The 72,089-nt window shown below is 42.4% G+C and overlaps 2 protein-coding genes and 1 long non-coding RNA gene across 3 annotated transcripts in view; 1 reads left to right on the top strand and 2 right to left on the bottom strand.

The window, feature by feature from the left end:
• The first annotated feature begins 25,655 nt into the window (after positions 1-25,655).
• Positions 25,656-48,409, top strand: LOC121574762 (adenosine receptor A1-like). Its single transcript, XM_041887324.1, has 3 exons — positions 25,656-26,782; positions 44,616-44,910; positions 46,788-48,409. The coding sequence occupies exons 1-3, from the start codon at positions 26,442-26,444 to the stop codon at positions 47,169-47,171; spliced, it is 1,020 nt and encodes a 339-aa protein (XP_041743258.1). The 5' UTR covers positions 25,656-26,441; the 3' UTR covers positions 47,172-48,409.
• Positions 48,410-50,732: 2,323 nt separating this feature from the next.
• On the bottom strand, positions 50,733-51,618 carry LOC121575784. The gene is made up of 3 exons (XR_006002379.1): positions 51,525-51,618; positions 51,164-51,293; positions 50,733-51,057 (listed from the first exon to the last, which is right to left on the bottom strand). It is a non-coding gene; the product is annotated as an uncharacterized LOC121575784 (long non-coding RNA).
• Positions 51,619-65,393: 13,775 nt separating this feature from the next.
• LOC121574763 (bcl-2-like protein 2) overlaps positions 65,394-72,089 on the bottom strand; it is an 11,741-nt gene continuing 5,045 nt past the window's right edge. The window contains exons 3-4 of the mRNA XM_041887326.2: positions 72,045-72,089; positions 65,394-66,529 (exon numbers count right to left, since the gene is read on the bottom strand). The exon at positions 72,045-72,089 is cut by the window's right edge and continues 165 nt beyond it. Of these exons, the coding sequence (XP_041743260.1) occupies positions 66,509-66,529; positions 72,045-72,089 (66 nt within the window). The 3' untranslated portion in view covers positions 65,394-66,508. The remainder of the gene's footprint in view (positions 66,530-72,044) is intronic.

Genomic DNA, 72,089 nt, shown 5'->3' on the forward strand with positions numbered 1-72,089 from the left:
TTTTTAGAATCACAGCCACAGTGTTTACATGGTCTTGTGGAATGGATGCATTTAGAGTGTATCTGTTTTGAATGGGTCTCAAAGCATTTTACATTGCATGGGAGTTACTCAGCCACAGGGTCAATCAAACTATGCTGAGCTCAGTTGAACATAGTGTGGGCTGGTTTTCCGGACACCGATTATGCCTATTTTAATGGAGATTTATTGAGCATGCTTTTTAGTCCAGGATTAAAGAATGTGTCCAGGAAACCTGGCCTGTTTGTTTAACTGTGACTCAATTGTGATGCGTGATTTGAAGGACTCAGGCGCAGGAGGGTAAATCACAGTATACAGAGTTTATTCCGTAATCCAGCGTAACCAGTCCAGTGCGCAAAACAGGCGCACTGGAAAAAACATGCACACGGGTAAAATACCCCGGCAATACAAAATACTGAGCTCAACTGAGCTACTAATCCTCACAATGAACAATCACCCACAAGGACAAAGGGGGCAGAGGGAACACTTAAACACGTACTAATGAGGGGAATATGAACCAGGTGTGTGTAATTGACAAGACAAGACAAATGGAATGATGAGATATGGAGCGGCAGTGGCTAGAAGGCCGGTGACGACGAACGCCGAAGCCTGCCCGAACAAGGAGGGGAGGCAGCTTCGGAGGAAGTCGTGACATCGATGATCCGTTAATAACATCTAGCTAGTGGCCTCCTGATTTAAAAAAAAAAACTTTTTTAACAAAAAGGAGATGGAAGAGGAACTTTCTCTACACATGGATGAAGGGGTCCAGGTCTGGTTTGTGTATGTGGCTTCGCTGAGGAGGGGAAAAGGTTTTGGTATCAGAATGTTTTGCAGCTGTGACCAACCCAGAGTTTATGGGGTTTTTCTTTTGTACTACAAGTAAACAAGACCTAGCTAGTATCCAGTCTATTGCTGCAAGCTTAAAGTATCCAGCCACACCACAACCAGTGTGTCTGGACACTTCATTTGGGGACATACTGCTATAGAATGGACTTAAACTTCTGAGAGATGGCAGACTGTTTTCCTTGTGATTTATGCTATTTGCCTCATGACTCTCTATTGGTTACACGGTCTCTTGGACTACCATCCTATTCTAACCACCTCTTCCGGCTTTGTATTCATGTTACCTGATGAAATTGCTGTACAATATAATCTTGTTGCCATCTGATGCACATTCAAATGTCATAGAAAATCAACACTGCAGAGCTGTCCCTGTCCTCTGCCGTGTCCTGATTGTCCTCCTGATGATGATATCTGGAAATGTGCATGTACACCCTGGCCCATCTACTGTTGCTGGCCCCAATTCTGACTTGTGCTCTGATATCTGCTTCACTGATTTCTGCTCTCGTAAAAGCCTGGGCTTTCTGCACGTTAACACAAGAAGCTTAGTACCTAAAATGGATCAATTGAAAGTGTGGGTTCACAGCTCCAATCCAGATGTGTTGGTCATTGCAGAGACGTGGTTAAGAAATAGTGTTTTGAACACTGATGTTAACCTTTCTGGTTATAACCTTTTTCGGCAAGACAGATCTTCCAAAGGTGGTGTAGCAATCTTTACCAAGGAACACGTTCAGTGCTCGGTTGTCTCCACCAAGTCTGTCCCCAAACAATTTGATTTGCTGGTTTTAAGCATTAAACTTTCAAATAGCTCTTAGTTGACTGTTGCTGGGTGTTATCGTCCACCATCAGCACCGGCCTGTACTCTACGCTCTCTCCTGGCCCCTTACACTAAGTCTGAATTTGTCCTGCTAGGTGACCTAAACTGGGACATGCTTAAACCTCCTGACCAATTCCTAAAGCAATGGGACTCCCCAACTCTTTCTCAGATTATTACCAATCCCACAAGGTATGACTCCAAACACCAAGAAAAGGCTACTCTCCTTGATGTTAACCTCACAAATAATCCTGATAGGTATCAGTCTGGTGTTTTCTGTAATGACCTTAGTGATCACTGTTTTACAGGCTGTGTTCGTAATGGCTACTCAGTGAAACGACCTGTCCTGATATGTCATAGACGCTTGCTAAAAAACATTCATGAGCAAGCCTTCCTTCATGTCCTGGCCTCTATAAATTGGTATAGAATCAGCTTGATCCCCTCTGTCGAAGATGCTTGGACCATCTTTTTGATATTTTCTGTGGTATTGTTAACAAACACGCCCTCATAAAGAAAATGAGAATTAAAAACAGGTTCAGCCCCTGGTTCGACTGTGAGGCTCGGCACACGCTTACTCAGGCTGACTGACTCTCGTTCAGGCAAATGAGAAATAAGTACACTCAGGCTATCCGGAAGGCTAAAGCTAGTTACTTTAAGGACTTAAGGTGCAGTTCTCTCTCCGTGGGTCTAACCCCAATAAGTTCTGAAAAACGGTTAAAAACCTGGAGAATAAACCCTCCTCCTCACAGCTGCCCATGTCCCTTAATGTTGATGATGTGGTTATTACTGACAAAGAGCACATGGCTGAGCTCTTTAATCACCACTTCATTAACTCAGGATTCCTATTTGACTCATCCATGCCTCCTTGCCCGTCCAACATTTCCTAATCTCCCACCCCTTCTAATGCGACTAGCCCCGATGCTCCTCCCTCTTTTTCCCCTGCCCCGCTACAAAGTTTCTCCCTGTAGGCGGTCACTGAGTCTGAGGTGGTAAAGAAGCTCCTTAAACTTGACACCGAAAAACCATCTGGGTCAGATGATTTAGACCCTTTCTTCTTTAAGATTGCAGCCCCTATTATCACCAAGCCTGTCTCTGACCTTTTTAACCCATCTCTCCTCTCTGGGGAGGTTCCCATTGCTTGGAAGTCAGCCATGGTGTGTCCTTTATTTAAAGGGAGGAGATCAAGCTGATCCTAACTGTTATAGGCCAATTTCTATTTTGCCCTGTTTATCAAAAGTGTTGGAAACACTTGTCAATATTCAGCTGACTGGCTTTCTGGATGTCTATAGTATTCTCTCTGGTATGCAATCTGGTTTCCACTCAGGTTATAGATGTGTCACTGCAATGTCACCATTACCCTTGATTCTAAGCGATGATGTGCTGCTATTTTTATTGACTTGGCCAAAGCTTTTGATATGGTAGACCATTCCATCCTTGTCAGCCGGCTAAGGAGTATTGGTGTCTCTGAGGGGTCTTTGGCCTGGTTTGCTAACTACCTCTCTCAAAGAGTGCAGTGTATAAAGTCAGAACATCTACTATCTCAGCCACTGCCTGTCACCAAGGGAGTACCCCAAGGCTCGATACTAGGCCCCACGCTCTTCTCAATTTACATCAACAATAAAGCTCAGGCAGTAGGAAGCTCTCTCTTTCCATTTATATGCAGATGGTACAGTCTTATACTCAGCTGGCCCCTCCCCGGATTTTGTGTTAAACGCTCTACAACAAAGCTTTCTTAGTGTCCAACAAGCTTTCTCTGTCCTTAACCTTGTTCTGAACACCTCCAAAACAAAGGTAATGTGGTTTGGTAAGAAGAATGCCCCTCTCCACACCAGTGTGATTACTATCTCTGAGGGTTTAGAGCTTGAGGTACTCACCTCATACAAGTACTTGGGAGTATGGCTAGACAGTACACTGTCCTTCTCTCAGCACATATCAAAGCTGCAGGCTAAGGTTAAATCTAGACTTGGTTTCCTGTATCGTAATCGCTCCTCTTTCACCCCAGCTGCCAAACTAACCATGATTCAGCTGACCATCCTACCCATGCTAGATTACGGAGATGTCATTTATAGATTGGCAGGTAAGGGTGCTCTCAAGCGGCTAGATGTTCTTTACCATTCGGCCATCAGAGTTGCCACTAATGCTCCTTACAGGACACATCACTGCACTCTATACTCCTCCGTAAACTGGTAATCTCTGTATATCTGTCGCAAGACCCACTGGTTGATGCTTATTTACAAAACCCTCTTAGGCCTCACTCCCCCCATCTGAGATACCTACTGCAGCCCTCATCCTCCACATACAACACACGTTCTGCCAGTCACATTCTGTTAAAGGTCCCCAAAGCACACACATCCCTGGGTCACTCCTCTTTCCAGTTTGCTGCAGCTAGCGACTTGAACGAGCTGCAATGAACACGCAAACTGGACAGTTTTATCTCCATCTCTTCATTCAAAGACTCAATCATGGACACTCTTACTGACAGTTGTGGCTGCTTCGCATGATGTATTGTTGTCTCTACCTTCTTGCCCTTTGTGCTGTTGTCTGTGCCCAATAATGTTTGTACCATGTCTTGTGCTGCTGCCATGTAGTGTTGCTGCCATGTTGTGTTGCTACCATGTTGTTGTCATGTTGGGTTGCTACCATGTTGTTTTCATGTTGAGTTGCTACCATGCTGTTTTCATGTTGGATTGCTACCTTGCTGTGTTGTCGTCTGTTGCTGCCATGCTATGTTGCTGTCTTAGGTCTCTCTTTATGTAGTGTTGTGTTATCTCTCTTGTTGTGATGTGTGTTTGGTCCTATATTTATATATATATTTTTTTTTAAATCCCAGCCCCCGTCCCCGCAGGAGGCCTTTTGCCTTTTGGTAGGCCATCATTGTAAATAAGAATTTGTTCTTAACTGACTTGCCTAGTTAAATAAATGTTACATAAAAAAAATAAAGCATTCTATATGTAACCCCGTAAAGTCTTAGCCTGAATGGGGAGGGGGGTTTACTAAGCTAACATATGGAATTGTTTTAAGGTGGTCATACCAAAGATCATTTAGATATTTGATTTTGAATTTTAAGATATATAAAATATATAAAAATAGATGAACCATTGAATTTAGCCTTATTGAAATTCATTGAATATCAGATTAATACATAGAAAAACAGATACTAAACACATTTATCAAAAGGAAGTTTGTTTTGTAGTGTCCGATATCTGAGAGATATAAGAAAGATCAGAAAATCATTTACATTTTTAGGCACTACTTCCATATACACTGAGTATACAAAACATTAAGAACACCTGCTCTTTCCACGACATAGACTGACCAGGTGAATCCATGTGAAAGCTATGATCCCTTATTGATGTCACTTGTTAAATCCACTTCAATCAGTGTAGATGAAGGGGAGGAGACAGGTTAAACAAGGATTTTTAAGCCTTGAGAAATTGAGACATGGATTGTGTATGTGTGCCATTGAGGGTGAATGGGCAAGACAAAATATTTAAGTGACTTTGAACGGTGTATGGTAGTAGGTGTGAGGCGCACCGGTTTGTGTCAAGAACTGCAATGCTGCGGGGTTTTTCATGCTCAGCAGTTTCCCGTGTGTATCAAGAATGGTCCACCACCCAAAGGACATCCAGCCAACTTGACACAACTGTGGGAAGCATTGGAGTCAGCATGGGCCACTATCCCTGTGGAATGCTTTCAACACCTTGTAGAGTCCATGCTCCAACGAATTGAGGCTGTTCTGAGGTCAAAGGTCATGACAAATGCCTGAACATTTCGGATATATTTATCCTTGATTTAGCCTACTAAAGCCTACAGATTTGATACACATGAAGGCCTATATTTATTATGGATTTGACAAACAATAGCCTGACTAGGATCCTTTGATTTCTACCCGTACCATAGGCCTGTGTGTTTCCAACAGTGGAGGCTCCTCAGAGGAGGAAGGGGAGGACCATCCTCCTCAGATAATTGCATTTTAAAAAATTTTATAAAACATACAAAAAGTTATCATTTTTTGATCAAACTATACTAAATATATTCACGTCACCAAATAATTGAGTAAAACACACTGTTTTGCAAAGAAGGTCTACAGTAGTCTCAACAGCACTCTGTAGGGTAGCACAATGGTGTAGCCGGATGACAGCTAGTTTCTGTCCTCCTCTGGGTACATTGACTTCAATACAAAACCTAGGAGGCTCATGGTTCTCACCCCGTTCCATAGACTTACACAGTAATTATGACAACTTCCGGGGGACATCCTCCAACCAATCAGAGCTCTTGCAGCATGAACTGACATGTTGTCCACCCAATCAAAGAATCAGAGAATGAATCTAGTACTGAAAGCATAAGCTACAGCTAGCTAGCAGTGCAGTGCATAAAAAGTGGTCAGTAGTTGACTCAAGGAGAGAGAAAGACAATAGTTTAAACGTTTTTAACAAATTAATTTCTTCAAAATGAAGGAGAAGCAAGAGAGAGAGAGAGAGAGAGATTTCCTTGTATTTTTTTCCCTTTCACTTAGCTAGCTAGTTTAGCCTACTCAAACACCCGGCACAAACAGAGAGGGATGCTATGTTGGCTAGCTTGCTATGGCTATCCAACACTGGAACTTTTCCAAGTCAAGGTAAGCTTTTGGTTTTATTAATTTAATAACACTGGGCCTGCCGGTGTAACTGCTAAACTGCTTGCTGACTGTAGACTGTAAAAATCAAATCAAAATGTATTGGTCGCATACACATATTTCGCAGATGTTATTGCGGGTGTAGCGAAATGCTTGTGTTCCCAACAGTGCAGTAATATCTAACAATACACAACAATACACACAAATCTAAAAAGTAAAAGAATGGAATTAAGAAATATAGAAATATTAGGACGAGCAATGTCGGAGTTCGGAATATATATATATATACACTACCGGTCAAAAGTTTTGAACACCTACTCATTCAAGGGTTTTTCATTATTTTTACTATTTTCTACATTGTAGAATAATAGTGAAGACAACAAAATGCTGAAATAACACATATTGAATCATGTAGTAACCCAAAAATATATTTTATATTTGAGATTCTTCAAATAACCACCCTTTGCCTTGATGACAGCTTTGCACACGCTTGGCATTCTCTCAACCAGCTTCACCTGGAATGCTTTTCCAACAGTCTTGAAGGAGTTCCTACATATGCTGAGCACCAGGCTTGGAGGGAAGCAAAAGTCATTCTGCTACCTAAAAATAGCAAAGCCCCAATTAGCCTGTTACCAACCCTTAGTAAACTATTGGAAAATATGGTGTTTGACCAGATACAATGCTATTTTACAGTAAACAAATTGACAACAAACTTTCAGCATGCTTATAGAGAAGGACATTCAACAAGCACAGCACTTACACAAATGACTGATGATTGGCTGAGAGAAATTGATGATAAAAAGATTGTGGGGGCTGTTTTGTTAGACTTCAGTGCGGCATTGACATTATCGATCATAGTCTGCTGCTGGAAAAACGTATGTGTTATTGCTTTACTGTGGCACACCTGCTATACTGTGGATACAGAGTTACCTGTCTAGCAGAACACAGAGGGTGTTCTTTAATGGAAGCCTCTCGAACATAATCCAGGTAGAATCAGGAATTCTCCAGGGCAGCTGTCTAGGCCCATTACTTTATTCAATCTTTACTAATGACATGCCACTGGCTTTGAGTAAAGCCAGAGTGTCTATGTATGTGGATGACTCAAAACTATACATGTCAGCTACTACAGCGACTGGAATGGCTGCAACACTTAACAAATAGTTGCAGTTAGTTTCAGAGTGGGTGGCAAGGAATAAGTTAGTCCTAAATATTTCTGAAACTAAAAGCATTGTATTTGGGACAAATCATTCACTAAACCCTAAACCTCAACTAAATCTGGTAATAAATAATGTGGAAATTGAGCAAGTTGAGGTGACTAAACTGCTTGGATTAACCCTTGATTGTAAACTGTCATGGTCAAAACATATTGATACAACAGTAGCTAAGATGGGTAGAAGTATGTCCATAATAAAGCGCTGCTCTACCTTCTTAACAGCACTATCAACAAGGCAGGTTCTACAGGCCCTAGTTTTGTCACAACTGGACTACTGTTCAGTCGTGTGGTCAGGTGCCACAAAAAAGGACTTAGGAAAATTGCAATTGGCTCAGAACAGGGCAGCACGGCTGGCCCTTGGATGTACACAGAGAGCTAATATTAATAATATGCATGTCGATCTCGCCTGGCTCAAAGTGGAGGAGAGATTGACTTCATCACTACTTGTGTTTATGAGAGGTGTTGACATGTTGGGTGCACCGAGCTGTCTGTTTGAGCTACTTGCGCACAGCTCGGTCACCCATGCATACCCCACAAGACATGCCACCAGAGGTCTCTTCACAGTCCCCAAGTCCAGAACAGACTATGGGAGGCGCACAGTACTACATAGAGCCAGTTGATGTTGAGATGTGTCTGTTACTTGAACTCTGTGAAGCATTTATTTGGGCTGCAATCTGAGGTGCAGTTAACTCTAATGAACTTATCCTCTGCAGCAGAGGTAACTCTGGGTCTTCCTTTCCTTTGGCAGTCCTCATGAGAGCCAGTTTCATCATAGCGCTTGATGGTTTTTGCGACTGCACTTGAAGAAACTTTCAAAGTTCTTGAAATGTTCCGTATTGACTGACCTTCATGGTTTAAAGTAATGATGGACTGTCGTTTCTCTTTGATTATTTGAGCTGTTCTTGCCATAATATGGACTTTGTCTTTTACCAAATAGGGCTATCTTCTGTATACCACCCCTACCTTGTCACAACACAACTGAGTAGCACAAACGCATTTAGAAGGAAAGAAATTCCATCAATTAACGTTCAACAAGGCACACCTGTTCATTGAAATGCATTCCAGGTGACTATCTCATGAAGCTGGTTGAGAGAATGCCAAGAGTGTGCAAAGCTGTCATCAAGGCAAAGGGTGGCTACTTTGAAGAATCTCAAATATAAAATATATTTTGATTTGTTTAGTACATTTTAGGTTACTAGATGATTCCATGTGTGTTATTTCCTAGTTTTGATGTCTTCACTATTATTCTAGTGTAGAAAATAGTGAAAAAAAAAAAAAAAACTTGAATGAGTAGGTGTGTCCAAACTTTTGACTGGTACTGTATATATATACATATTTTTTGTTGCATTACAGCCTGTAATTTAAATTGATTTTTATTTGGATTTCATGTAATGGACATTCACAAAATAGTCCAAATTGGTGAAGTGAAATGAAAAAAATAACTTTTTTAAAAAATTTCAAAAAAATAAATAACAGAAAAGTGGTGCGTGCATATGTATTCACCCCCTTTGTTATGAAGCCACTAAATAAGATCTGCTGCAACCAATTACCTTCAGAAGTCACATAATTAGTTAAATAAAGTCCACCTGTGCGCAATCTAAGTGTCACATGATCTGTCACATGATCTCAGTATATATACACCTGTTCTGAAAGGCCCCAGAGTCTGCAACACCACTAAGCAAGGGGCACCACCAAGCAAGCGGCACCATGAAGACCAAGGAGCTCTCCAAACAGGTCAGGGACAAAGTTGTGGAGAAGTACAGATCAGGTTTGGGTTATAAAAACATATCTGAAACTTTAAACATCCCACGGAGCACCATTAAATCCATTATTAATAAATGGAAAGAATATGACACCACAACAAACCTGCCAAGAGAGGGCCGCCCACCAAAACTCACAGACCAGGCAAGGAGGGCATTAATCAGAGAGGCAACAAAGAGACCAAAGATAACCCTGAAGGAGCTGCAAAGCTCCACAGCGGAGATTGGAGTATCTGTCCATAGGACCACTTTAAGCCGTACACTCCACAGAGCTTTACGGAAGAGTGGCCAGAAAAAAGCCATTGCTTAAAGAAAAAAATAAGCAAACACGTTTGGTGTTCGCCAACAGCCATGTGGGAGACTCCCCAAACATATGGAAGAAGGTACTCTGGTCAGATGAGACTAAAATTGAGCTTTTTGGCCATCAAGGAAAACGCTATGTCTGGCGCAAACCCAACACCTCTCATCACCCCGAGAACACCATCCCCACAGTGAAGCATGGTGGTGGCAGCATCATTTTTCATCAACAGGGACTGGGAAACTGGTCAGAATTGAAGGAATGATGGATGGCGCTAAATACAGGGAAATTCTTGAGAGAAACCTGTTTCAGTCTTCCAGAGATTTGAGACTGGGACGGAGGTTCACCTTCCAGCAGGACAATGACCCTAAGCATACTGCTAAAGCAATACTCAGGTGGTTTAAGGGGAAACATTTAAACGTCTTGGAATGGCCTAGTCAAAGCCCAGACCTCAATCCAATTGAGAATCTGTGTTATGACTTAAAGATTGGTTTTGCCTTGAAGAATGGGTAACAATCCCAGTTGCTAGATGTGCCAAGCTTATAGAGACATACCCCAAGAGACTTGCAGCTGTAATTGCTGCAAAAGGTGGCTCTACAAAGTGTGTGTGGGGGGAGTGGGGGTGAATAGTTATGCACGCTCAATTTTTCTGTTTTTTTGTCTTATTTCTTGTTTGTTTTACAATGAAAAATATTTTGCATCTTCAAAGTGGTAGGCATGTTGTGTAAATCAAATGATACAAACCCCCCAAAAATCTATTTTATTTCCAGGTTGTAAGGCAACGAAATAGGAAAAATGCCAAGGGGGGTGAATACTTTCGCAAGCCACTGCACAGGGGGTACCGGTACCAAGTCAATGTGCGGGGGTACAGGTTAGTCGAGGTAATTGAGGTAATATGGCAATCTTAATGATGGTGTTGGAGTCGTGCTTGTCCATGCAGTCATGTGTAAACAGGGAGTACATGAGGGGACTAAGCACGCACCCCGAAGGGTCCCCCGTGTTGAGGATCAGAGTGGCAGATGTGTTGTTGCCTACCCTTGCCACCTGGGGGCAGCCCGTCAGGAAGTCCAGGATCCAGTTGCAGAGGGAGGTTTTCAGTCCCAGGGTACTTAGCTTAGTGATGAGCTTTGAGGGCACTATTGTGTTGATCACTGAGCTGTAGTCAATTAACAGCATTCTCACGTAGGTGTTCTTTTTGTCCAGGTGAGAAAGGGCAGTGTGGAGTGCAATTGAGATTGCGTCATTTGTGGATCTGTTGGGGCGGTATGCGAATTGGAGTGGGTCTAAGGTTTCTGGGATAATGGTGTTGATGTGAGCCATGACCAGCCTTTCAAAGGACTTCATGGCCACAGACGTGAGTGCTATGGGTCGGTAGTCATTTAGGCAAGTTATGTTGGCGTTCTTTGGCACAGGGACTACGGTGGTCTACTTGAAACATGTAGGTATTACAGACTGGGTCAGGCAGAGGTTAAAAATGTCAGTGAAGACACTTGCCAGCTGGTCAGTGCATGCTCTGAGTACACATCCTGGTAATCCGTCTGGCCCTGCGGCCTTGTGAATGTGAATGTTGACCTGTTTAAAGGTCTTCCTCACATCGGATACTCACATCGGCTATATGCTTTAAACCAGTATAGAGCTGCAAACTGAAGTGTTGGTGTTGTTGGTTGTTGTCCTAGTTGATTATGGAATGGTTGAGAGGGATCAGATTGTTCTGGAGGTTGTTGAGGCGTGATGATTGTTCAGGCCAGAGAGAGAGAACGTTTAAGTGTGAGAGAGATCGTGCATTCCCCCGTCGCCCCTCTCTGGCTCTGGGTGAATAGAGGGGATTGTTTGACCACCGTGGTACGAGCCTCTCCTCATGTGCACATTCTGTTGTTGATGTATTACGTGGAAAGTTCTCATCTTTGGCATCATCAAGGCCTCTTCAACCCCTTCTCTGTCTGTTCTTTTACTCACTATCTATAATCACTACCTTTCTCTCTCTCTCTCTCTCTCTCTCTCTCTCTCTCTCTCTCTCTCTCTCTCTCTCTCTCTCTCTCTCCCACCCCACTACCCACTACCTATAATCACACACTATTGCTAGAATGATAGATTTAGCAGGACTGAATCCTCTGTGACTGTCATGTTTTGCCCTCTTCACTGTTAATCGTCACTCTTAATCTCAAATTACTGGTATATCTCTAAACGACTTCCTGACTGACTGACTGTGTGTGTGTGAGAGTATCTGACTACAGTGTGTAGGGAAGCGCCCCAGATACTACTGTCAGCTAGTTGGATGATGGGTCGAAGTCCAGAATAACCTATTTGTTTGTGTGGGGAAGATGTTATAAACCATCTCAAAATGTTGGAGGATAGATAGACTAGTAATGACAGGATCTGACAGTTAATCAGAGAGAGAGAGAGAGCATGGCTATTGAGAAAGGTCGCCATAGGCAGACCTGGCTCTCAAGAGAAGACAGGCTATGTGCACACTGCCCACAAAATCAGGTGGAAACTGAGCTGCACTTCCTAACTTCCTGCCAAATGTATGACCATATTAGAGACACATATTTCCCTCAGATTACACAGACCCACAAAGAATTCAAAAACAAATCCTATTTGGATAAACTCCCATATCTATTGGGTGAAATACCACAGTGTGCCATCACAGCAGCAGGATTTGTGACCTGTTGCCACAAGAAAAGGTCAACCAGTGAAGAACAAACACCATTGTAAATACAACCCATATTTATGTTTATTTATTTTCCTTTTTGTGCTTTAACTATTTGCATATCATTATAACACTGTATATATACATAATGACATTTGAAATGTCTTTATTATTTTGGAACTTCTGAGTGTAATGTTTACTGTTAATTTTTTATTGTTTATTTCACTTTTGTTTATTATCTATTTCACTTTCTTTGGCAATGTAAACATATGTTTCCCATGCCAATAAAGCCCTTAAATTGAAATTGAATTGAAAGCGTGAGAGAGTGAGAGAGCGAGAGAGTGAGAGAGCGAGAGAGTGAGAGAGCGAGAGAGTGAGAGTGAGAGCGAGAGAGCGAGAATATGTCTACTGTTGACTGTAAGACTGGCCTAGTTACTGATCCTGGCACTATCCAACACAACATCGCGTCACGCCATTTCAAAAGTAGAAGCATAGTTAAACGCGTCTGCACTGAACATATTTACTGTGGTATTTTCTCATGATGTTGAGCCAACACTAACATCCCTTCCCTTCTGTTGTATTCGGCGCATGTGACAAATACATTTGATTTGATTTATACAACTGATTTGAACAGAAAAAACATATCCTAAAAACACATAGGACTAATTATAGGCATATTTTGTCTAAATTACAAGCTATGGCCACACTTGATGTAACCTTACAACGATATAGCCCATCTCTTAAGCTCTCTCTCCCTCTCCCTCTCTCATCTACTGCCTGCAATCAGTGTCATTTCAGTGAGTGTTAAACACTCCTTTCCGAAAAGTGGATTCAGAGCTTCTTTCGTGGGGGGGTCATTTAGTTTGAGTCATGTCATTGTGTTTGGTGAGCATGAGCAGTAGGCCTAGGACTGAATTTAGCTTCCTGAGCCCAACACAAAGACCACTGTCGCCACCTCGCTCTTTATTCCAACCAACATTCTCATCTTTAGTTTGAGTCTCTCTGTCCTCATACAACATATTATTCAGGCTATGACCCATCTGGCCAGACCAGGAATTAAGGAAGTATGCTGCTGCGTAACCTTGACTACCCTATTTACAGATGAAGAACAACGCACACCACTTGTTCTTTCTTCAGCTGTAAATAGGGTAGTCGTGGTTACGAAGCAGGTAGTCTGGCCAGATGGGTCATCCTGAGGAATATGTTGTACAGTATGACAACAGCAGCGTTTTACATTTACATTTACATTTAGCCAGGCCTTTGAACACAATACACACACACCACTAACCCCTATCACTGTTCTCTTTACAGACAATTCTGTGTGTCTTCTCTGTATCTGCACCATGGTGTTGTTTTTGCAATGTGTTTTCCTGTGTGAGTAGGAGCATCAGTGTGCAGACAGACAGTGTGAATAAGGTGGAGCCAAGGGCAAGCTCTGTAAATATGAAGATATCCTGTGAGAATGTATACGGCCTTGGGAGGCTGTGGGAGAGGTTGACTTTGCAGAAAAGTAGCTGGTACAGTGCCTTCGGAAGGTATTCAGACCCCTTGACTTATTCCACATTTTGCTACGTTACAGCCTTATTCTAAAATTGATTAAATTGTTTTTTTTCCCCTCATCAATCCACACACAATACCCCATAATGACAAAGCAAAAACAGGTTTTTTGAAATTTTTGCCAAATTATTATAAATTAAAAACGGAAATATCACATTTACATAAGTATTCAGACCCTTTACTCAATACTTTGTGGAAGCACGTTTGGCAGCGATTACAGCCTTGAGTCTTCTTGGGTACGACGCTACAAGCTTGGCACACCTTTATTTGGGGAGTTTCTCCCATTCTTCTCTGCAGATCCTCTCAAGCTCTGTCAGGTTGGATGGGGAGCGTTGTCTGTTGTTTGAGTTACAGTTGAACAGCAGCAGCTTTCATTGGAGTTTGACATAGCAGTCTGGTGTGTGTGTGTGTGTGTGTCACCGGCACCTTAATTGGGGCGGACAGGCGTATAGTAATGGCTGGAACGGAATTAATGGAATGGGATCGAACACATTAGACACATGGTTTCCATTTATTTTATACCATTCCATTTACTCCATTCCAGCCATTATTATGAGCCATTCGCTCCTCAGCAGCCTTCTGTGGTGTGTGTGTGTGTGTGTGTGTGTGTGTGTGTGTGTCACACTGACTGAGCCTGTCGTATGAGGACTCTGCCGACGCTTCTGCTAAAATCCTCTCTTCCCAATCCTGATTCCATCATTCCCTGTCAAGCAGCTGGAATTCTGGCATTTCTTTTCCACTTTCCTTCCTATCCATAAATTCCACAAGACCCCAGGGAATGTTCTAGTCTTGTATGGGCCTGTTCTGCCGGTTCCTCCAGTCTTTTTAGTTTCCTTTGATACTCGAAGAACGCTGTGTGTGTAAGCCATACTGACCATCTATGATAGAGTGATTAAGGACAACACCCACACTCACTCACTCACTCACACACACACACACACACACACACACACACACACAGCACACACACACACACACACACAGCACACACACACACACACACACACACACCCTCTCAAGCCCCCTGGAGATGACAACCTGCTTGTACTCAAATACCAAAAGCTGGAAGATACAGTAATTTCAATGTTGTTGTTGGCTGGACTCGAACATCCGTGAGATCTTTATATTCACTGTGCTGGTGAGCGATGCTAGAGGTGTGGTATTAACTGAGGTGTGGTAATAATGAGAGCACACACTGTACAGAACCCTTATAAAAAATTATTTCTTGAAGCGGTTCACAAACACACACAAACATGCACACACACACGAACACACACACATCCTACATGCATGCACACAGGCTACGAAAACACACACACACACACACAGTTATTTAACTAATTGGCTTTGTTTTGTTGTTGTGGGGTGTCGTGTCTGTACACTATCTCTATATCTCATCTTCTCTCTTAGTTTCTCTGTCTCAGGAGAGATAACCCTTTGCTGGTCTGGAAGCCTCCTCTTTCTTCTCAAGCCATCAAGCAACCTGGAAACCAACAGTGAAATCACCAAAATATAATAATTTATAATATCAGATATTTGATTGCACTAGTGCTGAGCGATTAGCCTCTAACACGGAACAAGAACCCACAACTAATGAGTGCCAACAGGCTACTAAAGTATGATCCCCAATCAGAGACAACGAGCGACAGCTGCCTCAGATTGGGAATCCCACCCGGCCAAACATAGAAATACACAACCTAGAAAGAGAACATAGAAAATACAACGTAGAACTCCACACCCTGACTCAACATACTAGAGTCCCATACGTCAGGGTGTGACACCTCTATAGAGCTGCTGCCTATGCTGTCTGACAAAATCACTGTTTTGTAGTTCTTCAAAGTAAATAAGGCATATTTTTATAACTGCTGAATACCAACTATCAATCGCTTAGATAATGTATTTTCAGGTAGAGATACCTTGCGAAGCAACAGCTGTTCTCTATATCACCTCAGGATTGAACAATCTTCTGTCTCTTGGTAGCAGGCCTAAAATAAACACAGACCGGATAAGTAGATGTGCAATGGATTATGGTCATTGTAGTTAATTACCACGTTGTATGCGCTAAACTTTGTAGAATATTGGTCTGTTGGAAACTACAACTCCCTAGTACATCACACAGTTCAGGCTGGATCTGATTTATATCTAGAGAAACTGTGCAATGTGCGCGTTGAGCTCACAGAAGAAGAAAACATAACGAAATGGAATTCAAATAATTTAACCAACTTCGGTCAATTAGTTGTTTAAAAACTGAAAAATTACTGACATTTCGGTTCATGGTCAGCACTAACAACCATGTTGCCGATCTTGACTAGCCATCTTGTCACAAGAGGACCACAATGGAAAAAGTCACAGACTTTAATCCTCAATGATTTTATTCATGTGCATGTATGTCTTTTTCAAGTTTTATGTGTGCTTGTTTTTAAAATGGTCAAATTAATAAAATAAACAAAACAGATACTGAGACAGAAGTGAGTTTGTCAGATGTTCTCAGACCTAAAAAGTTGTCTAATGTTGAGATGGGTCCATGTCTAGCTGTACCTATTGTGTAGACTCACTCAGTTATATGCACAGTTAGACTTACTGAGTCTCTGGCTTTTAGATTAACGTTATCCTAATTTACACAGACAAAGTACATTACATAGCTAAAAATCCTAGGTCTCTCTAAATACTGTATGTCATGACCAAGCAAGCTAAGATTAGCTAGCTAGTTCACGTAGCTAGCTAGCTAGCTCACTTGCTGACGTTAGCCTAATGTTGTTAGCTAGCCCAGATAACTTACATGGCTAGCTAGCTAGCTACCACCACACATAGTGACATTGACGTGCTAGCCATAACTGCTACCGTCATCAGATGGTGGTTAGCCATGTAGCTAACTATCTAACTTAGCTGCAAAAAATATATATATATATAAAACAATGAAAAAAAATATATATATATAATAATAATAATAATAATATAGAAAAATGATAATAATAAAAAGAAAAAAGAAATGAAAAAATTTAAAATAAAATGTTATAAAACATAAGAAAAAATAAAAGAAAGGAAAAAAATAGATACATAAGATTTTTTTTTTTTTTTTTAGAAATACTTAAACAATAAAAAAAACATAGCTGCAAGGATAGCTTGCTGACGTTAGCATGCTAGACAACTAGGATAACACCAACGTACGTATGTTAAACTATTAGATAGCTAGCTATGCTAGCTGCTAAAACCATCCATAGTGACATTTTTTATCATTCATAACTAGCTAGTTACCTTACCTCTACAATGTTTCCTCAAGTTCGAGGCAGAGCTTTTGTAGGATGCCACCTTCGCCATCCTGGTTAAGCAAAGCTTGCATTGCATTGCCTCTCCTGTGCTGGTCACAGCCTCCTCCATCTCCATTGTTTTCACACACCGCTTTGATAAAAACATTTTCTCTCTTTCACGATACGTCTCAAACTAACCAAAGTAATTTTTGCCTCTTTGAAAATCTTCCTGCCATCATCGTTCAGTTTGTATGCACAGCTTGATTTGATTGACCTGCATTGGCGTGATGTGTGGAATTTGATTGGATTGGTCACTGACTGAACAACGATGAGCAGTTGTGGACAACCTACACAATTGTACTCTGTAATGGATGGTTTTAAAAAGGTAGCTAAGTACAATACTTCATTCAAAACATACTTAAGTAAAATTAAAATGACTGACTTAGAAAAATACTCTAAAAGGTACAATTACTCGGAAAAGCTACTCAATTACAGTAAAGAGAGTATTTGTAATTCGTTACTTCCACCCCAGGTTGTATGTGTTGTAGCGCATGTCCAGATAAATGGTTGAACTAATTCCTGCATTCTTCCAGTCGTCGGTGGAATACCTTGGCTACATCTTTGACGCTACGGGCCTTCACAAGGCTCCGTACAAGGTCAAGGCTATCTTGGACAACAAGCTCCTCAGAACGTCAGCCAACTACGCTCTTTCCTGGAGTTACTGAATTACTATGGACGCTTTATCCCGAGCTTAGCAACAAAGCTGAAGCTGCTGCATCAGTTGCTTCGTCAGGACAAAACATGGAAATGGACAGAACAATGCGAGGAAGCATTTGTGAAAACCAAGGAAACACGACTAAAATCTGAGGCACTGACGTACTTCGACCCATCATTGCCCATCCAACTAGCTTGTGATGCTAGTCCATATGGCTTGGGGGCAGTCCTGTCCCATATCATGCCTTCCTGTGAAGAGAAGCCGATCACGTTCGCATCAAGGGCATTGAACAAAGCAGAAAGTAACTACGCTTGGATAGAACGAGAAGTTCTAGGCATAGTTTTTGGAGTGCATAAGTTTCACCAGTGTCTGTACAGAAGGAAGTTCACCCTTCTTACAGATCATCGTCCACTGACGAGCATCTTTGGACTGCAAACTGGGATTCTGTCATTTGCTGCAAGCAGAATGCAAAGGTGGGCTTTGTTGTTTTCAGCACACACCTTTGACATCAAGTACCGCAAGTCAGAACTGAACTGTAACGCAGATGGACTTTCCAGGTTACCACTACCTGTGGTCAAGCCAGAGTCACTCCAAGTCGACATTCTTTACTTAAGACAAGTGGGAAATGCACCAGTCACTTCAACATAAGGGCTGAGAAACACCAGAAATGACCCGGTGTTATCTGAAGTGATGAACATTATCATCAAAGGTAAAGCCGCAGGAGATGCTCCAGAACTGAAACCTTACCTTTTGAGGAGAGCTGGGCTGTCAGTACAGTCCAGTTGTCTGCTGTGGGGGAGGAGCAGTGGCGGCTCCTGAAAAAATTCTCAGGAGGGGCAATTTTTCTGATGATTTAGGTGACCTACACACATTTAAAAAAAGATATGTCCAGCAACAACATGAAGACAGGGGCAGCATATAAGTCAATACCAGAAGCATTTATTGACTGATCTCAAAAGTGTTGGCTTACCAGGGTTGGTGGAGCCCTCAGTTTCATCTTTGCCTCGCAAAGCTAACTCAAACACTCCGCAAAACTTCACACACTGGATTAGCCGGCTGAGGATGTGGCGGTTCTTGCTAATGTCGTAGTAAATATATTTGTTATAGTGAATATGGAATATGATATGTTGAGTAAAATGTTGTGCTAAGATCTATTTAGGTCAGGAGCTGGTTATAAGTTATGTTCCTATCCAATAACAATGGACAAAAGGGTCCTATCTTGTCAGCCTTGTCAGCAGGTGGCCAAGGACAACACCCACGCCATAGGCCTCTCAGTTTTCCAACTCACGAGTTCTTGCTCTGAGGACACACACACACACAAACACACACACACACACACATCATCACTGTTAAACACACACACACACACACATCATCACTGTTAAACACACACACACACACACACACACACAAAAATCCCCTCTCTTAGGCTGAACATTTGAAGACAGAGAACCCGACTCAGAGCCAATGCAACAGTGACAGTAGCCTGAGGGGGACCTCGCCCAACTCATCAGGACCAATCAGAAGATCAGAACTACTAGATTGAACCTACTTCATTTATTGCATAAAATGTCTGCACACAATGTTTCGGGGCTCTCTTCAGATAATAATAATAATAATAATATGCCATTTAGCAGACGCTTTTATCCAAAGCGACTTACAGTCATGCGTGCATACATTTTTGTGTATGGGTGGTCCCGGGGATCGAACCCACTACCTTGGCGTTACAAGCACCATGCTCTACCAGCTGAGCTACAGAAAGTGGATACTCATGGATGCGCATTGCAATTGTAAAATGTCAACACAATTGGAGACACCACGTCATTTTTGGAGACATGTTATTGACAGTAAACTATTGTAGATGCGACTGCTAACTAAATAAAACATTTTAGCTGGCTAGCTAATCATCTTAGCTAAATGTGGGGCAAACAATTCAGTTATTTACCGTTAATTTGAGGGATTGGGGTGAAAGAAATCGAGTTACATAGTGATACTTTACGATATACTGTATTGACAATATCGCAATATTTTAGCGCTAGTTGGCTGTACCTGCACCAAAACACCATTATTGTTCCTTCATAGCTTGTTCTCAATCTTTTCACATTGGGAGCCAATTTGTTTTCAGCACTTTTATTTCCATGACTGATCAAAACTCGTTCTCATGGCTTTCTGATCCCTCTGCAACAGACATATGGTGCGCAATAAAATCACAGTATCGAATCGCAATACGTATAGAATCATGAGACTCGCAATGCTGATGCATACAGTGGGGAAAAAAAGTATTTAGTCAGCCACCAATTGTGCAAGTTCTCCCACTTAAAAAGATGAGAGAGGCCTGTAATTTTCATCATAGGTACACGTCAACTATGACAGACAAATTAAGAAAAAAATTTCCAGAAAATCACACTGTAGGATTTTTAATGAATTTATTTGCAAATTATGGTGGAAAATAAGTATTTGGTCACCTACAAACAAGCAAGATTTCTGGCTCTCACAGACCTGTAACTTCTTCTTTAAGAGGCTCCTCTGTCCTCCACTCGTTACCTGTATTAATAGCACCTGTTTGAACTTGTTATCAGTATAAAAGACACCTGTCCACAACCTCAAACAGTCACACTCCAAACTCCACTATGGCCAAGACCAAAGAGCTGTCAAAGGACACCATAAACAAAATTGTAGACCTGCACCAGGCTGGGAAGACTGAATCTGCAATAGGTGAACAGCTTGGTTTGAAGAAATCAACTGTGGGAGCAATTATTAGGAAATGGTAGACATACAAGTCCACTGATAATCTCCCTCGATGTGGGGCTCCACGCAAGATCTCACCCTGTGGGGTCAAAATTATCATAAGAACGGTGAACAAAAATCCCAGAACCACACAGGGGGACCTAGTGAATGACCTGCAGAGAGCTGGGACCAAAGTAACAAAGCCTACCATCAGTAACACACTACGCCGCCAGGGACTCAAATCCTGCAGTTCCAGACGTGTCCCCCCTGCTTAAGCCAGTACATGTCCAGGCCCTTCTGAAGTTTGCTAGAGTGCATTTGGATGATCCAGAAGAGGATTGGGAGAATGTCATATGGTCAGATGAAACCAAAATATAACTTTTTGGTAAAAACTCAACTCGTCGTGTTTGGAGGACAAAGAATGCTGAGTTGCATCCAAAGAACACCATACCTACTGTGAAGCATGGGGGTGTAAACATCATGCTTTGGGGCTGTTTTTCTGCAAAGGGACCAGGACGACTGATCCATGTAAAGGAAAGAATGAATGGGGCCATGTATCGTGAGATTTTGAGTGAAAACCTCCTTCCATCAGCAAGGGCATTGAAGATGAACCGTGGCTGGGTCTTTCAGCATGACAATGATCCCAAACACACTGCCCGGGCAACGAAGGAGTGGCTTCGTAAGAAGCATTTCATGGTCCTGGAGTGGCCTAGCCAGTCTCCAGATCTCAACCCCATAGAAAATCTTTGAGGGAGTTGAAAGTCCATGTTGCCCAGCGACAGCCCCAAAACATCACTGCTCTAGAGGAGATCTGCATGAAGGAATGGGCCAAAATAGTGTGTGAAAACCTTGTGAAGACTTACAGAAAACGTCTGACCTGTGTCATTGCCAACAAAGGGTATATAACAAAGTATTGAGAAACTTTTGTTATTGACCAAATACTTATTTTCCACCATAATTTGCAAATAAATTCATAAAAAATCCTACAATGTGATTTTCTGGATTTTTTTTCTTATTTTGTCTGTCATAGTTGACGTGTACCTATGATGAAAATTAAAGGCCTCTCTCATCTTTTTAAGTGGGAGAACTTGCACAATTGGTGGCTGACTAAATACTTTTTTTCCCCACTGTATATCTTATCGTGAGGTTCCTGGCAATTCCCAGCCCAAGTTCATTTGCCACAACAAATCTCTTCGCTAGCAAAACGCAATGTGTCTCCAGCAATGTTTACTTTTTTGACGTTCTATGGCATCTCCACTTTCCAAGCATATATGACCACATGTAATATTTTGGTAAGTGATGCAAATAGTGAACTATGTAGGGCCAGGATGTAAAATATATGTAGCTGCAGCAATTTCTCTTATCTGATATGGTAAGTAATGGGGCTTGATTTATAGCTCCCTAAGAGTTTGACGAACGGGTCCGTGAACGCGATTGCAGATATCTTTACCTCTGAATAAACTGCCTTATATTATACAATTATCCACCTTGTCCAAAAGTCTCTACTTTTTTCTCCGTTCTCCAGTAAACTTGTTTTATCAACAATAGTAAGGTTCAATGACACAGAAAGCAGTTCAATGTCGGGGTACAGTCGCTCTCTTACCAGGATCGCGGTCCGCTCTGACCAGGGTGAAGGTGGCCGGCTCCACCTCTCTGCCAGCAGCGTTTTCATTATTTAGTCCGTTCGTAGCGGGTATGTACACGATCAACAAGATCAGTCCAAAACCGAAGATCAGTCCAAAGCAGAATGTTTGCAGAATGTTTGTAAACTAAGTCTACAAATTAAAAACATAAAATAACGCCACACTGCAGGTCGCAACATAGACGCTGATAGCCGCCATTGTCTTAGTTACGTTCAACGTTACGTCACGTATGACGAAAGCGCGTAAGTGCATGCACACAGACACCCATAGAGAATGTATTGAAAGCTTTGAAATGTGAAAAAAATAGATTTTACATGACAGGCTATGAGAGACTTCTGGGCGATTTTCAACCTGACTGAAATCGCCCAAAAAACGGGCGGGGCCATTTGAAGCACTACTTTAGCCTGATTTGACATTTAGTGGCTGGCAGATCAGACGTGAACACTGATAACTGCTGTTGCCGTGATATAATTTTTTATAAATTTATAAAAAAAATATATATAATTTTTTATTTTTTTTATTTTTTTATAATTGATTAGAAAAAAAATCCCTTCCTTTTCCCGTTTGGCAGTGCGTCGCCCATATCGCCCTATTGAACAAGCCGTCCCTGGGGAGGAGAGTTATCATTCCGCCTTCACTGAGGAAACCAGTGTTGCAAAAGCTACACTCAGGTCATTGTGGAATGGTTCTCATGAAGGAAATCGCACAAAGCTACTTTTGGTGACCTGGATTGGATGGAAAAATTGAGAAGAAAGCGAAAACATGGTCCTCATGTCAGAACATTCGCAACGTACCTCAACTTGCACCTCTTCATCCGTGGGATTGGCTGGAGGAGGCATGGCAACGCACATACATGAACTTTGCAGGTCCTTTCAAAAGCCAATGTTTCTCGAGGTTGTGGAGGCTCATAGCAAGTGGCCAGAGGTTGCCATCATGAGCTCTACTACTGCAGAGAAGACCATTGAGAAGATTGAAAAAGTCTTTAGACATTTCGTATCGTCACTCCAACTCGTTAGCGACAACGGACAGTAGCTAGTGTCCCAAGAAATGGCCACGTTCCTACAGCTGAATGGCGTACAACACATTAGGACGCAAAGGAGACAGTGCGAAGTCAAGAGAGTCAAACATTGTGAACTGAGAGCAAAGGACAGCGCTTACAATCCTGGAGAAATTGTCTTAGCTAGGAACTACCTCAATGGACCAAAGTGGAATCCTGCTACACTCATGCTGGAAAAGGCACACAGATCAGTTACTGTTGAGTAAAGCAACACCGACAGAACAACAGTCCAGAACTGTTACTGGTTGACACCTTGACCCAGCAGTCATCACCTAGGGGCTCACAGTCACGTTCTCAGGACAGTGACTCAGTCGCACACACACAAGTACATGACGAGACTGTGACACAGGCTACCCAAATGCCTACACCTGTGTCACTGCCACAATCTAAATACATTGTTATTGAGAGTCTGGTTGACCACCGTTATCCTACAAGTGATAGCCGGGCACCTAGATGCTTGGACTTGTCGAACACACTCTCCTACAGTTCATGTGAGTGTGTTGTGTATTAGGGTTGTACCATTTGCACCTCCGTATATACCGTAGTTGATACGCCAAGCTTCATAGGTAATATGTGTTGAGATGAGCACGTTTGATATAAATGGTTGAACTAATTCCTATCTCCTGTCTCATCATTATTTAATTGTTATACACTATATATACAAAAGTATGTGGACACCTCTTCAAATGAGTGGATTCGGGCTATTTCAGCCACACTCGTTGCTGAAAGGTGTATAACATTTCTGCCCAGCTAGAGCTACACCCCGGTCAACTGTAAGTGCTGTTATTGTGAAGTGGAAACGTCTAGGAGCAACAACGGCTCAGCCGCGAAGTGGTAGGCCACACAAGCTCACAGAACGGAACTGCCAAGTGCTGAAGTGCGTGGCGTGTAAAAATCGTCTGTCCTCGGTTGCAACACTCACTATCGAGATACAGACTGCCTCTGGAAGCAACGTCAGCACAATAACTGTTCGTCGGGAGCTTCATGAAATGGGTTTCCATGGCTGAGCAGCCGCACACAAGCCTAAGATCACCATACGCAATGCCAAGCGTCGGCTGGAGTGGTGTAAAGCTCGCCGCCATTGGACTCTGGAGCAATGGAAACACGTTCACTGGAGTGATGAATCACGCTTCACCATCTGGCAGTCCGACAGACGAATCTGGGTTTGGCGGATGCCAGGAGAACGCTACCTGCCCTAATGCATAGTGCCAACTGTAAAGTTTGGTGGAGAAGGAATAATGGTCTGGGGCTATTCGGTCGCACACACGGGCTAGGCCCCTTAGTTCCAGTGAAGGGAAATCTTAACGCTACAGCATACAATGACATTCTAGATGATGCTATGCTTCCAACTTTGTGGCAACAGTTTGGGGAAGGCCCTTTCCTGTTTCAGCATGACAATGCTCCGTGCACAAAGCAAGGTCCATACAGAAATGGTTTGTCGAGATCGGTGCGAAATAACTTGATTGGCCTGCACAGAGCCCTGACCTCAACTCCATCGAACACCTTTGGGATGAATTGGAACACCGACTGCGAGCCAGGCCTAATCACCCAACATCAGTGCCCGACCTCACTAATGCTCTCGTGGCTGAATGGAAGCAAGTCCCCGCAGCAATATTCCAACATCTAGTGGAAAGCCTTCCCAGAAGAGTGGAGGCTGTTATAGCAGCAAAGGGGGGACCAACTCCATATTAATGCCCATGATTTTGGAATGAGATGTTTGACGAGCAGGTGTCCACCTACCTTTATTCATGTAGCGTAGATAGGTTAACTGACAACATCACGAAAACGATGCACACACTTCAATGGGGCAGAAGTCCTTGCGTTGTTGAGATTCTGGATGGCCAGATAGCTACCAACAATGACAAGAAACTGCCATGTAGGGAATGGTAAGTGACTGGTTTCAGCTAGTTGAATACCATGTCTTGTTTTGAGGTGTTTTAGTTGATTTCATATCAATGCTAACATGTCAAAAATATTGCTATAACCAACAACTGTAACAATGTATTTGATAGACAACAAGTGCTCATTGTGCGAATTTATTTATGTTTTCAATCAACTTTGGAGACGAAATATAGTTTACATATTGTCAACAATCGAAGCCAACCCGGTCTGTCTTGCCCCATAGTTGCGCATGCGTCGGTTTTGTTGCTATACAACCAACCCGTCTATAAAGACAGATGTGGTTATGAAACCCATGAGACATACTGTAACAATATGCAACATCGAAGAGTATATTGAACTAATGACAATATCCCTTATTGTGTATTTTTTATTTACATTGTGTGTCATTATATTTCCCCCCTTGTATTTAGCATAAAAAATAAGGTGCATTTCACATTCACACCAAATGGTGTTATACACTACCATGACCTTGACAATGTGAATTGCAATGGCATCCAGTAAATAAAACCATATGCATTTAATATTCCCCCCTCCTCCCCCCCACACACACACACCTCCCCCCTCCCCCCTCTTTAAGCATTAGGATTGGTGAACACTGAGGTCCGCCGGCGCATGCGACTTCACATAAACTAATATGCAGAGAGAGCGGAGCAGACAATACACTCGCTGCTAATAACCAGATAGCCTATCGTATTGGAGCTGAACGCACCGTCAGTGAGTTCGGGACAGTTCGGTTCCTTTGCTGCTGTTCCTATTTTGAAAACCATTCTGCCAAACGAACGTTTTGGCAAAGAAGACTGGATTTTACGCGAAAGCTTGATGCGGAAAACACAATTCAATGAGAGGAGAATGGGGAATATTCAAGCTGATTAATATTTGTGGCAATGCGTTACCTTTACTTTTTTCATTCCCTGACAGCTTTAACCGTTGATGACACCAGCCTCACATATTTTGTTTTTCAACTTTCTATTCTGACTAATGATGACGACTAGTTGTGATGCGAGCTGAATTGGGAAACTGTGGACAAGGACCTCCGGCGCCGGTGTGAATCAATTACACTTTCACTGGAAAAATTGTTCCTCCTCATTTTTAGGGAGTGGTTCACCAGGGCGACCAACTTTCACTGACACCACAGGACGCATGATGTGTCCAAACCAAAGTCCATATTATGCTCAGTAACGCAGTCTCCAAAAGGACTGCACAACCTTAGCGCAATTATATCTAGAGTCATATCCTCCTAGGGCGGATCGAATAAGACAGAACGCCATGCGTAAACAAGAGTTCCAGTGGCTCCCCGAATTCCATAAAGGAATACTAGGACTTCTCCACCCTGTCTTTCTAAAGTACTAGCAGCACCAGACAACCGGACTGCCAGGCTACCGACAGGATGCAGTCTGGTCTGCCGCCCGCCCAAGCCCTTTACATCGGGATGGAGGTGATTATCGCCCTGTCCTCTGTGATCGGGAACGTGATGGTGGTCTGGGCGGTACGGATCAACCGTTCTCTGAGGGACACCACCTTCTGTTTCATAGTGTCTCTGGCTCTGGCGGATATTGCGGTGGGGGCTTTGGTCATCCCGTTGGCCATCACCATCAGCATCGGGCTCAAAACGCACTTCTACAGCTGCCTGCTGGTCGCGTGCACCGTGCTGGTGCTCACGCAGAGTTCCATCCTCGCTCTGCTAGCTATCGCTATCGACCGTTACCTGAGAGTCAAAATACCCATGAGGTAAAAAATGAGAGAAAGAAAGGGGATAGCCTTTATATTGTGCTTTTCTTTTTGTCTCTGTTTGAAAGCTTTCTTTTCCAAGGTCACTGGGGCAAACATCTGTCTCGTTTGTCTGTTGGCAATTGGATCTGAGATATTGTGCAGTATATGGCTATTTTGTTGCCTGATTACCGAATAGGCTACTCAGCATTTATTATAGCTGAAACTATGCAGCCTATTGATAGGCACAGTCAGCCCTCAGACAGAGATACTAAAACATCACCCACAGACAGACCATACAGACAGTGTTATGCTCAATACATAGCCAGTCTCAGTTGAGGTATTTGTATTTATTATGGATCACCATTAGCTACTCTTCCTGGGGTCCAGCAAAATTAAGGCAGTTATACATTTTAAAAACATTACAATGCATTCATAACAGATTTCACAACATATTAAGTTTGTGCCCTCAGGCATCTACTCTACTACCACATATCTATAACACAAAATACATGTGTATGTGTGTGTATAGTGCGTATGTTATCGTGTGTTTGTATGCATGTGTCTATGTTTGTGTTGCTTCATAGTCCATAAGGTGTATTTTTATCTGTTTTTTAAATCTAATTGTACTGCTGGCATGAGTTACTTGATGTGGAATAGAGTTCCATGTAGTCATGGCTCTATGTAGTACTGTGTGCCTCCCATAGTCTGTTCTTGACTTGGGGACTGTGAAGAGACCTCTGGTGGCATGTCTTGTGGGGTATGCATGGGTGCCAGTAGTTCAAACAGACAGCTCGGTGCATTCAACATGTCAAGTGATGAAGTCAATCTCTCCTCCACTTTGAGCCAGGAGAGATTGACATGCATATTATTAATGTTAGCGCTCTGTGTACATCCAAGGGTCAGCCGTGTTGCCCTGTTCTGAGCCAATTGCAATTTTCCTAAGTCCCTCTTTGTAGAACCTGCCTTGTTGATAGTGCTGTTAAGAAGGCAGAGCAGCGCTTTATTATGGACAGACTTCTCCCCATCCTAGCTACTGTTGATTCAATATGTTTTGACCATGACAGTTTACAATCCAGGGTTACTCCAAGCAATTTAGTCTCCTCAACTTGCTCAATTTCCACATTATTCATTACAATATTTAGTTGAGGTTTAGGGTTTAGTGAATGACTTGTCCCAAATACAATGCTTTTAGTTTTTGAAATATTTATTCCTTGCCACCCATTCTGAAACTAACTGCAGTCCTTTGTTAAGTGTTGCTGTCATTTCAGTCACTGTGGTAGCTGACGTGTATAGTGTTGAGTCATCCGCATACATAGACACACTGGCTTTACGCAAAGCCAGTGGCATGTCGTTAGTAAAGATTGAAAAAAGTTATCTCAGCCAATCATCATTCATTTGTGTAAGTGCTGTGCTTGTTGAATGTCCTTCCCTATAAGCGTGCTGACAGTCTGTTGTCAATTTGTTTACTGTAAAATAGCATTTTATCTGGTCAAATACAATTTTTCCAAAACTTTACTAAGGGTTGGTAACAGGCTGACTGATCGGCTATTTGAGCCAGTAAAGGGGGCTGTACTATTCTTAGGTAGGGGAATAACTTTTGCTTCCCTCCAAGCCTAAGGGCACACACTTTCTTGTAGGCTTAAATTGAAGATATGGCAAATAGGAGTGGCAATATCGTCCGCTATTATCCTCAGTAATTTTCCATCCAAGTTGTCAGACCCAGGTGGCTTGTCATTGTTGATCGACAATAATACTTTTTTCACCTCTTCCACACTTACTTTACGGAATTCAAAATTACAATGTTTGTCTTTCATAATTTGGTCAGATATACTTATTTTTTATTTTTTATTTTTTTTAGTCATCTATCAGACGCTCTTATCCAGAGCGACTTACAGGAGCAATTAGGGTTAAGTGCCTTGCTCAAGGGCACATCGACAGATTTTTCACCTAGTCGGCTCTGGGATTAGAACCAGCGACCTTTCGGTTACTGGCACAACGCTCTTACCCACTAAGCTACCTGCCGCCCATGGATGTGTAGTGTCAGTTTTTGTTGCTGGCATGTCATGCCTAAGTTTACTAATCTTGCGAAGGAAAAAATCATTAAAGTAGATGGCAATATCAGTCGGTTTTGTGATGAATGAGCCATCTGATTCATTGAATGATGGAGCGGAGTTTGCCTTTTTGCTCAAAATTTCATTTAAGGTGCTCCAAAGCTTTTTACTATCATTCTTTATGTCATTTATCTTTGTTTCATAGTGTAGTTTCTTCTTCTTTTTATTCAGTTTAGATTTCTCAATCTGCAGTATGTTTGCCAATCAGTTGTACAGCCAGACCTATTTGCCATCTCTTTTGCCTCATCCCTCTCAACCATACAATTTTCAATTCCTCATCAATCCACGGAGATTTAACAGTTTTTACAGTCATTTCCTTAATGGGTGCATGCTTATTAGTAACTGGGATAAGCAATTTCATAAATGTGTCAAGTGCATCGTCTGGTTGCTCGTCATTACACACCACAGACCAACAAATATTATTCACATCAACAACAGAGGAATCACTACAAAACTTATTGTATGACCTCTTATACACTATATTAGGCCCAGCCTTTGGAACTTTGGTTTTCCTAGATATGGCTACTATATTGTGATCACTACATCCGAAGGATCTGGATACTGCTTTCAAACAAATTTCTGCAGCATTAGTAAAGATATGATCAATGATTTCATTCCTGTACTGTTTGTAACTACCCTGGTATGTTGATTGATACCCTTAACCAGGTTGCAGGCACTAGTTACAGTTTGAAGCATTCTCTTGAGTGGGCAGCCTGATGAAAACCAGTCAATATTTAAATCACTCAGAAGGTACACCTCTCTATTGATATCACATATTTTATCAATAATTTCACACATGTATCCAGATACTGACTGTTAGCACTTGGTGGTCTATAGCAGCTTCCCACCAGAATGGGCTTTAGGTGAGGTAGGTGAACCTGTAGCCATATTACTTCAACCGTATGTAACATGAGATCCTCTCTAAGCTTTACAGGAATGTGGTTCTGAATATAGACCGTAACTCTGCCCCCATTGGCATTTCTGTCTTTTCTGTAAATGTTATAACCTTTTATTGCTACCACTGTATCATCAAAGGTATTATCTAAGTGAGTTTCAGAGATTGTCAGAATATGAATGTCATCTGTTACTAGCAAATGATTGATTTCATGAACCTTGGGCTATTTTTAGCTTTTTCTTGCTTTACTGGGAAGCTTATCAGAGGTAGACATACTCTAGTTATTTTTTATTAGTGCAGGGTGAGCTCCACACATTGGACTTCCTATTAATCAAATCAAATCAAATCAAATTTTATTGGTCACATGCGCCGAATACAACAGGTGCAGACATTACAGTGAAATGCTTACTTACAGCCCTTAACCAACAGTGCATTTATTTTTAACAAAAAAAGTAAAAATAAAACAACAACAAAAAAAGTGTTGAGAAAAAAAGAGCAGAAGTAAAATAAAATAACAGTAGGGAGGCTATATATACAGGGGGGTACCGGTGCAGAGTCAATGTGCGGGGGCACCGGCTAGTTGAGATAGTTGAAGTAATATGTACATGTGGGTAGAGTTAAAGTGACTATGCATAAATAATTAACAGAGTAGCAGCAGCGTAAAAAGGATGGGGTGGGGGGGGGGGGGGGCAGTGCAAATAGTCCGGGAGCCATGATTAGCTGTTCAGGAGTCTTATGGCTTGGGGGTAGAAGCTGTTGAGAAGTCTTTTGGACCTAGACTTGGCACTCCGGTACCGCTTGCCGTGCGGTAGCAGGGAGAACAGTCTATGACTAGGGTGGCTGGAGTCTTTGACAATTTTGAGGGCCTTCCTCTGACACCGCCTGGTATAGAGGTCCTGGATGGCAGGAAGCTTGGCCCCAGTGATGTACTGGGCCGTACGCACTACCCTCTGTAGTGCCTTGCGGTCGGAGGCCAAGCAGTTGCCATACCAGGCGGTGATGCAACCAGTCAGGATGCTCTCGATGGTGCAGCTGTAGAATTTTTTGAGGATCTGAGGACCCATGCCAAATCTTTTCAGTCTCCTGAGGGGGAATAGGCTTTGTCGTGCCCTCTTCATGACTGTCTTGGTGTGTTTGGACCATGATAGTTCGTTGGTGATGTGGACACCAAGGAACTTGAAGCTCTCAACCTGTTCCACTACAGCCCCGTCGATGAGAATGGGGGCGTGCTCAGTCCTCTTTTTTTTCCTGTAGTCCACAATCATCTCCTTTGTCTTGGTCACGTTGAGGGAGAGGTTGTTGTCCTGGCACCACACGGCCAGGTCTCTGACCTCCTCCCTATAGGCTGTCTCATCGTTGTCGGTGATCAGGCCTACCACTGTTGTGTCGTCGGCAAACTTAATGATGGTGTTGGAGTCGTGCCTGGCCATGCAGTCATGGGTGAACAGAGAGTACAGGAGGGGACTGAGCACGCACCCCTGAGGGGCCCCCGTGTTGAGGATCAGTGTGGCAGATGTGTTGTTACCTACCCTTACCACCTGGGGGCGGCCCGTCAGGAAGTCCAGGATCCAGTTGCAGAGGGAGGTGTTTAGTCCCAGGATCCTTAGCTTAGTGATGAGCTTAGAGGGCACTATGGTGTTGATCACTGAGCTGTAGTCAATTAACAGCATTCTCACGTAGGTGTTCTTTTTGTCCAGGTGGGAAAGGGCAGTGTGGAGTGCAATAGAGATTGCATCATCTGTGGATCTGTTGGGGCGGTATGCAAATTGGAGTGGGTCTTGGGTTTCTGGGATAATGCTGTTGATATGAGCCATGACCAGCCTTTCAAAGCACTTCATGGCTACAGACGTCAGTGCTATGGGTCGGTAGTCATTTAGGCAGGTTATCTTAGAGTCCTTGGGCACGGGGACTATGGTGGTCTGCTTGAAACATGTTGGTATTACAGACTCAGTCAGGGACATGTTGAAAATGTCAGTGAAGACACTTGCCAGTTGGTCAGCACATGCTCGGAGTACACGTCCTGGTAATCCGTCTGGCCCTGCGGCCTTGTGAATGTTTACCTGCTTAAAAGTCTTACTCACATTGGCTACGGAGAGCGTGATCACATAGTCATCCGGAACAGCTGGTGCTCTCATGCATGCTTCAGTGTTGCTTGCCTCGAAGCGAGCATAGAAGTGGTTTAGCTCGTCTGGTAGGCTTGTGTCACTGGGCAGCTCGCGGCTGTGCTTCCCTTTGTAGTCTGTAATAGTTTTCAAGCCCTGCCACATCCGACGAGCGTCAGAGCCAGTGTAGTACGATTCAATCTTAGCCCTGTATTGACTCTTTGCCTGTTTGATGGTTCGTCGGAGGGCATAGCGGGATTTCCTATAAGCGTCCGGGTTAGAGTCCCGTTCCTTGAAAGCGGCAGCTCTACCCTTTAGCTCAGTGCGGATGTTTCCTGTAATCCATGGCTTCTGGTTGGGGTATGTACGTACGGTCACTGTGGGGACGACATCATCGATGCACTTATTGATGAAGCCAGTGACTGATGTGGTGTACTCCTCAATGCTGTCTGAAGAATCCCTGAACATGTTCCAGTCTGTGCTAGCAAAACAGTCCTGTAGCTTAGCATCTGCGTCATCTGACCACTTTTTTATTAACCGAGTCACTGGTGCTTCCTGCTTTAGTTTTTGCTTATAAGCAGGAATCAGGAGGATAGAGTTATGGTCAGATTTGCCAAATGGAGGGCGAGGGAGAGCTTTGTATGCGTCTCTGTGTGTGGAGTAAAGGTGGTCTAGAGTATTTTTTCCTCTGGTTGCACATTTAACATGCTGGTAGAAATTAGGTAGAACGGATTTAAGTTTCCCTGCATTAAGTTTCCCTGCACACCACCTCAGTCCTAACAATATTACTCTGGTTCATAGGCATATGAGTACTGCATACAATAGCTGTAGGATCAGCAGAGGCATTCCGGGCAGTAAGAGGGACATAAATTAGGTTATTTACATTGTGTCTTCCAATGCCCATGGGATAATGTACATTTCCTGAAGCATTATGACAACTCAGCGACGCAATGGTAGGGATTAAATGAGCTGGACTTGGGTCATTGATAAGTCATTGTCTCAACGCAGCCTTATAATGCTGTGAAAGGATCCAGGAACCCAAATGATCTGGGTGGATCCCATCCTCCTTATAATACGAGCTTTGTTTCCAGAAGGTATCGAAATTGTCAATAAATGTTACACCCACAGAGCTGCAATAGTCTCGTAGCAGTAGTCTCATAGGTCAAGTCCATGTTCATCATAGTCAAAGTGAGATGTGTGTTGTAGACCTGCTCTGTTTCTCTTTGAGGGCATTTCATAGCTGTTGAATTCCACACCAGTTATGCAGTCTCCTAATGAGAGTTAAAACCTTACCATGTGTTGACCAGCCAGGCCCCTCGCACACACCAGCCTGGTCTCATAGACTAGACACAACATAGTAAACTTAAATCCAGGACACTCAAATTAGTATTATGCTGTATGTTAAATTTGGTATGGTTACGTAATACAAAAGGTTACTTAAGGGTGGTTGGTTGGGGTGGATGGGTAAGCGTATTACATGAACGTCAAGCAACCTGAAGGTTGTGTGTTCGAATCTCATCACGGACAACTTTAGCATTTTTGCTAATTAGCAACTACTTACTACTTTTTAGCAACTTTGCATGTTAGCTAACCTTTCCCCTAACCTTAACCCTTTATCCTAACTCCTAACCCTAACCACTGCGTTAGCATTAGCCACCTAGCTAACGTTAGCCACAACAAACTGGAATTCGTAACATATCATACTAATTGTAATTCGTAACATATTGTATGAATTGCAATTCGTAATATATTATACTAATTGTAATTCATAACATATCATAAGAAATGGATAATGGACTTCCACAAATTTAATATATACCATAGATATCATACTAATTGGAGTGTCCCGGATTTACATGTACAATGTTACTTCTACCTGAGTCCAGGTTGCACACACGTCCAATAGCACATGGAGTAGCCTACATGTGTAGAAGTAACAGTAAGACGAAATAAGAAATTTATTCAATTATCACATTCCATTTTCAATTAGCTCTTAGGCTGCATGTAGGTTTTAGCAAGTCGGAATGTTCAGAACTGAATGACCAAATCAACTCAGTGGCTTAGGTTGATAGGTTTGATAGGTTTGATAGGTTTGAGGCGGTTTGTTTGACTAATGAGGAAGATTCAATAGAGGAGAAATTGGGGAAAAGGTATTTTCTTAGTGTGATGAGTACTGAGGATACGAAGAGGCAGGACACAGACGCAGGAATCAACAATGTAAAGGTTTACTTAACACTGAGCAAGAGAACAACAAAGAGCGAGTACACGACAAGACACTAACAATCACACACAACACAACACTGAACAGTCCAGGGCTATATAGGGGTGGTGATGAGATGATTTTTTTTTACATTTACATTTTAGTCATTTAGCAGACGCTCTTATCCAGAGCGACTTACAGTTAGTGAGTGTATACATGTTCATACTGGCCCCCGTGGGAATCGAACCCACAATCCTGGCGTTGCAAGCTCCATGCTCTACCAACTGAGCTACAGGAGGCTTATGATGAGGTGCAGGTGCACTGGAGGTGATTAGGGTGCATTGGGTTTCCATTCTAGTGGTGCCGAGGTGGTGCGCTCAGACCGGTGGCTCAGTAGACCGGCGAATCAGAGCACCGGATGGGAGCAACAGGAGGAGACGTGACACTTAGTTGGTTTTCCAGGTTCGGGGGAGATTAAATGGAATGCCTTGCGCACTTGAACGAGTGATAAATCATGCATTGGAATCAACATAAGATTGTTTTGACAAGCTACACTTTCACAGAGCACTGATGATTCAGCGCAAACTGTAGCAGGGTTGATTTCCAAATAACCAATAGTACAGAAAATATAAACAGAAAATATTGATTTTCACATCATGTAGGTTAGGTTTATCAATGTGTTTGGAGAAATATGAGCAATTTAGATACATGATAGAGATATGATATAGAAAAAACACACCACCCACACACTGGCATTCTTGTTCACTCCAGAATACTTGATGAACTGTCTCGTGACAGAAACATTGGTATACCCAATGTTTACCCATTCAAATACATCCCACTGGGCAAAAAATTGTTCAATCAACTTTGTTTACACGTCATTTCAACCAAACAAATCAATGTGATGATGTTGAATCAATGTGGAGAAATGATTGGATTTGGAAAAAATCATCAACGTAAGGACATTTCATATAAACATTTAACCTAAATCCAATGACATGGTGACATTTGTTGTTGATTTCACATGGAATTCACGTTAGTTGACAACTCAACCAAATGTAAATCAAAACTAGACGTTGAACTGACATCTGTGCCAAGTGGGATGTATTATAGAGGAGACAAGTACATCAGTATATTGGTATATAGTCAGTATAGATTCTCTTTTATAAAATCACCAACAACTAGGCTGCATTATCCCCATCCTAACAAATAAAGCATTTGAGATCCTTAAAGGCCAAAATCGTGATTTGCACAGCTTGCCTGTAAAAGGGAGCTACAGTTCATTTGAATGAATTGAATGCATGATTGATCAATGTGATTATTGTGGTTGGTTGGCTGATCTGAATATGTAATGTCTCAGGCCTCTGAATCTAACATAGGATGCATCCCAAATGTTATCCTATTCCTTATGGGTCCTGGTCAAAAGTAGTGAACTATATAGGGAACAGGGTGCCATTTGAGACCCTCATTTATTACAGGAGTTACATTTACATGTTAGTCATTTAGCAGACGCTCTTATCCAGAGCGACTCACAGGAGCAATTAGGGTTAAGTGCCTTGCTCAAGGGCACATTTACGTCATTTAGCAGACGCTCTTATCCAGAGCGACTACAAATTGGTGCATTCACCCTATAGCCAGTGGGATAACCACTTTACAATTATACTTTCTTTTTTTTTCTTTTTTGGGGGGTAGAAGGATTACTCTATCCTATCCCAGGTGTTCCTTAAAGAGGTGGGGTTTCAAATGTCTCCGAAAGGTGGTGAGTGACTCCGCTGTCCTGGCGTCGTGAGGGAGCTTGTTCCACCATTGGGGTGCCAGAGCAGCGAACAGCTTTGACTGGGCTGAGCGGGAACTATGCTTCCGCAGAGGAAGGGAGCCAGCAGGCCAGAGGTGGATGAACGCAATGCCCTCGCCTGGGTGTAGGGACTGATCAGAGCCTGAAGGTACGGAGGTGCCGTTCCCCTCACTGCTCCATAGGCAAGCACCATGGTCTTGTAACGGATGCGAGCTTCAACTGGAAGCCAGTGGAGTGTGCGGAGGAGGGGGGTGACGTGAGAGAACTTGGGAAGGTTGAACACCAGACGGGCTGCGGCATTCTGGATGAGTTGTAGGGGTTTAATGGCACAGGCAGGGAGCCCAGCCAACAGCGAGTTGCAGTAATCCAGACGGGAGATGACAAGTGCCTGGATAGTGAAAGGGTCCAATTAGTAAACAAAGGTTGCCAGAAACTGTTCCTTGCATATGAATGCACAGGGAAACACTAAAGATACGGATTAATGAAAGGACTTATTGAAAACATATTTCAGAAACAACGTTTACTGGATAATTGATGTGCACTTAAGGAAGATAACCTAAGCACTCATTCATTGACCGACTGCTTCTTAGGAGATTGTGAACGCGCTTGTGTGTGTGTGGTGTGTGTGTGTGTGTGTGTGTCCTCAGTGACATTACGAGACTGGTGTGTGTGTGTGTGTGTGACATTGAGTGGCAGTGAGTGTTTTATATCCTGGCAGCCCTGTGGCAGATTACTCAATGGGTTCTCCTTCTCCTTCCTGTGAGAGACCATTCATCCTCAGAGGTGTATGCGTCACACCACCCACTGTGTGTGTGTGTGTGTGAGAGAGAGAGAGAGAAAGCGAGAGAGGGAGAGGGAGGGAGAGGGGGAGGGAGAGAGAGAATGTGTGAGAGAGACCAGAAGGGGAGAGAGAGTACGTAGAGAGTCAGTAGGTCTGGCAAGGAGACGGCAAAGGAGTGTGTGTTTCTGTGAGTGTGTGAGAAAGAGAATGTGTGGGTATATGCAGGTTTCTCTTGAGATGATTTACTCGTTGTCTGAGGGTGTGTGAGTTCTACTTTCATGCCTCAGAGAAGCAGCTCCTTCAGCAAACTCACACAAACCAAAGATGTACATCTAACAGCAGTGCTTCATCTGCTCTGGTGTGTGAGCAGAGCACATCAGTTCATACCTCCTGTATAGTTACTCAGCTATGACCTTCAAAAGGAGGAAAGAATCACAGATTTGGATTCTAAACTTGGATGTAATTCAGAAGTTTGACAGGGTAGTAGACAGTCTAGTGAGGTACCGATGTACCGTACCATGGATTGCAGAACACGGTGGATACAAGCCAATTGCAGTGATTCTCTTCTCGGAACATTAGTCAGTCAGCCAAGACTTGGAGCTTGTTGGATTTACTCTCATATCCAGTAGCGGTCCGTGGTTCAAATCCAAGCCCCCTCCCCCCAAAAAGCCATATTACAACCTATGTGTTGTAATTGCGTTGTTTGCTCTTTAACCTGTTAATCCATATACCTTGCGACCGTGATATATAGGCCTAAAGGCCGAGACAATAAGAAGACACAGTGGCAGAATAAATTCAACCACACCTTTGTTTGATCACAAAACTGGATAGCAACCTCTGTCCGGTGAAGTCCACAAAGCATATGCAATGTAACAGACAGTTACATGACCTACAGCATGGTCAAGCAAGTTAATGTTTCGGACCGCTAAACAACTGTTGATTTAGAACCACAGTTACCATAAGTCGCAAAGAAAACAGGAGCTGCCTCCACTATTCCAGCACCATTTCAACATCATCAAATCACCTCTACTTAGTCTAATACAGTGACAACTAAAAGATGCCAAAAACTAAATGGAGGCTTAAATATCCTGACCTAGTGAGATATACATGGCGGAGACTCAATCAAGCTAGTCGTCTTGACTTCTTTCTTATGTCATTCTCGTTGGCACCAAAAGTTTAAAAAGTGTTGATAGGGGACAGAATGCGGTCAGACCATCATATAATTGGCATATACATTACTCTTACTGAATTTCCACGTGGGCGAGGATATTGGAAATTTTATCAAAGCCTATTGGATGATAACTTGTTTTTAACTAGGACAGAGGAATTTATAACTAATTTTTTTCCCAACATAACATAGGTACAGCAAATCCCCTTATTGTATGGGACACTTTTAAATGTGCCTTTAGAGGACATGCAATTCAGTACTCATCTCGAAAACAAAAGCAATTTAGGTCAAAAGAGTCCATACTATCAAAGGAAATAGAAGGTCTAACAGAACAGATAGATAGCAATAAAAACAGTAACAGAGGCTCAGAATAAATGAGAGGAAAAACAAAAAGAAATGGAGAAACTTATTCAAGAAAGATCAAGTGTAATATATTATAAAAAATTAAGCAAACTGGATGGAATATGGGGAAAAATGCACCAAATTATTTTTTTATCTTCAACATAGAAATGCTACCAAAAAGAATTTACTGAAACTGGTTACAAATGACGAAGTCACCCATGATACACCAAATAATATTTTGAAGGAGGAAGCAAAGTACTTTAAGCATATGTTTTAGTTTCCGTCGCCTCCATCTCCTCTAACTGAAGCTAATTGTAGGGATTTTTTTTCTATTGATAATGTAAAATTAACAGCCATACAGAAAGACTCATGTGAAGGTGAAATTTTTAGCAGATGCTCTTATCTAGAGCGACTTACAGTTAGTGAGTGCATACATTTTCATACTAGATGCAATGAAAGACTAAGTCCGGGAAAACTCCAGGATTGGATGGCATACCAGTCGAGGTATACCAAACCTTTTTTGATATACTCAGAGGACCGTTATCAGCAAGAAGAAGGTTTGATGTCATTATTACTGAAACAGGATACAAGTGGGAAATATAAAGATCCAGTCCATTTTAAAAATTGGAGGCCCCTTACACTTCAGTGTTGTGATGCAAAAATTCTAGCAAAATGTATAGCGCATAGAATTAAAAAGGTATTGTTGGACATTATTCATTCTAATCAGACAGGCGTTTTATGGACGATACATTGGAGATAATATAAGGCAAGTACTGGAAACAATAGAACACTATGAAAAATCTGGGAAACCAGGCCTGCTATTCATAGCAGACTTTGAAAAGGCATTTGATAAAGTACGACTGGAGTTTATATATAAATGCCTGGAGCATTTCAATTTTGGAGAATCTCTTATAAAATGGATTAAAATCATGTATAGTAACCCTAGGTGTAAAATAGTAAATAATGGCTATTTCTCAGAAAGCCATTAAGTAAAACAAGGTTATCCACAATCGGCATATCTATTTATTATGAAATGTTAGCTATTAAAATCAGATCCAACAATAATATCAAGGGATTAGAAATCCAAAGTTTAAAAACAAAGGTGTCATTGTATGCTGATGATTCATGTTTTCTTTTAAATCCACAACTTGAATCCCTCCACAGCCTCATAGAGGATCTAGATACATTTTCTAATTTTCTTACAATCAAATTATGATACATTTACTATATTGCGTATTGGATCACAAAAAATACCATTTTTACATTACCATGTAATTTACCAATAAAATGGTCTGATGGTGATGTGGATATACTCTGAATACATATCCCAAATGAAATACATTTTCTCACTCCAATACATTTTAATAGAAAGTTAGCAAAAATAGATAAGATCTTGCTACCATGGAAAGGTAAATACCTGTCTATTTGTGGAAAAATCACCATGATTAACTCTTTAGTATTATCTCAGTTTACCTATTTGCTTATGGTCTTGCCTACGCCTAGCGAACAGTGTTTTAAATGATATGAGAAAAAAATATTCAATTTTATTTGGAACGGCAAGACAGACAAAATTAAACGGGCCAATTTATATAATGAATATGATTTCGGAGGACAGAAATGATTAAATATTAAAGCAATAGACCTATCACTAAAAGCTTCAGTCATACTAAAGTTATACTTAAATCCAAACTGGTTCTCTAACAAATTAGTAACATTGTCTCACCCCATGTTCAAGAATGGCCTTTTTCCCTTTATTCAGATTACAAACTCTCACTTTCAGTTATTTGAAAAGGAAATAATCCCCAAAATATCACTATTTCTAAAACAAGCCATAGAAAGTTGGTTGCAATTTTATTCTCCAGAAACGACAGAACAAATAATGCAACAAATATTGTGGTTAAACTCAAATATACTAATTTAAAAAAAAAAAAAAAAAAAATTTAAAGGTATAATCGTCGTAAATGATATCATAGGTAGGACTGGTGGAGTTATGTCACACATGCAGCTAACAAAACATATGGAAAAACAAAACGACGCCGGATTCAAAACTTAGAATTTTTCAATTAAAATTATTATTCAAAATTCTTGTTACCAATAGAATGTTATTTATATGGGGGATACAATCTTCCCAGCTCTGCAGATTTTGCTGCGAAGAGACAGAATCATTAGATCATTTGTTTTGGTACTGTCCATTTGTAGCTTGTTTTTGGTCACAGGTCCAGGAATGGCTGAAGGATTACAATATTTAGCTGGAGCTAACCCTGCAGATAGCACTACTGGGTGATCTGAAAGTCATAGTCAATCGATCAATAATATAATAATACTTTTAGCAAAAAAAAATATTTTCAATTTCAATCTGTAGAAATAATGAGAATAGAAGGGTTCAGAACTTTTGTGAAACATCACAGTACAGTTGAAAAATATATGACAAATAGAAATCCAAAATTGATGGTGTTAAGATATAGATGGGAGGTGTTGAATGGAGCTGAAGGATGGGACTAATAACAACTAACAACAACTAATAACAACAAGATAACTAATGTAAAGCATACTGTGTCCATAGAAGTATATAGGTTATAGGTTGAGAGCTTTTGTGAAAGAGCACTGTTAGAAAGATATGGCATATAGAGGCAAACCGGATGGACATCATGAAAATGATCAAAGAGGTTGAGGGTAGAGGAAGTTCAGGAGTAAAAACAAACAAAATATAATTATTGTAAATGTCCATAAAATGTATATAGTATGTATAAGCTGGAAGTAGAGGCCTAAGTGTTGTTGTTCACTAGTTTACTCCAATTAGGGAAGGGGTGGTGGGGTTGGAAAGTAATAAAGGGAAATATATTATAAAAAAGGATATGTACATATATGTGTATGGACACTACCGTTCAAAAGTTTGGGGTCACTTAGAAATGTCCTTGTTTTCGAAAGAAAATCAATATTTTTGTCCATTAAAATAACATAAAATTGATCAGAAATACAGTGTACATATTGTTAATGTTGTAAATGGCTATTGTAGCTGGAAACGGCTACATAGGCGTACAGAGGCCCATTATCAGAAACCATCAGTCCCGTGTTCCAATGGCACGTTCTGTTTGCCATATCTCAGACTGGCCAATAAAAGGAAAAGATTAAGATGGGCAGTCTGACATATGGCTTTTTCTTTGCAACTCTGCCTAGAAGGTCAGCATCCCAGAGTCGCTTCTTCACTGTTGAAGTTGAGACTGGTGTTCTTTAATGAAGCTGCCAGTTGAAGCCTGTTTCTCAAACTAGACACTCAAATGTATTTGTCCTCTTGCTCAGTTGTGCACCGAGGCCTCCCACTCCTCTTTCTATTCTGGTTAGAGCCTGTTTGCGCTGTTCTGTGACGGGAGTAGTACACAGCGTATTACGAGATCTTCAGTTTCTTGGCATTTTCTCGCATGTTTGGATGCACACGTTCACGTCATGTATGTTATCATTTACTGGAAAATAGTCTGATTAATTTGCTATAAAGATAAAGCTCATACTGCCTTCATTTCTCAGAACAAGAATAGACTGACGAGTTTCAGAAGAAAGTTATTTGTTTCTGGCCATTTTGAGCCTGTAATCGAACCCACAATTGCTGATGCTCCAGATACTCAACTAGTCTCAAGAAGGCCAGTTTTATTGCTTCTTTAATCAGCACAACAACAAAGGGTTTTCTAATGATCAATTAGCCTTTTAAAATGATAAACTTGGATTAGCAAACACAACGTGCCATTGGAACACAGGACTGATGGTTGCTGATAATGGCCCTCTGTATGCCTATGTAGATATTCCAGTAAAAATCAGCCTTTTCCAGCTACAATAGCCATTTACAACATTAACAATGTCTACACTGTATTTCTGATCAATTTGATGTTATTTTAATGAACAAAAAAAATATTTTCTTTCGAAAACAAGGACATTTCTAAGTGACCCCAAACTTTTGAACGGTAGTGTATGTATGTATATATATATATATACAGTGGGGAGAACAAGTATTTGATACACTGCCGATTTTGCAGGTTTTCCTACTTACAAAGCATGTAGAGGTCTGTAATTTTTATCATAGGTACACTTCAACTGTGAGAGACAGAATCTAAAACAAAAATCCAGAAAATCACATTGTATGATTTTTAAGTAATTCATTTGCATTTTATTGCATGACATAAGTATTTGATACATCAGAAAAGCAGAACTTAATATTTGGTACAGAAACCTTTGTTTGCAATTACAGAGATCATACGTTTCCTGTACGTCTTGACCAGGTTTGCACACACTGCAGCAGGGATTTTGGCCGACTCCTCCATACAGACCTTCTCCAGATCCTTCAGGTTTCGGGGCTGTCACTGGGCAATACGGACTTTCAGTTCCCTCCAAAGATTTTCTATTGGGTTCAGGTCTGTAGACTGGCTAGGCCACTCAGGACCTTGAGATGCTTCTTACAGAGCAACTCCTTAGTTGCCCTGGCTGTGTGTTTCGGGTCGTTGTCATGCTGGAAGACCAAGCCACGACCCATCTTCAATGCTCTTACTGAGGGAAGGAGGTTGTTGGCCAAGATCTCGCGATACTTGGCCCCATCCATCCTCCTCTCAATACGGTGCAGTCGTCCTGTCCCCTTTGCAGAAAAGCATCCCCAAAGAATGATGTTTCCACCTCCATGCTTCACGGTTGGGATGGTGTTCTTGGGGTTGTACTCATCCTTCTTCTTCCTCCAAACACGGCGAGTGGAGTTTAGACCAAAAAGCTCTATTTTTGTCTCATCAGACCACATGACCTTCTCCCATTCCTCCTCTGGATCATCCAGATGGTCATTGGCAAACTTCAGACGGGCCTGGACATGCGCTGGCTTGAGCAGGGGGACCTTGCGTGCGCTGCAGGATTTTAATCCATGACGGCGTAGTGTGTTACAAATGGTTTTCTTTGAGACTGTGGTCCCAGCTCTCTTCAGGTCATTGACCAGGTCCTGCCGTGTAGTTAATAATATAATAATAATAATATGCCATTTAGCAGACGCTTTTATCCAAAGCGACTTACAGTCATGCGTGCATAAATTTTTTTTGTGTATGGGTGGTCCCGGGGATCGAACCCACTACCTTGGCATTACAAGCACTGTGCTCTACCAGCTGAGCTACAGATGACCACAGTTCTGGGCTGATCCCTCACCTTCCTTATGATCATTGATGCCCCACGAGGTGAACTCTTGCATGGAGCCCCAGACCGAGGGTGATTGACCGTCATCTTGAACTTCTTCCATTTTCTAATAATTGCGCCAACAGTTGTTGCCTTCTCACCAAGCTGCTTGCCTATTGTCCTGTAGCCCATCCCAGCCTTGTGCAGGTTTACAATTTTATCCCTGATGTCCTTACACAGCTCTCTGGTCTTTGTGGAGAGGTTGGAGTCTGTTTGATTGAGTGTGTGGACAGGTGTCTTTTATACAGGTAACGAGTTCAAACAGGTACAGTTAATACAGGTAATGAGTGGAGAACAGGAGGGCTTCTTAAAGAAAAACTAACAGGTCTGTGAGACCCGGAATTCTTACTGGTTGGTAAGTGATCAAATACTTATGTCAGCAAATAAAATGCAAATTAATTACTTAAAAATCATACAATGTGATTTTCTGGATTTTTGTTTTAGATTCCGTCTCTCACAGTTGAAGTGTACCTATGATAAAAATTACAGACCTCTACATGCTTTGTAAGTAGGAAAACCTGCAAAATCGGCAGTGTATCAAATACTTGTTCTCCCCACTGTGATATATATATATATATATATATATATATATATATATATATATATATATATATATATTTGCGAAGAAAATCGCTGTTGGCCAGTACAGAGAATTAAGTAAAACCACAAGTCCAAATCCCTACCTCCATCCATGGCTAATTTAGGAAAGTGCCAATTTTAGCTAGCTAGCTATCCACCGGAGGACAACAACACAATGAGATGCAACAGTTCAAGTTGTTTCTGTCAATGACGTATGCTCTCAACACAAACATGCTTTCTAAGTCAAACAACAAAGCTCTTGAAAGCATGTAAATGGGAACTAAAATATAATGTAAATGGGAACTAAAAGATAATGTAAATGGGAACTAAAAGATAATGTAAATGGAAACTAAAAGATCATGTAAATGAGAACTAAAATATAATGTAATGGGAACTAAAAGATAATGTAAATGGAAACTAAAATATCATGTAAATGAGAACTAAAATATAATGTAATGGGAACTAAAAGATAATGTAATGGGAACTAAAAGATAATGTAATGGGAACTAAAAGATCATGTAATGGGAACTAAAAGATAATGTAATGGGAGCTAAAAGATAATGTAATGGGAACTAAAAGATCATGTAATGGGAACTAAAAGATAATGTAATGGGAACTAAAAGAGGTACAGCACAGTATACACTAACACCTCACCCGTTTTTTGTCTTGTCTCCTGTCTCCATAGCTACAAGCGTGTGGTAACTCCGCGGCGGGCAGGCACGGCGGTGGTGGTGTGTTGGATGGTTGCCATCGTGGTCGGCTTGACGCCCATGCTGGGCTGGAACAACCTGCAGCGTCTCCGTGACAACAGCTCCCTGGTGACCTCTGACCTCTTAGTGACGTGTCAGTTTGAGAACGTCATCAGCATGGACTACATGGTCTACTTCAACTTCTTCGGCTGGGTGCTGCCGCCCCTCGTCCTCATGCTGCTCATCTATGCTGAGATCTTTTATATGATACACCGGCAGCTCAACAAGAAGGTGATTGGCTAGAACTACAATAACTAGCCTTGTTAAAGCAGACTCACATGAAGTAAAAACAATGGTGACTGCAGCGTTCAGTCTGGTTTAATAATATAATATATAATATGCCATTTAGCAGACGCTTTTATCCAAAGCAACTTACAGTCATGTGTGCATACATTTTTACGTATGGCTATAGAATTTTTATCCAGGCTATAGAATCAGATGATCCACTGGCAGCTCGACAAGAAGCATAGCCTGGTCCCAGATCTGTTTGTGCGGTCTTGCCAACTCCTACGGTCATTGTCACATGACATTAACTATAGTAGTTGAAAAGACAGCAAAAACAGATCTGAGACCAGGCTACATGAAGGTCACTTGTCTGGACTAGAGTCAGATGAATAGGACAGAATGAACCGAGTGTGTTTGATGAGCACAGCAGGGAAGTAGAGGGAGGTGAAAGGAGTTGGAGGGAGGTAGAGGGCGTTGGAGGGAGGTGGAGGGAGGTAGAGGGAGACGGAGGGAGACAGAGTGAGGTAGAGGGAGGTGGAGGGAGGTAGAGGGAGGTGGAGGGAGGTGAAGGGAGTTGAGGGAGGTGAAGGGAGTTGAGGGAGGTGAAGGGAGTTGAGGGAGGTGAAGGGAGTTGAGGGAGGTGGAGGAAGTTGAAGGGAGGTAGAGGGAGATGGAGTGAGGTAGAGGGAGGTGGAGGGAGGTAGAGGGAGTTGGAGGGGGGGATTAGAGGTGAAGGGAGTTGGAGGGAGGTGGAGGGAGGGAGGTGGAGGGAGGTGGAGGAAGTTGGAGTGAGGTAGAGGGAGATGGAGTGAGGTAGAGGGAGGTAGAGGGAGATGGAGTGAGGTGAATGGAGGTGGAGGGAGGTAGAGGGAGGTAGAGGGAGATGGAGTGAGGTAGAGGGAGGTGGAGGGAGTTGAAGGGAGACGGAGGGAGGTGAAGGGAGACAGAGGGAGGTGAAGGGAGGTGGAGGGAGGTGAATGGAGGTGGAGGAAGACTGAGGGAGGTGGAGTGAGGTAGAGGGAGATGGAGTGAGGTAGAGGGAGGTGGAGGGAGGTGAATGGAGGTGGAGGGAGGTAGAGGGAGGTAGAGGGAGGTAGAGGGAGGTGGAGGGAGGTAGAGGGAGGTGGAGGGAGGTGGAGGGAGGTGAAGGGAGGTAAAGGGAGGTAGAGGGAGTTGGAGGGAGGAAAATGGAGTTGGAGGGAGGTAGAGGGAGTTGAAGGGAGTTGGAGGGAGATGGAGGGAGGTGGAGGGAGGTGGAGGAGGTGGGGGGAGGGAGGTGGAGGAGGTGGGGGGAGGGAGGTAGAGGGAGGTGCAGGGAGAGAGGTGGAAGGAGGCGGAGGGAGTTGAAGGGAGGTGAAGGGAGGTGGAGGGAGGTAGAGGGAGTTGGAGGGAGGTGGAGGGAGGTGGAGGGAGGTGAAGGGAGGTGGAGGGAGGTGGAGGGAGGAGGAGTGAGTTAGGTGGAGGGAGGGAGGCGGAGGCAGATAGAGGGAGGTGGAGGCAGGTAGAGGCAGTTTTCATTTGATGTAGAAATCGCAGTCCTGTGGCGTGCACCAGAAAGGTAACAGGAACAGTTTATCCCCCTCATGGCTGACAACTTAGACAGACATTACTGAGCAGAGGTGCTGATTGTCGGCTGAGAGGACAGGTTTTTAAATCAAGTGTCAACTCACTCCACCCAGGACACACTGCTGTGCAAATCAAACACACTTAGAATACAATACAATGGAATAGAAAAACTTTGTTTTTACCAGAGAGAACATTGGTTAACTTGTAAGAATGCATTAAAGAAATGTATAATGTTGTAAGGTTGTCCAGAAGACCAGCCTTTGAATCTGAAGTCTAAAATCATCTTCCTCTTCTCCCTCTTCTCCCTCCTATCCCAGGTGACGGCGAGCCACACGGACCCCAGCCGTTACTATGGGAAGGAACTTAAACTAGCCAAGTCCCTGGCCCTGGTCCTCTTCCTGTTTGCCATCAGCTGGCTTCCTCTCCACATCCTCAACTGCATCACGCTGTTCTGCCCGGACTGTAAAAAGCCCATATTCCTTATCTATATCGCCATCCTGCTCACACACGCCAACTCTGCCGTCAACCCCATCGTCTACGCATTCCGCATCAAGAAGTTCCGGAATGCGTTCCGTAAGATCTGGGAACAGTATGTGCTGTGTAAGGACCCGGTGGGCAAGCTGCCCCAGAGAGGGAGTCAGAGGGACCAGAGCGGAGTGGAGAGGAGGCTGAGGGCGAACCATGACGACGACGACGTCTGATCTGGTGATGAAGATGTTGGGATGTGAACACACTGGATTATTAGTGCAGATGGATCTACATGACAACGGTTTCTACGTTGATTTTCCTGCTGGTTAGAGAATGGTGATTGGATAAAGATGTGGAGGTGGTGGGAGGGATCCTAACCCTGGAGTGATTTGACTGAATAGGGGGGTCCTTAACCTCCGTTTGACCCCACACAGTGAGGGGGTTCTGGCAAGGAATGTTCCAGACTGAGTGTTGAAATGTTACCTCACACAGGGTGGACTGGATTGGCTGAACTAACTATCCACAGGTGACTGGGTTCTGACACCATGGGTTATCTGATTTCTCTCCATTCTAGAATACAGCAGAATGACATCACTCCTATACGACATAATCTAACCTGACGTAAGATAATAACAACTGAACAGAACAATGGAGTCGTCAGGTCACCATGGTGATTAGGATTCCGAATTAAAAGGAAGGAGGAACTACTAACAATGACTCTAACCATCTCCCACTGGCTTAGGGAACAATGATGTCATATGGGCGAAGGGGCTTCCGGAAGGTACCGATAGGAACTTGTTGAACTCAATCATTAAGTGTTTCTTAGTAGCACATAACGCACACCGCTACTTTTAAACAGGGCCCACATAGGCTCTGGTCAAAAGTAGTGCACTATATAGGGTGCCATTTAAGATGGACCCTATGACTACAGTATCGGTGTCAGATGGTTGGAGGGCAGGGCTGCTCCATCTGTGAACTTTGAACTGAACAAAAGAAACATGGCCTTTCTATATGGACAACCTCACATGATCTTTTCACATGATCACAAGCTAAATGTCTCTCTCATTCTGTATATGGAAGAGGAAAAGGTTCATTCCTCCGATACTGAGATGTCAGATTCCAGAGGCCGTACACACCAAGGGGTACTGAGGGTCAGGAGCAGAGCCAGATAGACCTACTTTATATACCTACATGGCTCTGGACAGAAGGACAAAGAGAGGGTTGTTTTGAAATTAAAGAGTTGCGATATCCCCACTTTTTCACATTTGTGTTTTTTTCCATCAGAAATTATTGCTTATGGGTACCTTCATGTGTGTGTGTAACATATTACTGTTCTCTGATTTTTAATTCATAGATTTTAGATGTGAAATAAAATGAGTTTATTTTTGCAAAACACTGTATATCCATTGTTTAGCTGGAATGGAATGTTTGTATCCTGTATATTTGACTGTGATATGTTGTTGTCTCACATAGCTACTGTAGCTTAATATGAATGCACTAACTGTAAGTCGATCTGGATAAGAGCATCTGCTAAATGACTAAATTATCCAATGTAAATGTTTTACATACAGATCTCATATTACTGTATGAATTATAAAAACGATGTATAACTTGTATAGTTCTTTATTAAAAATGTAGTTATTTGTTACATTTGACTGTAAAACCTAGCAGTACTACTTAGTTCTCCGAGAGTGTCAGATATATATAGCATTTTGCAAAAGAAAAGTATATCTTTCACACATATTATCCAGATACTGACTGTTAGCACTTTGTGATCTATAGAAGCTTCCCACAACAATGGGCTTTAGGTGAAGCAGATTAACCTGTAGCCATATTACTTCAACAGTATTTAACATGAGATCGTCTCTAAGCTTTATAGGAATGTGGTTCTGAATATAGACCGCAACACCGCCCCCATTGGCATTTCTGTATTTTCGGTAGATGTTATAGCCATGTATTGCTACCACTGTATCATCAAAAGTATTATCTAAGTGAGTTTCAGAGATAGTCAGAATATGAATGTCATCTGTTACAAGAAAGTTATTGACTTCATGAACCTTATTTCTTAGGCTACATATGTTAATATGGGCTATTTTTAACACTTTTCTGGGTTGCTTTATTGTTTTTAATGCTTTACTGGGAAGCTTATCAGAAGTAGACTTGCTCATGTTATTTATATTGGAGCTGATATTGCACTGTGAGCTGCACACAGTGGACTTCCTACTAGGGCACACTGCCTCAGTGCTAACAGTGTAACTCTGGTTCATAGGCACATGATTACTGCATACAATAGCTGTAGGATCAGAGGTATTCAGGGCAGAGTGGGACATAAATTAAGTTACTTACATTGTGTCTGCCAACGCCCCTGGGATAATGTACATTTGATGCAGCATTATGACAACTCATTGTACAATGGTAGGGATTAACTGAGCTGGTCATTGGTCATTGAGAAGTCATTGTCTTAATGCAGCCTTAAAATGCGTGGACAGAGTCCAGGAGCCAAGATGATTTGGATGGACTCCGTCATTCCTGTAGAGTATCTTCTGTTTCCAGAAGGTGTCAAAGCTATCTATAAAAGTGATTCCACCAGAGCCGGCTGTAGTATATGTGGTGGAGACCCCCTGGGCTGGAGACAGGGTAGAGGATGAAGGAGCAGGAATCTCTGGAAGCAGGTGGGCCAAACTGTTGGTCAGCAGGATGGGATCCCCCAAAGCCATTTCAGCCCCATTCACCAAAGACCGCTGCCTTGCGCTGTGCTTACGGAGTGTGACGTGCCTCTAGTGTGACGTGCCTCGATAACCGTGGCATCCGCCAGCTCCTCATAAAGCGTCCTTGCTGGGATGGGAGGTTGGGGTGGGATGGGGAGGGCAGGTGAGATGGGAGGGGAGAGGTGACTTCACTAGGGAGGGGTCTCTGCAGGGCAGCCTGGCCAGTCAGTCAGAGAGTGGCAACATGGTGGCGAGGCAGTGGCACGACGACCAGGCTGGATACGCTGCAGTGTCTCAATTTGCATACTCTGGACGTCCAGCTCAGACATATATTCCTCAATAAGCTGACAGTTTCCACATTGGAAATTTGGACTGACAATATTATCTCAGAACTGTGAAAAGTAGGTGCAGCTCCTACATGGGATGAAACGTTCACCGTAGTCTCTGAAGGTGGTTGCTGCCAATCTGGAAAAAGTCAGTTTCCCCGTATGGCGGAAAGTGGTAGACACCATTTTGGAACAATTCTATTAAAATCCATGCAAATAAAATAGGTTGTTGAGGAATCAGCGAAAAGTCCATCAATCCACAGTGTGATGGTCAGTTAGATTGAATCACACAGTTTGTAGGGTCACCACAGTCATAGGCAGCAAGCCAGAACCCAACCACAGACTAGAAACCAGCCAGCACTAGGACACACAATAAACACAACCAAGGCACAAAAACTTGGCAGCATAACAACAGAAGGAGGGAGCAGTGACTTACTCAATGCGATTGAATGCTGGGGCCCATCTGCAAAGCAATGGAGGCTGTGTTACCAGTATGACAGCCAAGAGAGAAGCACCTTGGAGGGGATGTAGTTTCCAGTACAGGTCTGTGGAAAGCCGGGAGGGTGGTAAGCGCTACACCGGAACACGGGAGATTCAAAAAGAGTAAATCCAAGTGGAGTTCAAGTTTGGCAGTAGTCCAAAAACATCCAAGGCACAATGTCAAGTGGAATGATGAAAGCAGCAGGAGGCAGGTGTCTGCTCAGATAACGCCCCAGAGCAGAGTAGGGTGCCCAGGTATATCACAGTAGGTAGGTGTCTGCTCAGATAATGCCCCAGAGCAGAGTACGGTGCCCAGGTATATCCAAGTAGGCCTCAAAAGTTTCAACAGACCTGTTTTGTACGTCTCCTTAAAAACTCTGTATGTTATATTGCACTATTATCCAATGTGTTCACAGCCAGATGAAACAAAGGTAAATGGAGACAAAAATCCACAAAAAAAACAAAACAAATGTGTGTCTACTAAAATGTTAATGCCAAGTGCCAGGTCTCTCTCCATTTAGAGACGTCAGTATCAAGCCTGTCTGTCAGTCTGGACTCCCATCACATCATTTTGCAAGTCTCAAGTGCTGGCTCCATAGATGCATCTGTGAACACATACACAGTCACTGTTCTATTACCAGTTAGGATAGAATATGTTTGTTTGTCAGATATTACCTATGTTGAAGTTTGAACAGGTCAGACTAAACCTACCTAATTCTGGTCTCCGCATCGAAGACTGTTAGTTAGTAGGCAAGAGGTGAGGCTGGAGGTGAGGTCTTTGCCAGCGTCCCGTTGATGGGCATGGCAGGGTAGTTAAGCTCCTGGCCCCTCATCAAAGATACTGGTTGGTCACACACACAGAGCACTGATTACATTATGAATGGTGGTTATGATTAGCATGGTGAAACCAACCTGATTGCTGCATTCACTTTTCTATTTCACTTCAGATATCACAATATGTGAAGTGAAATAGAATGGTAAATGCAGCGAACAGGCTGGTTCCACCAGGCTAGGTTATGAAGGTGAATTGGGACAAAACTCCGCTGTTTTGACCAGGTCAAATGTCACCAACCTGATTCAAGTGTCCTCCCTTTTCCATTTACAGGAATGCTCACAGCGAGGGCATGTCTTTGTGATGCTGTGGGCCCCCTTGCTGGTCTTCTCTATGTTGCATGTTCGGCTGCAAACTGGACATCTCTCGAACAACTGCAGCAGGCAATCCTCATAAACAATGGGGAGCCAGGCCCAGCCAATCAGAATTCGTTTTTCCCCACAAAAGGGCTTTATTACAGACAGAAATACTCCTGTTTCATCAGCTGTCCGGGTGGCTGGTCTCAGATGATCCCGCAGGTGAAGAAGCTGGATGTGAAGGTCCTGGGCTGGCGTGGTTACACGTGGTCTGCGGTTGTGAGGCCAGTTGGCCGTACTGCCAAATTCTCTAAAACGATGTTGGAGGTGGCTTATGGTAGAGAAATTAACATTAAATTCTCTGGCAACAGCTCTAGTGGACATTCCTGCAGTCAGCATGCCAATTGCACGCTCCCTCAAAATTGACACACCTGTTGCACTGTGTTGTATGACAAAACTGCACATTTAAGAGTGGCCTTTTATTGTCACCAGCACAAGATGCACCTGTGTAATGATCATGCTGTTTAATCAACTTCTTGATATGCCACACCTGTCAGGTGGATTGATTATCTTGGCAAAGGAGAAATGCTCACTAACAGGGATGTAAACAAATTTGTTCACAACATTTTTGAGAAATAAGCTTTTTGTACGTATGGACAATTTCTGGGATCTTTTATTTCAGATCATGAAATATGGGACCAACACTTTACATGTTGCATTTATATTTTTGTTCAGTATGCTTCAGCTTATGAGGTGGTGTTGACTGGGAGGGCCTGTGACAGGGTGATACAATAGACAGCAAAGAGGTACATGGCATTTTGTTATAAAGAAAGGACAAAGCTTTTTGATAATGCACTTCACAACCAAAATTACTCTTCTACTTGTATCTGCTTGGCTGGGTAATTAACCTACTAGTTGATCAAACCGGGTAATTTTTAATACAACTTTTCACATAACACACACACATTACCGTTGTCAATGAAGCCATCTTTGTCATCAGGGCAGTAACTTGTCTAAATCTACACTGAACAAAAATATAAATGCAACATGTAAAGTGTTGGTTCCATGTTTCATGAGGTGAAATAAAAGATCCCAGAAATTGTATATTATAGCCAATTTTGGTCATTATATTCAAGTATCTCTGGTTGTACTCACCACCACCGGTCGTTGCACACCAAGCTAGCGTTAATGGTGCAGACTTGGGGACCGACGAACTCCAAGCACCTATTCCGACCGCATACTAGGTAGGGTCCTTCGGCAGGGCATGCAAACCATTGAACTTTGGCTGTGGAGCATTGTCAATCCGTATAGGGTCCGTGACCCCCATTCAATGAAGGGAAGCGAAGTGAGCGAAGGAGCGATTTGCACGTGGAGCTTGTGGTCATGATTTGTTGGCATAATTGTAATCCAAACCCAACCTTAATTTACTCTTTGTGATGCACTGAGGGTCCAAACTCCGTTTTAGACGAGACTGACTTTATGATCAGATTTATCCCATTTACACTTTGTAGTCAATTTTGACACTAGAATACATGTTTATGATTCATATCGACGCCACATTGGTCATTTTCAGAGGGATTAGTTGCTTTTTAGGGGCTGTCGCTCTTTAATTATAGGTCATATTTCATAGAAATCTGGAAACACTGGACAGTTTAAAGGTCGACATTGGGCAAAAAATAACAGCTTTAAACTGTACAACTGATCAATGCATCATCATACCAGGTCATTTAAAGCTTAAAAACAAAAACAAATTATGAATAAGATATTTGGCAACAGAAGTGCCATTTCTTACCGATCTCTACAGCTTCCGTCCAAAAACAAATCCAGTGAAATGATGTCAATACATACTGGAGGAGTTACTAGCTAGCTACATATTTTGCCAATTTTTGGCAAAAGATCTGATCTGATGGGTCAAAAGACCAATTAGTGGCAAAAGATCAGAACCCGGGCTGCACAACTGATAATGTCACAAAGCAAACATCTCCATATGACCAAACATATGAATCACAGAAGACAAACAACAAATAAAGATGGTTCTAAAGGACATACTCTAACGGTTTTTATTTACATTATGATCATTAGCACTTTCCATCAGAAAAAGAGGCATTTTAAACTATAATATTTGACCGCAGTGTCATTTCAATCCAGTTATTATTTCCCACCGACTGGCTCCCTCTCTTCCTTCTTAAACACACACACACACACACACACACACACACACACACACACACACACACACACACACACACACACACACACACACACACACACACACACAATGAATATCTACCTTATAAATAGATTAGTGTCAAAGGTCACTGCAGCTCCTCAGGTCTCCATGGCTTGATAGCATTTCTTACCAGTCAGCTGACTGGGTTTTTCTGTTGGAGGGAGTCTAGTCTCAGAAATCCCAGACCTAGTGCAAAAACATTGTTAACATTGTGGGAGGCAACCCATGTACCTTGGGAGACTAGTGGGACTCCCTGCTGCCGAGGAAAGTTTTTGCCTTGCACCTGTGATAAGACGTGTGATGTATACATTTCTACAGTATCTTTTCACAGTACAGGGAGTACCGACTCAAGCCTCATCATCTTGGTGTGAACTATGGTGACCTCTAACCCCTGCACTAAACAGCCAACTCACCTTTCGTTCAGGAAATGAACTGTTCAAGTTGCTTTTATGGCTTTGGACAAATGATATGAAAATGTGTGTCAAAATATTTACTTTGCCAAGGTGATAGATATTCCCATTGCCTTTTTTGTTGTGGTGAATACTAGGAAAGGGCTCTACTGACTTTTCTGACGTGCAAAACAATATTTAATTTCAGAATTGGTTGAAATTAGGTTAAGGTTGGAGTCAGGGTTAAGAGTTTGGTTAAGGTTAGGGTTAAGATAAGGGGTCAGTATTAGATTTTGGCAAGTCGGTTTTCATGACAGAAAAGTCTGTATAGCCCTTCCCTGAGATCTTAGGATGGATTTAAAAACAAAGAAACACAGTAAAGTTACTACAAACAACCTAGACTCAGGGTATAATCTGACAGTTTTGATATGTAGGTTTATTTCGTGATGTGTCTATGTGTGAGGATGCTTGCATCTCTCACTATTGCCACAAAACATGGTGACAGAAAAAACATTTACAACAGAAGACACCAAACAGCGTAGTGACTGGTCACTGATACACATCCTAGTATAAATATATCGCCATCGAGTATGGTATGAGGAAGGAACATAAAGATCCTTCTGTGATCTTATTGTCATCAAATGGTGTGTATGATATCATTAGGAGGACCAACTGGCAAGTGTCTTCACTGACATTTTCAACCTCTTCCTGACCGAGTCTGTAATACCTACATGTTTCAAGCAGACCACCATAGTCCCTGTGCCCAAGAACGCGAAGGTAACCTGACTAAATGACTACCGCCCCGTAGCACTCACGTCGGTAGCCATGAAAGGCTTTGAAAGGCTGGTCATGGCTCACATCAACACCATCATCCTGGAAACCCTAGACACACTCCAATTCGCATACTGCCCCAACAGATCCACAGATGATGCAATCTCAATTGCACTCCACACTGCCCTTTCTCACCTGGACAAAAGGAACACCTATGTGAGAATGCTGTTTACCGACGCCTGCGTGGCCAAGCACAACTCCAACACCATCATTAAGTTTGCTGATGACACAACGGTGGTAGGCCTGATCACTGACAATGATGAGACAGTCTATAGGGAGGAGGTCAGAGACCTGGCAGTGTGGTGCCAGGACAACAACCTCTCCCTCAACGTCAGCAAGACAAAGGAGCTGATCGTGAACTACAGGAAAAGGAGGGCCGAACGCCCCCATTCACTTCACATCGACGGGGCTGTAGTGGAGCGGGTCGAGAGCTTCAAGTTCCTTGGTGTCCACATCACCAACAAACTATCATGGTCCAAGCACACCAAGACAGTCGTGAAGAGGGCACGACAACGCCTATTCCCTCTCAGGAGAGTGAAAAGATTTGGCATGGGTCCCCAGATCCTCAAAATGTTCTACAGCTGCACCATCGAGAGCATCACCGCCTGGTATGGCAACTGCTCGGCATCCGACCGTAAGGCGCTACAGAGGGTAGTGCGTATGTCCCAGTACATCACTGGGGCTAGTCACCCAAGTCATAGACTGTTCTCTCTGCTAATGCACGGCAAGCGGTACCGGAGCGACAAGTCTAGGTCCAAAAGGCTCCTTAACAGCTTATACCCCCAAGCCATAAGACTGCTGAACAATTAATAAAAAGGCCACCTGGACTATTTGCATTGACAATTTTACTTTAGTTTATTTAGTAAATATTTTCTTAACTCTATTTTCTTAAAACTGCAATGTTGGTTAAGGACTTGTAAGTAAGCATTTCACTAAGGTCTACACCAGTTGTATTCGGTGCATGTGACAAATACAATGTTATTTAATTTAATTTGAACCCGGGAAAACCTTGTAGTCAAAAAGCTGTGTGATGCTGAAGACTAGTGGTCAGAGGTTAATACTACACCCCTATGTTCTCTCACAATAAGAAGAAACCAGATCACCTTGGGTTGGTAGACCAGTGCCAAGCAGGTAGAATCCAATCCTTCCTGTGTCTCCAGCTACATCCAAAATAGGGGAGGGTTGTCTAACTTTTTTTTGCTTTGGGGAGGGTTGTGTTATTTTTTATTAGGCACAGGGGAGAGTAGTACGTTTTTTCCCAGGTTTCCATTCGCTCTTTTCCAGGTTGTACTATATAATTTCTTCAATCATAGCCAAATTTCATAATCTGCTTGCATGCCCCTCCCCTATATCAAGGTGGTTTGGTACTTGCTTTACGCGATCCAATTTTCTGCGCGCTAACTTTTACTATACCACAGGTCAATATAGTCTACCAGCATGTCAATGCTGCCCTCTATACACCATTCAGTGACAATAGTGGTAGGTGGATCGTTTGTCCAGATCTGCAATAGGCTAACTAGCAATCATACCACACATAAAAGCATTCAAAGCTGCACCAATTTTCAATATGAATCCACAAGAACAAATAGGAATAGCTGATAGGCCGTGGAGAGGCCAGGTGAATCATTGCGCATGAAAGGACAGTGAAGACATGAGACATGCAGCTCAAAAAGCTCCCCTGTTGATCTTGTTAACAGAAAATACAATTATCCTACCTAGACTAGCCTACAACACCACAACGTAATGAGTAATTGCATTATTGTTTTCAAGTGAGTAATCTAGGCTGCAGTGAAAATGTCATTTGAATATTGGCACAAAAGCCCTGTGATTTGAATGTTTAATTCCATTTGGATTTTAGTTGAGAGGCTAATCTAAAGTCTACAAGATCTAGAAAGGCACAGTAGCAGGCCAGGCTGTATTTTTACTTATATTTTATATTTGACTGAGATGCGCTGTCTGTTGCCGATCATTATTCTCACATGTCGTCCTATAATAATGTGGCTACATATGATCCTGGCAGGGCCAGTTCTTCTAAATCTTCTAAATATAGGACAGACACTTCAAAACCTTATTCCTTATGAATCATTTTTTTGAAGGTCTGTTTTGCCATTTATGAATGTGTTATTCAATGTGTTTCTATGGGCTACAAAAGTAAAGGCAAAATTATATATTTTGATACCTAAAGGGGTCCTAAAAATCAAAATCAAATAGCTAAATGATCCATGGTATGACCATCTTAAAACAATTCCATATGTTACGTTACAGCGTTATTCTAAAATTGATTAATTAAAAAAATGTCCTCATCAATCTACACATACTATCCCATAATGACAAAGCAGAAACAGGTTTTTAGAAATGTGTGCATATGTATTACAAATAAAAAACAGAAATACTTAAAACTATTCCTAGAGCTGGCCGCCCGGCCAAACTGAGCAATAGGGGGAGAAGGGCCTTGGTCAGGGAGATGACCAAGAACCCGATGATCACTCTGACATAGCTCCAGAGTTCCTCTGTGGAGATGGGAGAACCTTCCAGAAGGACAACCATCTCTGCAGCACTCCACCAATCAGGCCTTTATGGTAGAGTGGCCAGACAGAAGCCACTCCTCAGTAAAAGGCACATGACAGCCTATTTGGAGTTTGCCAAAAGGCACCTAAAGGACTCTCAGACCATGAGAAACAAGATTCTCTGGTCTGATGAAACCAAGATTGAACTCTTTGGCCTTAATGCCAAGCATCACGTCTGGAGGAAACCTGGTACCATCCCTACGGTGAAGCATGGTGGTGGCAGCATCATGCTGTGGGGATGTTTTTCAGTGGCAGGGACTGGGAGACTAGTCAGGATCGAGGGAAAGATGAATGGAGAAAAGTAGAGAGATCTTTGAATGAAAACCTGCTCCAGAGCGCTCAGGACCTCAGACTGGGGTGAAGGTTCACCTTTAAACAGGACAACAACCCTAAGCACACAGCCAAGACAACGCAGGAGTGGCTTCGGGACAAGTCTGTCCTTGAGTGGCCAGCCAGAGCCCTGACTTGAACCCTATCGAATATCTCTGGAGAGACCTGAAAACAGCTGTGCAGCGACGCTCCCTATCCAACCTGACAGAGCTTGAGATGATCTGCAGAGAAGTATGTGAGAAACTCCCCAAATACAGGTTTTGTGTCATACCCAAGGCTGTAATCGCTGCCAAAGGTGCTTCAACAAAGTACTGAGTAAAGGGTCTGAATACTTATGTACAGTGGGGAAAAAAAGTATTTAGTCAGCCACCAATTGTGCAAGTTCTCCCACTTAAAAAGATGAGAGAGGCCTGTAATTTTCATCATAGGTACACGTCAACTATGACAGACAAAATGAGATTTTTTTCTCTCCAGAAAATCACATTGTAGGATTTTTTATGAATTTATTTGCAAATTATGGTGGAAAATAAGTATTTGGTCAATAACAAAAGTTTCTCAATACTTTGTTATATACCCTTTGCTGGCAATGACACAGGTCAAACGTTTTCTGTAAGTCTTCACAAGGTTTTCACACACTGTTGCTTGTATTTTGGCCCATTCCTCCATGCAGAGCAGTGATGTTTTGGGGCTGTCGTTGGGCAACACAGACTTTCAACTCCCTCCAAAGATTTTCTATGGGGTTGAGATCTGGAGACTGGCTAGGCCACTCCAGGACCTTGAAATGCTTCTTACGAAGCCACTCCTTCGTTGCCCGGGCGGTGTGTTTGGGATCATTGTCATGCTGAAAGAACCAGCCATGTTTCATCTTCAATGCCCTTGCTGATGGAAGGAGGTTTTCACTCAAAATCTGACGATACATGGCCCCATTCATTCTTTCCTTTACACGGATCAGTCGTCCTGGTCCCTTTGCAGAAAAACAGCCCCAAAGCATGATGTTTCCACCCCCATGCTTCACAGTAGGTATGGTGTTCTTTGGATGCAACTCAGCATTCTTTGTCCTCCAAACACGACGAGTTGAGTTTTTACCAAAAAGTTATATTTTGGTTTCATCTGACCATATGACATTCTCCCAATCCTCTTCTGGATCATCCAAATGCACTCTAGCAAACTTCAGACGGGCCTGGACATGTACTGGCTTAAGCAGGGGGGACACGTCTGGCACTGCAGGATTTGAGTCCCTGGCGGCGTAGTGTGTTACTGATGGTAGGCTTTGTTACTTTGGTCCCAGCTCTCTGCAGGTCATTCACTAGGTCCCCCTGTGTGGTTCTGGGATTTTTGCTCACCGTTCTTGTGATCATTTTGACTCCACGGGGTGAGATCTTGCGTGGAGCCCCAGATCGAGGGAGATTATCAGTGGTCTTGTATGTCTTCCATTTCCTAATAATTGCTCCCACAGTTGATTTCTTCAAACCAAGCTGCTTACCTATTGCAGATTCAGTCTTCCCAGCCTGGTGCAGGTCTACAATTTTGTTTCTGGTGTCCTTTGACAGCTCTTTGGTCTTGGCCATAGTGGAGTTTGGAGTGTGACTGTTTGAGGTTGTGGACAGGTGTCTTTTATACTGATAACAAGTTCAAACAGGTGCCATTAATACAGGTAACGAGTGGAGGACAGAGGAGCCTCTTAAAGAAGAAGTTACAGGTCTGTGAGAGCCAGAAATCTTGCTTGTTTGTAGGTGACCAAATACTTATTTTCCACCATAATTTGCAAATAAATTCATAAAAAATCCTACAATGTGATTTTCTGGAGAAAAAAAATCTCAATTTGTCTGTCATAGTTGACGTGTACCTATGATGAAAATTACAGGCCTCTCTCATCTTTTTAAGTGGGAGAACTTGCACAATTGGTGGCTGACTATATACTTTTTTCCCCCCACTGTAAATGTGATATCCTTTCATTTGCAAAAAATGTATAAAAACCTGTTTTTGCTTTGTCATTATGGGGTATTGTGTGTAGGTCCATTTTAGAATAAGGCTGTAACGTTACAAAATGTGGAAAAAGTCAAGGGGTCTGAATACTTTCCAAATGCACTGTATAAAAATCCATCTGGTAAGAACACATTTTTATATACCAGCGCTGTTGAGTGGAAGAAACTACCATAGCAACTCAAAGTCATACCAACCATTACAACTTTTTTAAAGAATGTCAAGAGCTGGCTAATGTGTGAACAGTAGAACCATTTTTTTGTCTGGTCAACGTTAGCTAGAGTGATCAGTGGTACTGTTGTTCCAGACAACCTATCCTCACCAATGTTGTTGTAATACTATGTTTGAACACTAGATGGTACTCTTGAATATTTCTCCTCCACGAAAGTGTTACATGTTCAATATTATTGTCCTTGCAGGTCTTGCTGAGCAGCATAGCCTTAAATCCAGAAACCAAGTTATTGGTAAGTTTATACATAAACATTCCAGGGTTTTAGTAGGGTCCCTCCTATATTAGACATACAGTACCAGTCAAACGTTTGGACGTTTGGTGTTTTTCTTTATTTTTACTATTTTTCTACATTGTAGAATAATAGTGAAGACATCAACATTATGATATAACACATATGGAATCATGTAGTAACCAAAAAAGTTAAACAAATCAAAATAGATTTTATATTTGAGCTTCTTCAAATAGCCACCCTTTGCCTTGATGACATGTAGCTCAGTTGGTAGAGCATGGCATTTGCAACGCCAGGGTTGTGGGTTCGATTCCAGTATAAAAAATAAAAATGTATGCACTCACTAACTGTAAGTCGCTAAATGACTAAAAACGTAAATGTAAAATGACAGCTTTGCACACTCTTGGCATTCTCTCAACCAGCTTCATGAGGTAGTCACCTGGTGTGCCTTCTTAAAAGTTAATTTGTGGAATGTCTTTCCTTCTTAATGCATTTGAGCAAATCAGTTGTGTTGTGACAAGGTAGGGGTGGTATACAGAAGATAGCCCTATTTGGTGAAAGACCAAGTCCTTATTATGGCAAGAACAGCTCAAATAAGCAAAGAGAAACGACAGTCCATCATTACTTTAAGACATGAAGGTCAGTCAATACGGAACATTTCAAGAACTTTGAAAGTTCCTTCAAGTGCAGTCGCAAAAACCATCAAGCGCTGTGATGAAACTGGCTCTCATGAGGACCGCCACAGGAATGGAAGCCCAGAGTTACCTCTGCTGCAGAGGATACGTTCATTAGAGTTACCGGACTCAGAAATTGCAGCCCAAATAAATGCTTCACAGAGTTCAAGTAGCAGACACATCTCAACATCAACTGTTCAGAGGAGACTGTGTGAATCAGGCCTTCATGGTCGAATTGCTGCAAAGAAACCACTACTAAAGGACACCAATAAGATGAAGAGACCTGCTTGGGCCAATAAACACAAGCAATGGACATTAGAACGGTGGAAATGTGTCCTTTCGTCTGGAGTCCAAATTTGAGATTTTTGGTTCCAACCGCTGTCTTTGTGAGAAGCGGTGTGGGGGAACGGATGATCTTCGCATGTGTATTTCCCACCGTAAAGCATGGAGGAGGAGGTGTTATGGTGTGGGGGTGCTTTGTTGGTGACACTGTCTGTGATTTATTTAGAATTCAAGGCACACTTAATTAACCAGCACGGCTACCACAGCATTCTACAGCGATACGCCATCCCATCTGGTTTGGGCTTAGTGGGACTATCATTTGTTTTTCAACAGGACAATGACCCAACACACCTCCAGGCTGTGTAAGGGCTATTTTACAAAGAAGGAGAGTGATGAGTGCTGCATCAGATGACCTGGCCTCCACAATCCCCCGACCTCAACCCAATTGAGATGGTTTGGGATGAGTCGGACCGCAGAGTGAAGGAAAAGCAGCCAACAAGTGCTCAGCATATATGGTAACTCCTTCAAGACTGTTGGAAAAGCATACCTCATGAAGCTGGTTGAGAGAATGCCAACAATGTGCAAAGATGTCATCAAGGCAAAGGGTGGCTATTTGAAGAATATAAAATATAAAATCTATTTTGATTTGTTAAACACTTTTTTGGTTACTACAGTTGAAGTCGGAAGTTTACATACACCTTAGCCAAATACATTTAAACTTTGTTTTTCACAATTCCTGACATTTAATCCTAGTAAAAATTCCCTGTCTTAGGTCAGTTAGGATCACCCCTTTATTTTAAGAATGTGAAATGTCAGAATAATAGTAGAGAGAATGATTTATTTCAGCTTTTATTTCTTTCATCACAATCCCAGTGGGTCAGAAGTTTACATAAACTCAATTAGTATTTGGTAGCATTGCCTTTAAATTGTTTAACTTGGGTCAAACGTTTCGGGTAACCTTCCACAAGCTTCCCACAAGAAGTTGGGTGAATTTTGGCCCATTCCTCCTGACAGAGCTGGTGTAACGGAGTCAGGTTTGTAGGCCTCCTTGCTCGCACACGCTTTTTCAGTTCTGCCCACACATTTTCTATAGGAATGAGGTCAGGGCTTTGTGATGGCCACTCCAATAACTTGACTTTGTTGTCCTTAAGCCATTTTGCCACAACTTTGGAAGTATGCTTGGGGTCATTGTCCATTTGGAAGACCCATTTGCGACCAAGCATGAACTTCCTGACTGATGTCTTGAGATGTTGCTTCAATATATCCACATAATTTTCCTTCCTCATGGTGCCATTTATTTTGTGAAGTGCACCAGTCCCTCCTGCAGCAAAGCACCCCCACAGCATGATGCTGCCACCCCTGTGCTTCACGGTTGGGATGGTGTTCTTCACCTTGCAAGCGTCCCCTTTTTTCCTCCAAACATAACGATGGTCATTATGGCCAAACAGTTCTATTTTTGTTTCATCAGACCAGAGGACATTTCTCCAAAAGGTACGATCTTTGTCCCCATGTGCAGTTGCAAACCGTAGTCTGGCTTTTTTATGGCGGTTTGGAGCAGTGGCTTCTTCCTTGCTGAGCGGCCTTTCAGGTTATGTCGATATAGTACTCGTTTTACTGTGGATATAGATACTTTTGTACCTGTTTCCTCCAGCATCTTCCCAAGGTCCTTTGCTGTTGTTCTGTTGTTCTGGGATTGATTTGCACTTTATGCACCAAAGTACGTTCATCTCTAGGAGACGGAACGCGTCTCCTTCCTGAGCGATATGACGGCTGCGTGGTCCCATGGTGTTTATACTTGCGTATTATTGTTTGTACAGATGAACGTGGTACCTTCAGGCATTTGGAATTTGCTCCCAATGATGAATCAGACTTGTGGAGGTCTACCATTTTTTTTTCTGAGGTCTTGGCTGATTTATTTTGATTTTCCCATGATGTCAAGCAAAGAGGCACTGAGTTTGAAGGGAGGCCTTGAAATACATCCACAGGTACACCTCCAATTGACTCAAATTATGTCAATTAGCCTATCAGAAGCTTTTAAAGCCATGACATCGTTTTCTGGAATTTTCCAAGCTGTTTAAAGGCACAGTCAACTTAGTGTATGTAAACTTCTGACCCACTGGAATTGTGATACAGTAAATTATAAGTGAAATAATCTGTCTGTAAACAATTGTTGGAAAAATTACTTGTGTCATGCAAAAAGTAGATGTCCTAACCGACTTGCCAAAACTATAGTTTGTTAACAAGACATTTGTGGAGTGGTTGAAAAACGAGTTTTAATGACTCCAATCTAAGTGTATGTAAACTTCCGACTTCAACTGTACATGATTCCATATGTGTTATTCCATAGTTTTGATGTCTTCACTATTAATTCTACAATGTAGAAAATAGTACAAATAAAGAAAAACCCTGGAATGAGTAGGTGTCCAAACTTTTGACTGGTACTGTATATATATATTTTTTCACTGACAATTTAAATCAATCCAAACTGTGCAGCGGACATTTGATGAATGGTAAGAGACATTTGTTACAAAAAAACAAAAAGTTGAATGACATTAAGAGATTGTCAAGCCAAGCCTTTCATACTGGGTAAGTCTACAAGGGAGGGAGGGAGGGATTTTCTGTTTGTCCAGATTGACAGTATTTCATGTGGTGTTGAAAATGCAAACCATGATATTGAAGAGCCCGGAGTCAGCATGCTTTGTTTATTGGTTGTGTGGTGCATTGGTACAGAAACCTGTTGGTAAAATCTGTTTTGCATACATTTTATATAAATTATAAATATGGCATCAAAATGTCAAAAATCTGATTTCCCCCTAGCTGATCATTGTCTGCAGCCGGCTCTGATCGTAGTGTAATGAAACAGGCAGGGAGCGGTGAGCGGGTCTGTGGTGGTCGGCGAACCCTCAACCTTCTGGCCTGTAACCCTTTGGGGAGGGGGGTGCATTTTCTTTATTGACACCTTGAGTTGGACCAGCCCAGCCCAAATTTCGACCTGTTCCTTAGAAAGACATTAGGTGACTTGATGATAGGTATCAGCATCTTCTTTAGGCTTAATTTTGGCCTGAATCACTCGCCATTGTGATTGATAGTGTTCCAAAGTATACACCTCCACCACTGGCACATGACCTCTGTGCGTCTGAAAATCCATGTGAAATTCGTTCAAACAGCAGATGTGTTTTGACATGCTCAGACGAACGACTGACAGCAGAGTTATATAAATCCTCTTAATCTGACAATCCCCAAAATCAGGGACTAGAATTACTTTTAAAAATATGTATATGTTTACATGACTTATTTTATTGATTTCCCACCGTTTTATAAGTCAGAAGACAGCCATCCAGACCATGTAAACGTCCTCTGTCTAATAAACGTGCATTTACCTCCCTCTGGTGGTCAGCTGCATCATTACATCCCTTTATATCACTTCACTGCAACATTAGGTCAAAGGGGCGGTCCTTAGAAAAACATTTATCCAACTCGAAGTCAGCATGCTTTGTTGTGTGGTGCATTGGCACAGAAACCTGTTGGTGGAAAATTAGTTGCATATATTTTATATAATTATAAATATGGCATCAAAATATTGAAAATCTGATTTCCCCCTAGCTGATCATTGTCTGCAGCCGGCTCTGATCGTAGTGTAGGCCTTGTGAAACAGGCAGGAAGATTGAGTGCATCAGTGGTGGTCGGCGAACCCTCAATCTTCTGGCTCGTAGCCCTGCGTGGCATCGACTGTGCCACAAAAGCATGCTGAAGTGTCAAAGTTGATATCCACATTCATAAACACAGCTGTTATTTGTGGTCATAAACATTTTTTAGAATAAAATTCTATGAGTGGGGAGGTTTGGACATTTTTTTTTAAAGGACACCTTGAGTTGGACTAGACCACCAGTAAATTTCAAACTGTGCCTAAAGGAATTTTGTTTGACTTCTGTTTAAGAACTCACTGGTTGAAATTACTTCATGGAATAGAACGAGCTGGCTGAGTCCTCCGACAGAATGAATCAAATGCTGAATAATTACAATATAAATACTGTTCATTAACACACCAGAACACTGAGGCAAGGCCTGATCTTTCACAATGTATCTCCATGTTTTATTAAAACCATTAAGACAAAATTACACACAACTAGGCACAAATGTACAATTGAAAGAAAAGTTCCACACCTTATCTACTTTCTAATTCCCTTTGGTCCACTTACACATGGTGCTGTACATCTTTACTAAAGGTGAAGTGACTGTAAATGGTATGAGTCAGAGTTTATTTTGATACAATGTTGACTTTGACCAGCAGCACTTTGCACTACTGGAGTTTCCCTCTACAAGCATGGCGTCCTGAGCTCTGATGAGAGTAACTCTTACCTCACAGTTGGTTAACACTAATGATACCCCTAACATTTTATTTTCTTAATGCACATCACATTTAAGACTTTTTCGCGTTTCTTGTACACACTTCAAGATCATTAGCTAACACCAGCAACAAACACATTTAACAAACTCCGACATTGATTTGTTGAGCAGAGCTAACGATAAGCATGTTTAACAATCACAGAGTGAATGAGGATAAGAGTATATTAGAAAACCTGGTCAAACAAGTCATAAACCTCTTCAGCTTATACCAAGGGATGCATGACTCAGCGATGAATCACTTTCAAGTATTTATCACAGCTTCGTGGGAGATTAACATGTGACTTTCATTGTGTTCTTTGATTACGTCACAGTGGATTCTCACATTAATTGAAAACTTGTGATTATCTGGTAACCTGCTTCTATTGTTTATGAAAATGCTTCATAAAGTACAAAACATTGCAACTGATTGTTTTTCCAAAAGCTATATTGGTTGTTTTGGCAATGTGACGTTAAATAGAAAATGCAATTGATTGCCATACGTCATGATTCCAATATGCAACACTACTTCAGATGCAGGTGCCCATTGCTTAGAACAAGGAGAGAGGAAGGTCAAAAAGTCAGTGGCGATTCTGTTGATTGTGTGACGCAGTCTCTTCCTCAAAGAACCAAAATCAGGGGACGTGAAGAGAGAGAGAGTGGGTACCACTGGCAAGTATAAACTGGCCATGAAAGGAACGTAAGAAATAGGAAGGAGGAAAGACTTAGCAGATGTACAGAGTTGTTAAGCCCTCTTCCTCATTGTACAAAAAGGATGTTGAGATCTTCTCCATGTTTTTATACCATAGTAACTTGATCCTGAAAAACAACAAACAAAACAAAAGCATAACATATCAGTCATTGAGGGACTAAAACAGAGACTTCATGGGTACTCAGACAGAGAAGGAACTGAATTCATGGCAGACTGTGTAGCTGCTTTGGAAGTTTACATTTACATTTTAGTCATTTAGCAGACGCTCTTATCCAGTCGACTTACATGAGCAATTAGGGTTAAGTGCCTTGCTTAAGGGCACAGACAGATTTTTCACCTAGTCGGCTCGGGGATTAGAACCAGCGACCTTTCGGTTACTGGCACAACGCTCTTACCCACTAAGCTACCTGCCGCCCTGATCGACAGGTATAACATGATGCCCTGATGTTAGGTATGATACAGGTTTACTGAGTCGCTACAGCCTTAATCTACACACAATACCGCATAATGACAAAGCGAAAACAGGTTTTGAAATTTTTGCAAATGTTTTAAAAATGAAAAAAAAAAAAAAAAAACGGAAATACCTTAGTTACATAAGTATTCAGACCCTTTGCTATGACACTCAAAATTGAGCTCAGGTGCATCCTGTTTCCATTGCTCATCCTTGAGATGTTTCTACAACTTGGAGTCCACCTGTGGTAAATGAAATTGATTGGACATGATTTGGAAAGGCACACACGTCTATAAGGTCCCACAGTTGACAGTGCATGTCAGAGCAAAAACAAAGCCATTAGGTCGAAGGAATTGTCCGTAGAGCTCCGAGACAGGATTATTTCAAGGCACGGATCTGGGGAAGGGTACCAAAATTTTTTGAAGCATTGAAGGTCCCCAAGAACACAGTGGCCTCGATCGTTCTTAAATGGAAGAAGTTTGGAACCACCAAGACTCTTCCCAGAGCTGGCCGCCCGGCCAAACTGAGCAATCGGTGGAGAAGGGCCTTGGCTAGGGAGGTGACCAAGAACCCGATGATCACTGACAGAGCTGGAGAGTTCCTCTGTGGAGATGGGAGAACATTCCAGAAAGACAACCATCTCTGCAGCACTCCACCAATCAAGCGTTTATGGTCAAAATCAAATCAAATCAAATCTTATTGGTCACATGCGCCGAATACAACAGGTGCAGACATTACAGTGAAATGCTTACTTACAGCCCTTAACCAACAGTGCATTTATTTTAAACAAAAAAGTAAAAATAAAACAACAAAAAAAAGTGTTGAGAAAAAAAAAGAGCAGAAGTAAAATAAAGTGACAGTAGGGAGGCTATATATACAGGGGGGTACCGGTGCAGAGTCAATGTGCGGGGGCACCGGCTAGTTGAGGTAATATGTACATGTGGGTAGAGTTAAAGTGACTATGCATAAATAATTAACAGAGTAGCAGCAGCGTAAAAAGGATGGGGGGGGCAGTGCAAATAGTCCGGGTAGCCATGATTAGCTGTTCAGGAGTCTTATGGCTTGGGGTAGAAGCTGTTGAGAAGTCTTTTGGACCTAGACTTGGCACTCCGGTACCGCTTGCCGTGCGGTAGCAGAGAGAACAGTCTATGACTAGGGTGGCTGGAGTCTTTGACAATTTTGAGGGCCTTCCTCTGACACCGCCTGGTATAGAGGTCCTGGATGGCAGGAAGCTTTGCCCCAGTGATGTACTGGGCCGTACGCACTACCCTCTGTAGTGCCTTGCGGTCGGAGGCCAAGCAGTTGCCATACCAGGCGGTGATGCAACCAGTCAGGATGCTCTCGATGGTGCAGCTGTAGAATTTCTTGAGGATCTGAGGACCCATGCCAAATCTTTTTAGTCTCCTGAGGGGGAAAAGGCTTTGTCGTGCCCTCTTCACAACTGTCTTGGTGTGTTTGGACCATGATAGTTCGTTGGTGATGTGGACACCAAGGAACTTGAAGCTCTCAACCGGTTCCACTACAGCCCCGTCGATGAGAATGGGGGCGTGCTCAGTCCTCTTATGGTAGTGGCCAGACGGAAGCCACTCCTCAGTAAAAGGCATGACAGCCTGCTTGGAGTTTGCCAAAAGGCACCTAAAGGACTCTCAGGCCATGAGAAAGAAGATTCTCTGGTTTGATGAAACCAAGATTGAACTCTTTGGCCTGAATGCCAAGCGTCACGTCTGGAGGAAACCTGGCACCATCCCAACGGTGAAGCATGGTGGAGGCAGCATCATGCTGTGGGGATGTTTTTCAGCAGCAGGGACTGGGAGACCAGTCAGGATCGAGGGAAAGATGAACGGAGCAAAGTACAGAGAGATCCTTGATGAAAACCTGCTCCACTCAGGACCTCAGACTGGGGTGAAGGTTCACTGAAAACAGCTGTGCAGCGACGCTCCCCATCCAGCCTGACAGAGCTTGAGAGGATCTGCAGTGAAGAATGGGAGAAACTCCCCAAATACAGGTGTGCCAAGCTTGTAGTGTCATACCCAAGAAGACTCGAGGCTGTAATTGCTGCCAAAGGTGCTTCCCCAAATTCCTGAATAAAGGGTCTGAATACTTGTAAATGTGATATTTCCGTTTGTTTTTTTAAATAAATAAAAATCCTCACATTATTATTTTTTAAACTGTTTTTGCTGTCATTATTGGGTATTGTGTTTTTTTCCCTGATCAATCTACAATGTAATCCATTTTAGAATAAGGCTGTAACGTAAAAATGTGGAAAAAGTCAAGGGGTCTGAATACTTTCCTAATACACTGTATCATCGGAGATAGTACTGCCACTGCTACTAGCACTACTAATACAATCACCACTGAGTACAGGAGAAAAACCTCCCTTTTTCAGGACCCTGTCTTTCAAAGATAATTCGTAAATATTCCAAATAACTTCACTAGATCTTCATTGTAAAGGGTTCAAACACTGTTTCCCATGCTTGTTCAATGAACCATAAACAATTAATGAACATGCACCTGTGGAACGGTCGTTAAGACACTAACAGCTTACAGACGGTAGGCAATTAAGGTCACAGTTATGAAAACTTAGGACACTAAAGAGGCCTTTCTACTGACTCTGAAAAACACCAAAAGAAAGATGCCCAGGGTCCCTGTTCATCTGCGTGAACGTGCCTTAGGCATGCTGCAAGGAGGCATGAGGACTGCAGAATTTTTTTTTTTTTATCTTTTTTTATTTTATTTTTTTCACCTTTATTTAACCAGGTAAGCCAGTTGAGAACAAGTTCTCATTTACAACTGCGACTTGGCCAAGATAAAGCAAAGCAGTGCGATAAAAACAACAACACAGAGTTACATATGGGGTAAGACGAAACAAAGTCAAAAATACAACAGAAAAAAAATATATACAGTGTGTGCAAATGTAGCAAGTTATGGAGGTAAGGCAATAAATAGGCTATAGTGCAAAATAATTACAATTAGTATTAACACTGGAATGATAGATGTGCAAGAGATGATGTGCAAATAGAGATACTGGGGTACAAATGAGCAAAATAAATAACAATATAGGGATGAGGTAGTTGGGCGGGCTAATTTCAGATGGGCTGTGTACAGGTGCAGTGATCGGTAAGGTGCTCTGACGACTGATGCTTAAAGTTAGTGAGGGAGATAAGTGTCTCCAGCTTCAGAGATTTTTGCAATTAAATTGCAATGTCCGTACTGTGAGATGCCTAAGACAGCGCTACAGGGAGATAGGACTGACAGCTGATCGTCCTCGCAGTGGCAGACCACGTGTAACAACACCTGCACAGGATCGGTACATCTGAACATCACACCTACGGGACAGGTACAGGATGGCAACAACAACTGCCCGAGTTACACCAGGAACGCACAATCCCTCCATCAGTGCTCAGACTGTCTGCAATAGGCTGAGAGAGGCTGGACTGAAGGCTTGTAGGCCTGTTGTAAGGTAGGTCCTCACCAGACATCACTGGCAACAACGTCGCCTATGGGCACAAACCCACCGTCGCTGGACCAGACAGGACTGGCAAAAATTGCTCTTCACTGACAAGTCACGGTTTTGTCTCACCAGGGTTGATGGTTGGATTCGCGTTTATCATCGAAGGAGCGTTACACCGAGGCCTGTACTCTGGAGCGGGATTGATTTGGAGGTGGAGGGTCCATCATGGTCTGGGGCGGTGTGTCACAGCATCATCGGAGGCATCATTGCAGGCAATCTCAACGCTATGCGTTACAGGGAAGACATCCTCCTCCCTCATGTGGTACCCTTCCTGCAGGCTCATCCTGACATGACCCTCCAGCATGACAATGCCACCAGTCATACTGCTCGTTCTGTGCGTGATTTCCTGCAAAACAGGAATGTCAGTGTTCTGCCATGGCCAGCAAAGAGCCCGGATCTCAATCCCATTGAGCACGTCTGGGACCTGTTGGATCGGAGGGTGAGGGCTAGGGCCATTCCCCCCAGAAATGTCCGGGAACTTGCAGGTGCCTCGGTGGAAGAGTGGGGTAACATCTCACAGCAAGAACTGGCAAATCTGGTGCAGTCCATGAGGAGGAGATGCACTGCAGTACTTAATGCAGCTGGTGGCCACACAGATACTGACTGTTACTTTTGATTTTTTCATCCCCTTTGTTCAAGGACACATTATTCAATTTCTGTTAGTCACATGTCTGTGGAACTTGTTCAGTTTATGTCTCAGTTGTTGAATCTTGTTAAGTTCATACAAATATTTACACATGTTAAGTTTGCTGAAAATAAACGCAGTTGACAGTGAGAGGACATTTCTTTTTTTTGCTGAGTTTATATTGTGTGGGGGGGGGGGTAAGAACCACCATCAATACCACTGGTAGCAGTAGTAGTACTGTTATTACTATAACGTTAGAGCAGTCCATTTGTCTTCAAGACAAAGTAAACACACAAGCTTGTCTTGACGACAGCTTAAACAACAATTATACGCAACTGGAAGCTAAATTAAAAGCAGATGACTTTTCTCCATGCAAATAGCTGCTCACTGCCGTGTTATGACTAAGCATTTCCTAAGCCATCTGCAGTGCGGCATTCCCCCACAGTCAGGCAGGCAGGTTCAAACGCTTCCTCCCTTCCTTGAAGTAATCATAGCTGGATTAAACTGGTGAGGAGGTACTGTATCTTTGAGCTGGCCGATATGGACAAAAATCCATATCACAATAAATTGACTACATTATCAAGATAACGATAAATTGAACAATATGTTTATAGCATTAATGTGCACCAGTTACTTTTTTATAATGCCCTTTAAACTACTACTACAGTACTTTGTCCTGTTAGCAATAGCCCATATGAACAGAATTACTCATTTCAAACTACACATTCCTCTAGTAAATGCTACTTATCATTTCTATCAATATCAGTACAATGTCCTCGATAAGTGTATGTAGGTTTGGTTGGTTTCGATAACTTCCGTTTCATCATCCCAGCTCTAAGATATCTACATTAAGTTGTCATTCGATATGGTGGAGAGAACAGCGCATTTGATTAGTATCTGTTTCAGTCCATTTCCTCTTTGTAAATGCCAGTAAGGCCCAGGCAGCATTGGAATAACCCCACTCCTGTCATAAAATACATGCCTGAACATGTCCTAAGGGTTTACATACATCATGGGTATTTATTTGGTACTCACCCATCCTCCCTGCTGGGTGATCCAGCCTGCCAGCCTGGTGTTAAT

This window comes from Coregonus clupeaformis, chromosome 10 (assembly GCF_020615455.1).
Source record: "Coregonus clupeaformis isolate EN_2021a chromosome 10, ASM2061545v1, whole genome shotgun sequence".
NCBI lineage: Eukaryota > Metazoa > Chordata > Actinopteri > Salmoniformes > Salmonidae > Coregonus > Coregonus clupeaformis.

Excerpts from the sequence above, each read along its gene's own strand:
- LOC121574762 (XM_041887324.1), top strand. The coding sequence starts at position 26,442 with ATGCAGTCTGGTCTGCCGCCCGCCCAAGCCCTTTACATCGGGATGGAG. Across the intron at positions 26,783-44,615 it reads AGAGTCAAAATACCCATGAG|CTACAAGCGTGTGGTAACTC; the intron begins GTAAAAAATGAG and ends CTGTCTCCATAG. Across the intron at positions 44,911-46,787 it reads ACCGGCAGCTCAACAAGAAG|GTGACGGCGAGCCACACGGA; the intron begins GTGATTGGCTAG and ends CTCCTATCCCAG.